General features: G+C 42.3%; 1 protein-coding gene across 5 annotated transcripts; it reads left to right on the forward strand.

Moving 5' to 3' along the window:
- Positions 1 to 8,933: 8,933 nt before the first annotated feature.
- Positions 8,934 to 58,621, forward strand: SSUH2 (ssu-2 homolog). 5 transcript variants are annotated; one of them, XM_032966619.2, is made up of 13 exons: positions 8,934 to 9,094; positions 23,017 to 23,069; positions 32,813 to 32,923; positions 34,912 to 34,987; positions 39,698 to 39,827; positions 41,159 to 41,219; positions 41,908 to 42,032; positions 46,066 to 46,128; positions 47,341 to 47,423; positions 49,354 to 49,446; positions 50,492 to 50,597; positions 51,850 to 51,954; positions 55,121 to 58,621. In XM_032966619.2, exons 1-13 carry the CDS (start codon positions 9,069 to 9,071, stop codon positions 55,262 to 55,264), a joined length of 1,176 nt encoding a protein of 391 aa, XP_032822510.1. In that variant the 5' UTR covers positions 8,934 to 9,068; the 3' UTR covers positions 55,265 to 58,621. The 5 variants fall into 5 exon arrangements, with proteins under 5 accessions (XP_032822510.1, XP_032822511.1, XP_032822513.1 ...); XM_032966620.2 differs by lacking the exon at positions 8,934 to 9,094 and adding an exon at positions 19,354 to 19,650; XM_032966622.2 differs by lacking the exon at positions 8,934 to 9,094 and adding an exon at positions 19,376 to 19,474.
- The last annotated feature ends 5,837 nt before the right edge of the window (positions 58,622 to 64,458 follow it).

The following is a 64,458-nucleotide window of genomic DNA, read 5'->3' on the forward strand; positions in this document are numbered from 1 at the left end:
ATCATTGTGGCGCAAAGGGAAAGGGTCTTAATTCGCAGTTTCCAGAATGCGACTTCAATTTCTAATGTGGGCTCAAGACAGCTCATCATTTATCATGCTTATAAAAATGAGTCACGCTTTTTCTTTGAATCGACTGGTGCCTACCATTACCATTGTCAGCCATGATATATCCACTGCTGGATGAAGGTCTCACCAAGCTGTCACTCTTTCTCATGGTCGTGCAAGTAACTATTTGTTTAGCATTTGCACATGAGCGGATTTCATCCCTCAATATGTCGCTGCCATAGGAATGTGGAATTTTCACGATGTAAGCACTGCCCAGTGCTCATTTGAGTATGGCTACACTATTACCTTGTACTGCACTGATAAAGCTTGTACTTAATAAATGCGCATCATGAATTATGCGTGTAGGAACAAGAGCATGCGAACATTTAAAGCGAAAAAACCGTCATTCCTTTAAATATTTTTAGGTGTCTTGGGGTGAGCAGACCTGAAGTTTAACCATCATTCGTGGACAAATGCAGATCCCCCCATCCATGCTTCACATTCTTGCCATTCTCACTGCTGCCTGTGACTGCTGCTTCCCAGAAGTGCGTGGCCACGACTGGCGCTACAGGACACCGATAATCCCTGCCGTGAGCGCACCTCTGGACTCTCCAAGTGGCACAATGCCCTCTGCTGGAATGGCGATTTGACACGAGTCCTATCGCCCTCACAGGGTGCTCACACGCAAGTGGTGAATTTAGTGGAATTTTAGTCAAGTGCGTAGTCTCTGGGATTTCATTTGTACGCGTGTGTGTATGTTGGACATCTTTCACACCGTACGTAGCCAGCCGTGCTAATCGGATGTGCGCGGGGAGGAAGGACAATAAACTAAACACAAAAAGGAGTTTTAAAGACATGCATTTCCAATCTTTATTTAAAAGTGCATAGCTCTAGTGGCGTCCTAATATCGACTAGAAGAGCGTTCCAGACGGCCGCAGAAGCACATCTAAGAGCGCGCGATGCAGTGACCTTCTTTGCTCGTTGGCTAGCCAAAAGCCACTGCGAGGATGAGCTATGATGGGCCCAAGTCATGCTCTGATTGGGATACAAATGCACAAATATGACTGCGGTGGGACAATTGTACACATCGAGTCTATTGTTGCATAGATGGTTAGCCAGTTTACACGAGCCATCCTCACTTACTCAGTCGCACTTAGTCTCTCCCAATGTCACGAACACATTGGACAACCCGATGCCTCCCGCTCTCATGGTCTTCTGTCTACCACTCGGTGTTATTCCCACGTGACATCTGTGGATGCCGTATCCCTCTGCCCTGTGCGGTTCCAGCTTATCGGAAGTTGTCCTCATTCGTTTGCCATTTTTCGGTGTCCCACAAAGTAAAGACCCTCATCCATCCAGCGGTGAAATCGCCGAAAGGGCTGCACGTGTATGTAGAAGACTGCTGTGCCCGTCATGCGATTACACGAGGCCCTGCCACTTCGTGTGGCGTTCTGTGATGACTGATATGGTGAACGGCTGACTTTGTCCATTATCCTCAAAGCATCATAAATATCTAATCATTTTTTTATTTCACACCGTTGTGGGATGAAGTCTTCGACACAATGATTCCACCAGTTGCCCTTCTGCTCAGATTCGTCCCCGTGGTGTTGCTTACCGGTTTCGATATAACCTGTCGTTGGCGTAGGCCGTTGCAGAGAATCAAACTCAGGTTTCTGGGATCACAGTAAAGTGCACTACTTCACCATGGCTTCACCAGATTTTGCATATCCTCCTCTTTTTGGTTAGGGCTGATATGTAATTGACACAAGATAATAGCAGTACACATACAAAAAACGTTATAGACATTTAGACGGCACATATGTGCATTGAATATACACTTATATGGATATGAAGAAAGCTTAATTATTTTTGCCATGCTATAATCCATTAGGCATAATGACTTTAAGCGCTTTTGTGAAGGATGCATTATCTGATTGTTATTGTCATAGTAATGTAGTGTAATTAAATTCACTGCGTGATGTGCATTAAATATTTATTGCGCGCATAATAGGTTACAACCTTAAACCAATCTGATACAAAATAGCGTAACTTTCCCACCAGAATATATAAAAAAATGTCTGCTGTGAGAGTCAATTAAACACCTTTCCCAAAGAAAGCAGAGTACAACATTGTATCATTAAAAAAAGTGAGAAGTAGTTTATCACAAGCTTAATCTTTAAATTATCTATATGATTTAGATCAAGACATTGATGCGATCTCCTGGCGTGGTTGTTAAACCAATGGTGCAATATTCTCAATCACCCCCCACCCGCTGCCACCACTACCCACCGGGCAAATTAAATGGGTACATCACAGTTAGTCGATCGGCAGGTTGCGTGTGAAGGGGGAATAAATGTGGTTCGACTCCCACCTCTTCCATCGCATCTGGTCAGTGTCTGAGAGTCGGCTAAAATACCCTGCAGATGATGCTTCCTCGAGTGGAGGAGGTCCTTCCATCTGCCGTCATGTCAGCAGGACATTTGCAGGGCTGTTGTATTCAAGTACCCAATGCTGCTATTAGTCAGACTGGTGAAAATTGTCCACTGAAAATACACATCGGCATATCAATTTGAAAGGAAAAAAAACAATGTCATGCTTTAAATTTTGATTTAAAGCTTTCGTGACCGCAGTGATTCATATTCTTGGTTCTTTCGGTATTTTATTGTTTTATATATTTTATTATTTTATTGCTTCCCTTCGACGTGACTTTACCGAAAGAACCAAGAATATAATGTCATGCTTCGTTTTTTTTTTTCAATTCTAATTTGTGCCTTTGTATTTTAATGTTTTGAAGCCATAATTGCTTTAATATTACAAGTAAATTCAAAAAGCTGTGCCTCTGTTACCAAAACCAAGGAGCAGTAATTAAGAGTCAGGGGTATACGTTGCATATATATGCACTGCATTTGAATACATTGCAGAGTGCAAGTGCAGATTAATTGCAAGGGGACTGCAAGTGTTGTTCTGACTTCCAGACTTGCAGAACCCATGAGAAATATCCCAACTCCCCCCGCGCACAATTAACCTTTGGCTGATTCGCAAAGTACGGCGAAAAAACAACACGTGCACATTCCTACACGTCAGAGGGATAGTAACCCTATCACTATATAACACGTGTCGTGAGGAAGCCAGGCCTTAGTTAAATCACCTTTGGACAGTGTTAATAAATACTCAGGGATAATGTGTGGCTTTTGGGCAGTATTTTCTGCACGCGTGTCAATCACGTGTCGTGAGTTGGTTACACTCGCAATGCCAAAACCAAACACCTTTGAATGAAACACACGTTTATCCTCGACCTTGGGAGCTTGTTGGTTGACTGGGTTAAGCCGGATGGGTATTATAATTTACGGTTGAATTGTAAATATAAAATATTCTATAAGTATGCTTTTTTCCAATTTGCTCTTAAAAAGTTAATTGAGTAATTAATGAATTGCCTTTAGGGAATGGTAATGAAGAACATGAGGATAATGTGTTTAGCTTCAACACGATATATACACTTCCGGACAAAGACCTCCAAATAGCTGTTGCTATCCTTCATGATCACGCAATGCAATAAAATCCATCTGACTCTCGCACCGAAGCTGATTTCATCACTCTATCTCCTCAGTAAATGGCCTCTTTGGACATGTTCCCTCATTTGGATGCTACTCTGCCATTCGCTTTGACCACCGGCCATCATCCTTTATACTCACATGTTCTGCAGATGCCCGTTTACTTTTATTAACAGTAATTAGTTATATATATATTTGATGTCTCCTGTTTACGCGTGTTTTCTGACCCATGCACTCCTCCCCTTGTTTCTCAGTATAATTACAAGCGTATACTTTTCCATGCTGCTTTGGACACTTTCAGCTTTTGTTCCATTTTCTTCTTATATTCTCTATATTTTCTCATCAATATGTCATAGCTGTAATATTGATTTAACATATTGCTTAAACATCCTCTTTCGGCACATTTACACGATGCCTTTAATTACGTTCAGCTTTCCAAAATCACGACAACTTTCTTTCATCCACCTTTTTAAAATTGAAATATCTCATTCCACCACATATTTCCATCTCAAAGGTCTAAGTCAAACCCGACTGGTAATCTACCAGTCATTGTTTTTCATTCCGCTGCTGGAAAAGTGGGCGTGGGTTAGAGTGATGTGGGGGCCGCACAGGGTTTGGGTAAGCTAATAAGAGTTTTGCACGCCCAACAGATTTACAATTTACAATTTGCACATGCGTCCCCATGGGCAACAAATGTGTGACCCACAAACATTAGCGCGGTTGGCAATGTACGGTGCAGAAGAAATTCAACATAATACCAACATAGAAGTGGCCCTCCTTGAGCTGCATGCCAGACTTCTGCACCCACTGCTCCCTGTCCCTCACAGACCACTTGAAAAGTATTGTTCCTGCTGCTGGCTGTAGCAACATCGAACAAGCAGCAGCATGTATGGTTTTTTTTGTTGAAAGATGTACCAGCAATCATGTGAATTGAGGCCTTTGTCTTATCAAAGCATGGGCTCCCCAATCACTTTGTAGATTATTTTTGGAGACACACAACTGGAAAATACAGCAGTGACCCAGCCAAGTTATTTAACAAGATATCAGAATCAAATTATGAAATAAAGAGGCGAACAAAAGTAGGATGGAGTGCCTTTAAAACACTGAAATTGATGCTAATGATGATGATGATGAAGAACAGCGCATGAATATGCTTTAAGAAAAACGGTTCCACATGGCCCACTATGCCATGAATAAGAAACATAGAGAAAATATTTTTAAAAACTAAATCGTGTGCAAAGGAGCTGAGAGAGGTGCATTTTAAATGCACAGAGAAACAAAAGTCCACAAGGATCAAGAAACAGATGCATAGAAAATGCAAACCAATGTTTTTTCATGATGAGATTTTAAAAAAATCCCATTAAGACAAACATGGCCTTGTTCACAAGGATGACCCGGTTACATCGAAGATCAAAGGTCGTGATATAAATACAGTTGACCTTAATAGGCAGCAAATCATATCACCGAGTAACAGAAAACAGTGCGGAGTGACTGTATAAAATGTAAAGATCGTGGGAAAAAATCACATTGATGAAATAGACATCATTTTGATCAGAACTATATCAAATAAACAAAACAATACAACACATTTAACCACAATTGCAACAAGGTTTCACAAATCAGCTGAACAGTTTCAATTAAAATGAAAAATAAGAGGGGACAAAATTACAATACAATTTTGGAAGCACTAAAGTTCCAAGAATGTGTATTCATTAAAATAAAATGCGAATTGCCCAAAGCAGTTGTTTTCTCCGTGGAACAATACAGATCACAGCAATCGTATTGATTGAATTAAAGTAAGAGAGTATGGACAGGGGAGATGATGATTGAGCCTACTGATGGCATGGGCGGCCAGAGGAGAGTGTGTGCCTGAGAGGATGGTAACTGTGTAGATGCAATGATGAGAACAGAATGATTGTTGCACTGCAGGGCCATGAGGGATGGCGCCGGTGTGGGGAGGCCTTCATCCAAGGGTGCCTACTTAAATAATTATGTGGTCATTTATATTTAGCGACAAAATACAGTTCATTTGGCCTCAGATTCTGTTTGGATCTGATGCCCACGGGGATAAAACTGTAGTTTGAGGAGGATGAAAATGTTGAACATTGATCCTAATGTTGAACTTATCTCTGTTGTGTTTTGGAAAGCATTTTAAACAATTGGCAGAAAATTAAACACGGTCACACCAACTGTTGCAATTCGACTGTAAGATCCATGTTCTCAAGCTTTATTTTAAATCGCGTTCATGTTTGAAAACTACCTGAGCATTAACACAGGGTTAGGTAGTATATTTAAAAATGGCATGATCTTATGATGTATTTGGCAAAGGGTTTGGTTGTGGAAAGGCTCCCATGAAATGTTGTTTTACTTCCCCAATTTATAGGGAATAATTTCTAGCCGGCATCACTTCGGGACATGTATTCAGTAAAAAAAAAACTGCAGTGCTTTCTTCACATTTTATTATCAGAACTAAATAATATTCTGTTTTAATTTATCTATCATTTTTATATTTTGCAAATATGTGCAGGATAATGAAAGCATAGCTCTGCTGAGCTGAATTGTATTTAAAAAAAATCCATTCCATAGCGGTTCCTCCCATCTCAGAGGGTGGTTGCAGTTATTATGTCGCCCCTGCTGTGTGTGTTGACATTACCACCTACTAAAACTTGGCTTGGGAACCACTGAGGCTGAGGTTAAGCACATTTTACGAAAAAAAGAGCAATGCACGCCGAACTGCACAAACGGGATTTTACGTCTCGTGGAATGGACAGTCAAATCCAGCTGCAACGGCCACCTTCACCACGTCCATCCGGTGCGTTGTGTCTCACGTATGCAACTACCCGATGCCGTGAGGTGTATTTATTGGCATTTTAGGAGCCCAAATGGAGTAGGTGCTATTACCGTGAGCGCTTGATGCACGTCAGTTCAATATGCAAGGGAGCACGCGTGAGGTGTTTACGTCACTGTTCCCAAGGCACTTTGCAGGTCGCCTTAATGCTTGAGGCTCAGTCGACTCAGGGAGCCACTTGAGTGAAATGCCAATTATAAGCAAATAGAATGCAAAATTAAAAAAAATCTTAAATGTGGAGTGTGTGGAAATTGATAGCTTGGACATGGAGCAAACTTGTGTTGCTTCCTCTTGGCTATAATTTTATCGTTATTTAGAACGAGAGCGAACCCATTTTCACACGCTTCTCTGTGAAAATAGAAAAAAAAATATCGCAATCGACGTGTGGTAAAATGTCAGAGCAGCGTCGCCTGTCGTTCAATGCTCTGAAATTCACGAACGATTAGTGGCATCTCTAATCAGGTTGAACATCGGGAGATTCCTGGCCAGGCTCGGACTGTGGGACCGTGAGCTCACGAGCTCTCCCGTAGCTCATGATGTTCACGATCCTGCCAGCTCGTGCCTCTGCACGGTGGACTTCGGTTCACGAGGGCCGTGGTTCCGTACCGTTGCTAGACGACGCTAGCTTCTGAGCCCCGCGCGTGTGACTGCAAGTCATGTTGAACACACACATTGTCTTAAAGGTTCACTTTACTGTGGTGTAGCCGGGTCCATATCGAAAATGAGCATGTATTGTCCAATGGATTTTTACCTGTGCCAAATAAAAAAAAAACATAATGACATATCCAGCCCATACTCTTTGGTTCTTTCGGTAATGTCACGTAGGTAAAAATAAAAAAAATAAAGTTATATATTTTTTTGACATTACCGAAATAACATAGAATATGGATCATTGCAGTCACGAAAACTTCAAATCTAGAAATATCCAGCCCAACCAAGCCTATTGAATTTTCTCAACAGTCAATTTGTTGTCTTCAACTTGCGTATCAGGTATCCTTATTTTATGACCACCACAAATATGATTGTATTTACAAACACTATAAACACACTGACGATTTGCTGCCACATATGGATCGGGGACATTTTCGCTGCGGCAGTTATTCAACATTCCCAGGCAATCACCTCCCCCTGGTGAAAAGCCTGCGTATTGAACACTGCAGACTTTGCACCCGGCATCATTGGTAAAGAGAGCAGAAAGGAAGACGTGGACAGTTACGAGTGGTCATAAAGTTTTAAGTAAGAAGACGACAAAGTTAGGCAATGCCCTTTTACTGCAATGCAGTTGTGTGTTCGTAGCTTTGTAAAAAAAAATCTGCAAGGCTTAAAAATGATTAACTTAATGGATTTTTTTTACGTGACATTGTGCACGGCTGCTTTTGAAAAATCATCATTTAAATTGTAACCTAATACAATATGCAGCAGGATAATGCAGTTTAACACGTAGGCTTGTACTTATATGTACTTATATACTGTACAATATTTACCTATAGACCTCAGGAGTTACAGTAGTTTGAGGAAGCAAATAAATGCCAACTCGTGTTTGCCAGTATCAGGTGACAAGTGCAGGTGATTGAGTCATGTATCCTAACTTTTACCATCACATGCCAGTCATTAAATAAATCCATTTGTGTATCCTAACCTATGCCAATATATGCCAGTCATTCAATAAATCCACTTTCAATTTTAAAACAACTGTCCCCCTTACCGATGCAATGTATCGTTACAATCAGTGATTACGGTTCAATTCATGTACCAATTCTATTTGCATCATTGCGGTGAATGGTAGCGTCTCTAGTGGCTGATTGAGTGGACCTGAACAATTTACAAACATTTTTTTATTACGTGTACCTGTACAGTAACGTATATATTATCTCGACCACCCTGGAGAAAGGGCCATTATATAGGTTCGTGCAGGAGCGATAATGATTAACTGAGAGCAATGTGCCTTTCAGGACAGTCAGTTAACCTGTTGTTTTTCATTCCCAAAGCTGGAATTAAGTTATTCATATTTAGTGCAGAACCAACTCTAATACGGTGGGGTTTTTTGTTGTTGCAATCATCACAGCAGTGACCCGCCGAGAACCATCAACTAAATACAGTTGAGAATCCAGTTTAAAATCACAGGTGAGCAATGTGAGATTTGTACCCAGGAACTAAGGGGGCAATGTGGGATTTGTACCCAGGACCAGGATCTAAGCGGACAATGTGAGATTTGTACCCAGGATCTAAGCGGGAAATGTGGGATTTGTACCCAGGATCTCAACTGGCAATGTGAGATTTGTACCCAGGATCTAAGCGGGAAATGTGGGATTTGTATCGAGGTTCTCAGCGGGAATGTGGGATTTGTACCGAGGCTCTCAGCGGTGCCAGCTCACCACTCTAAAGTTTCGCCAGGAAATGTACTTCCGAGGTGTTTTGAGGACGCAAAGAGGTGGCTGCAGCTGAAACGCCCCAGGCTTTTGCATCATCACTCGTACTGGGGACCCGTGATGGTCATGGGGCCCTCCCAGCCGTGACATCAGTGCTCTTGAATGCTGCGATTAGAGGGGGCCAGCAATACAGGAAGTCGTAGGTGAACATTGCTCTCACATTGACTGTTGGGAGTTTTCATTGCAGAGGCAACCATGGAAAGAGAACCCTTGCTAAACAGGTATGTCTTGGAATTGTAAATGTTGAGCATCATTGTGCTGAGCACGCAAAAAAGTGGAACTTTAAAACATATATATTAATACACGTTTCGGTTTAACGTTGGGACACTGTTTAAGTACAGTACTTGTACAGCATAAGAACTCATGAAAGTTTAGGTTGTTACATACATAAAGATAGAATATACATGAGAAATATATACAGCATTTGAACAGAAAAAAAACATTCTTACAGTTCCAATAAAGCAATTGTGTCACTAGTTTATCGAAAACTAGTTAGCAGAAGTATGTGCTGTTTGCTGAGAAGCGAATACTCATCCTTGAAGGATGTGCTGTATACACAACATTTCATTCGCCCTACGAACAAATAAAGCACTCAGAATAGTGCGTGTATAAAGTATCAAACAGCGCATAATACTTTAAAGATGCACATTTGCAGTCCGTATCGGTATTGTGGCTCTTATTGTTTATATATTTTTAAAAAACCATAGTTATAATGTTTGCATTCAGTCCGTTGTCATTGTGTATATCGGCACACATCGGGAAGCTTTATTACGACAATCCGCGGAATACGAAGTACTCGGTTCAACTTAAAAGCCCCTTAAGAACGTTAGTGGGACGGCTGATACGAATCAAAACTCCGCGCTGTGATGATATTGGAGAGAACAAAACTCCACACAGTTGGAAAAGTACATGTTTACATACTCGTCTGGTTACGAGCATGAGCTCTTGCATTGTTTGGGCCACATTTAAGCTCACTGGCCCTTCCAGAACACCATTTATTCTAGATTTGAAACTTTCGTGACTGCAGGAATCCATACTTTTTGGTTCTTTCCACCATTTATATTTCACAACTCAAAACGCTCACATTTATTTTTGCAGTAGAGTGTTTTTAACACGTCGGGCACCACGGTGGCTATGAGATGTTAACTACCTCGCCTGGTTTACAGGAGGTCGTGGCTTCGATCTCGACCCAGACGCCTGCTGCTGTATATTTGGAGTTTGTGTCTCTCATCATCACAATGGCTAGGAGATATTAAATACCTCGCGGGGTATACATGGGGTCGTGGTTTCGAACCAGACCCTGACACCAGCTGTATATTTGGAGTTTGTGTGTCTCCCTCATCATTATCACGGTGGCTAGGAGATGTTAACTACCTCGCCTGGTATACAGGAGGTTGTGGCTTCGATCTCGACCCAGACGCCTGCTGCTGTATTTTTGGAGTTTGTGTCTCTCTCTCCCGGTGGTCGCGTGGATTTTTCTCTGGGTCCTCCGGGTTTTCCCCCTCCACATTTATAATCAATATCACCACGCGTTTCGAGTACTGTATTTGTCTGCTATTAATTTGCGCGTGATAAGCCACTTCGTTGAGCCATCATTTGTGGCCAGGTCTTCTGAAAAAGAGCTATACAGCCCAGTGGGCTTTAGACTTACAACTTTCGTGACTGCAGGAATTCATATTCTTGGTTCTTTCGGTAAAGTCACGTAGATAGAAAACAAAAATCTAAATTAAAATAAAAAACCCCCCACGACGTTTCGATCGCTACGCAAGCGGTCGTTTTCTCTCCACCTGAAGAAGACCGCTTGTATTCATATTCTTAGTTTTTTCGGTAAAGTCACGTTGAAGAGAAACAACAAAATAACAAAATATATATAAAACAATAAAAAATTATCACGACGTTTCGACCATAACTCAAACGGTCATCATCAGGTGTGTTGGTTTGCATAAATTTATTTAAAAAACGGCACATTTATTTATTTATAAAAAAAACGTTGGCGTCACGCGCAGCGATTGGCAGTTTGCCCAGGACTAGTCCATCTATTTTTTTTTTTAAAAGAGGAGGGGGGAGACGAAATTTTTTATAATGTATGCTGTCTGAAAGCCACTGTAAGCGTGAACAATCAATCAAGAACTGAAATGATTTATCAAATCTTTCCAATGATTGCTAAGATAGAATCATCTTCTCGGTTGAAATTGTCTCTGTGCTTGTATATGTGGATAGCCTCATGAACGAATCTCTCATGGAAGCCAGATGGCTTACAAAGAACCTCCGTCTTGGAAAAGTCAATGGCATGTGAGCCTACTGAATTAGAACAATGATCTGCTACGGCCGAGGTGTTGGTCCTACCGTGTTTAAGGTCTGCTTTATGTTCACGAATGCGGTCCGAGACATGGCGTTTGGTTTCTCCAATGTAACTACTACCACAGAGGCAACTTAGTTTGTAGACACCAGGGTATTGTATGTCCGGAATCACATCTTTTACAGACGGAACCAGATCACGGATTTTATGTAATGTGTTGAAACGGACCTGGATCTTGTGTTTATTCAAGATTTTGGAGATCTTTTTTGTGATCCCAGCAATGTTGGGTAAAGTGATGGTTTTGAAAGGCTCCTCAAGAGGGTTCTTCTTCATGGTTTGAGTGATAGCTTTGCGGATTGTATAGTCGGAGTAACCATTAGCCCTAAGAGCTTGGTGTACGTGCTTGAGTTCACTGTTTATGTGTTCCTGGTCGGATATGCATTGGGCTCTATGATACAGAGTTTAAGACCGCTTGTGTTGCGATCGAAACGTCGTGGGTTTTCTTGCTTTTCATTTTGATTTTTGTTTTCTATCTACGTGACTTTACCGAAAGAACCAAGAGAATGAAGCCCAGTTGGCCTTACCTGGTAAAATAAAATGTATTTGACTTCCATCTTTTCAAGTTTATATTGTGTCATTATAATAGATGAACGGGCGGTGGCGCTGTAGTCAACTAATTGTGCTCTTACGATTCATGTGACCGGGTTCAATTCCTGTTCATGGCTTAACATTAGTGCTGAGTGATATAACAACCGGCTCTATCCTTTAGCACCCCCAACCCTTCCCCCACCCTCCCTTCACTATCTCGCCCTGGCGAACGTGGTGAAGTATGGTCAGACAACTCCCATGTCTGACACTGGGTAAGGGTGGCCTTCACCAAACCAACAGTGGATTGATTGACAGAGCTGGAAATCATTAACTAGTTAATGGTCACGTGCGGTGTTGCAAGACTGTAATTCGCATGACATTATTCCATAATAAGGCATAAATTAAATATCCCCTGTTTTGCTAAGACATACAGGAAGTTTCTGATCACGTAACGTCCTGCTGTGTTATTTACTCGGGCAGGAGCTGCCAACTGTGTCCATTATGTGCCCCTTCCACTCTGGCGCATCCAAGTCGAGCCAGTGCAGGGTCATCACCGCGCAGATGGTTTTCCACTGGATGTTTGCCGAGCTGAGCGAGAATCAAGTCTTGATATGCTCTGGTTAGCTCTGATTCAGAGCTAAGCAGAGTGGGGTGATTCACGCATCAATTAGGTGTGACTTTAATCAGTAATCCAGGGAGGACACGGCTTCACGTCATTTCTTTAATTGCGCGTGACGTCGGTTACACGGCACGGCTTCTGCAGTGGAAAACTATTTGCCACCTGAGGTGTGCTGAGCTGATTGGGCACGGCCCCAGGATGGCTCTGTAGTACGATGGAAAATATATTAAACATTGCTTTTCAATGAGCCACAGAATTCGGTCCGTAACCGAATTGACTCGCTGGTGCCGCATTTCCATGTTTTTAAGTCAACTCTATTTGTTTGCCATTTCGTACCGTACTGAATCACTAAGCAGGATGTTCTGAATTCCTTGTCAGAATTATAGCCTTGCAGAAATATATCACCCAATAAGTCATTAATTGTTTTTCGAGTGGATGCAGGGGTCACATGAACTACAGTACATCCAACATATTAATACATTTATAGAATAGATTATTATGTCATCATTAGACCTCCTTTGTTGCCAGAAAAAAAGGGGAAAACCCCTATTATTACATTTTGGTACTGGCAAAGGAGGTCTAATGATGTAGATGCTCACCCCGAGCCCTCATTACTTTGATAGTGCATTGCCTTTGAGCTGTGTGACGCCTTCTGACGTCATCTGGTCGAGCACCAATTGGGTCGAGGCTCAAAAGAAAGCCGTCCCTTGGTGTGGACCAATCAGTTTCAAGGACAATGCATATATTATCATAGTATGTTTTTTTGTTTGCATTTTGACTGCAGGTATTGTGGTTAATGCATACATGAATCCTTGTAAAAAGTTTCAGTTTTGTTGCCAGAAAAAAGGGGAAAACCCCATTATTAGATTATTATGTTCACGATTCAATGCATGTATCATGAGCGTGAGAATTTATTCTTAATAATCGACGCATTATTACGTGCCCAGAACAGACAGAGTTCTCTGGAGCCAACACTAAACCAGCACCAAAGCCAACAACAGCTCCCCCCACTGTGGAAACAAGGCATTAGGGACTGCACAATAACATGTAAATCTCTTTGTTAATCTACTGCTGGATGAGAGCCTCCCCACACCGCGTAGGTTTGTGAGGGTTATTTGACCATTACTCTACTCTATATTGCGAGTTTGGGTTGGTGAAGGCAGCGAGCATAGACGTGGGGGCATAGAAGTGCAGTACAACAACGGATATTGCGGCACTGTCCTTTGCTTCCCATTACGTAGCCATGTATGCTATAACACCTGTTATCAGCATGTTTAGACTGGAAGAATCCGATGAGCTATGAAGCTCTTTTTCACAGATGCCCAGTAGGGGGCGGATCGGCAAGTTTACAATCACAATGCAAAAAAACGATAGGAGTGCAAAATAGATCAAAGGTAAGCAAGTTCATACATTTGGAAGATAATTTAAACGGGATGTAAATGGGATTAAAAGACGGATTTTTTTTCAGACGAGAGTGCGCTTAAGTGAAGGTACAATGGCAATGTTGCGAAATAAAATGAGAACGGAAGTAAGGGGGTGTTGCATCATTTTTTAGGCAAGTGCCAGGCATGTGATGGCAATGACTCATAAAGTCGTCAATGTTCACACTTTAAAGGGCCACCTCAAGCCAAATATTAAAAAAAATGGCCAACAGCATAAGTACATTTGCTTATGCTCTACCGCATTTTGGGAAATTAACTTGAATTTACAATTCTAGATTTAAAGCTTTCGTGACTGCTAGGATCCATACTCTTTGGTTCTATTGGGTAAAGTCACGTATTTTATTTTCACCTACGTGACTTTACCCAATAGAACCAAAGAGTATTGAATTTACAAATTTTGCAAATATATGTACGATTTTTTTTCAATTATTGCCATCAGGAAGCATGTCTTGTGTTTTTCTTCTTAAAATAACGAGTTTACCATTTATTGTGAGACTACATTTCAATAGATGTATTACATTAATTTTTTTAGTAATACAGTAATATACGCTTTATTACAATTTTTTTCATGAGAATGAATCATCGGTTTAATAATGGCTACAGGTGTTGCGTTCTCAAAGACAAAGTGATGACGCAATCTGCTGTATGGAATGGTTCCAGCCATTTGCTTCCAAACAATCACGAAAACAATACTGTGCCATCTTTCATATCCTGCCTTGAAATTCTTTCAAAGTACAATATGTGTTGTGATTTAGAAAATAATTTAATTACTTGTTAGGAAACAGCACAGTTGACAGTATTGAATTAGCACTATGGCAGCTGACTGGATAGCAGGGGGAAATATTTGCTAATTTGCACATAGTTGTGTTTACCCTGCACCCAAAAGGTTTGAGCAAGATGATTAATTTGGCCAGTTTTCAATAGAACTCAACACACTCGTCAACAACACTGCCTTAAATAGAAACGATGCATTATTTAATTGTCGACGTTTTGGGCAATGCCCTTATTCATAGCACGTGATTGTGGGTTTATGTTAAATGTGCTTGTGCACCGCTGCAAACTGAGCATCACCAAATAATTTGTTCAGTGTTCAATCTGGCAAATCCCTAATAGCAACACAACGTTAGAGTAATATTTCATTCACGTGAGATCGTCTTCATGAGAGTTGGCATGTCTTCTCGTTACAGAGGGACACAGCGTTAATTAAAAAAGGCCTTTTGGACCCATGCACTTAATCTTCAACAGTACTAATTCAACCCTGATGAAGCTTAGAAAAGCTGAATTGACTCATAATAAAGGTTTTTTTTGGGTTAGATCGCGTTATTTATAAATGTGTTATAACCCTCCACCACCCGACACGGCCAATCAGCAAAAAAATTAGTTCACTGCTTTAGCCCACCGGTGTGTTAAAGAGTGAATCCACAACATTTACAGTTTGAATACGACGTTTCGCTGGTAATTACATCCAGCATCATCGGGCAATTCGCCATTTGTCAACGTGGCACTTTTTTTGCTGATTGGCCGGGGCGGGTGGTGGAGGGTTACGACACATTTATAAATAACGCGATCTAACCCAAAAACCTTTATGATGAAAAATATTGGTCGCGAAAGCTGAATGGAGTTAAAACGAACTCACAGACACCTTGTGAAAGATCCAATGTGGAAGTTCCCTGGTTTTGATCTTCTATGAAGCTCATGGTTCAATTCTAAAACCGCATCTGCACAAACCATGGCAGATGTGGATACCTGATGCACAAAGGGAAAATGAGAAATTCTCCAGTGTGCGGCTTTGATAATCCAGAACAGACCGTACAATATATATTCTTGGTTCTTTCGGTAAAGTCACATAGAAGGGAAAAATAAAATATTAAAAATATAAAACAATATATTTTTATTATTTTAAACAATAAAATAATAAAAATATAAAACAATATATTTCTTTATTTTATTGTATCCCTTCTACGTGACTTTACCGAAAGAACCAAGAATATATATTGTATGGTCTATTCTGGATGATCAAAGTCACACACTGGAAAATTTTTCATTTTAGAAGGGAAACAACGTGACTTTACCGAAAGAACCAAGAATATGAATCCCTGCAGTCACGAAAGCTTTAAATCAAAATTTCTCCATAACATATTTAATGGTCCATCCATATCAGCATACGAACCTTTTGGACCAATGTAATGTTTAAAAAAATCTGTGTACACATTGAGGCGTTTAGATAACATGTATAATTGGATCTACACGATGGTGAACAGTTCATATTTCCTACAATACTTTGCCCTGGCCCGCTTAATAATATTTCCCCAAACCCATTTGGTCACCGGTTGTTTTTGTATTATTACGTGAGCAGTATTCCACTTCGTTTATTTGCTCGTGTGCTCTCCCTTTTGTAGATCACTTTTTTACATTCACGTGACAAATACACAACGTGAATAATTACACAATTTTTGTTCCTGGGTAGTAAGTGTTGTTTCGTAATTGCTTATGCCTAAAAAGTATAGAAAATGGCTATTATTCCCCACAAACTTTGCTTTTGTGACGAGGACAGTGATATCTTTTTATTTACCTATTTTCAATGAGAAAACGGGCGAATTTGTGTCTTTTTGTTCACATAAAGTCAGAAAAAATAAGATATGAATCAAAATTAACATGTATTTATACTAAAGTAATACAAAAAATACTGCAAAAGATTTAGAAGTGAGTAGTTTTTCGAAATATACGATTATACTGTAAATCACTTTCACAAATCAGCTCCCAAATGTAGTCTCCCATCATGTTCTCGATATACTGTCCTTGATAGCGGCATTCAAAGTCCAGTATGTCCTGGTGGAAGCGCTCGCCTTGCTCCTCCGAGTACGCTCCCATGTTCTCCTTGAATTTATCAAGATGAGTATCAAGGATATGGACTTTGAGGGACATTCTACAGCCCATTGTGCCATAGTTCTTCACCAGAGTCTCAACCAGCTCCACATAGTTTTCGACCTTGTGATTGCCCAGGCAGCCACGAACCACTGCGACAAAGCTGTTCCAAGCCGCTTTCTCCTTACGAGTGAGCTTCTTGGGGTATTCATTGCACTCCAGGATCTTCTTTATCCTTGCCTCAGATAGCTTAGGGAAGAAGTCTTTAAGGTACTTGAAGACTGCCGACTCCTTATCTACAGCTCTGACAAATTGTTTCATGAGGCCCAATTTGATGTGCAGTGGTGGCATCAGCACATTCCAGGAGTCCACCAGTGGCTCCCACTTGACGTCGTTCCTCCCCACAGAGAACTCGGTCCGCTGTAGCCAGTCCCGCCTGTGGTAGTGCGCCTTGGTGCCCCTGCTGTCCCAAAGGCAAAGATAGCAGGGAAACTTGGTAAAACCGCCTTGGAGACCCATCAGAAATGCCATCATTTTGAAATCCCCAATGACCTCCCAGCCGTACTCATCATACTTCAAGGTGTCCAGCAAGGTCTTGATGCTGTTGTAATCCTATTTGAGGTGCACCAAGTGAGCCAGGGGAAGAGACGGGTACTTGTTACCATTATGGAGCAGCATGGCTTTGAGGCTCCTGGATGAGCTCTCTGAAGAGGCGACACTCATTCTGGTTACAGGCGATTCCGATTGCCTCGAACAGACTGGTCACATTGTGGCAGAAGCAGAGCCCATCTTGACGGGTGAAGAAGCTGCAAAAAGGCTGGTGACACTTCCTCTGATCTGCGACTTGCACACTTTTATCCAACAAGTTCAACTGCTTGAGCCTAGACGTCAAAAGCTCGGCATTGGACTTGGTGAGACCAATATCTCTGACCAAGTCGTTGAGGTCTTTTTGGTTAGGGTAGTATGGGTTTCTCTCCTCAGCTCCACCTCTGAAATTGTCATCTTGATCTACAACGTCTTCCTCGCTCTCTGACTTGCTGCTCTCTTCTAAAGACGGCTGCTCTCTCTCCGGAGGAGTGGGTATGGGGAGCTCATGGCAGTGTGGCACCGGGGTGATGACTGAAGGTCCGGATACGTGATAGCAGGTGCATTCTTGCCAGTCTGACGTTTGGAAGGGTCCACCATGCAGAAGTAACAGTTGCTTGAGTGGTCAGTGGGTTCCCACCAAATTCTTGGGATAGCGAACTTAATGGCTCTCTTTTCCCCTCTGTACTATCCTACAAATATACATTTATTTCACCCATGACTCATGTGTAAGAGATTATCGCAACATTTTTCATATATGATATATATTTTTTCAATAACATTGAAAATTGTAAATCATTTTAAAATTAAAAACTTTTACAAATGTAAATGTTTAAACATTTTATAACATAAAATTCTGAGCAACAATTGTACATCTTACCTTCCAGAGTTTTTTTGTATTGCTCACAGGTGAAATGAGGTGCCCAGGGTTTGTCTTGATCCCCGACAGGCATGCCAAAATATGCCTTGTAGGCCTCACACATCTTAGCAGATGCTTCCACAGAGTACTTTTTCGGTCATGTCCTGATAAATTGGCAGCAGACATAGCAAAATGCGTCTGCCAGATGCTTGCAGCCTCTTGATGCCATCTCAGGAAAATACAGATATGTATCCACTTAGGCAGCTAGAACTAAACTGAACTGGTGGGCTTAAGGCCCCTGTATTTATACCACTATTTATATTGCTGGAAAGTTCTAGAATGTTCTAGAAGTTACTTCAAGTTTACTCAGCACTGAATCTATATGCAATGTTTTGGAAAATAGGTAAATTTCAAAATATCACTGTCCTGGTCACAAAAGCAAAGTTTGTGAGTAATAATAGCCATGTTCTGTACTTTTGAGGCAATTAGGAAATAACACTTACTACCCAGATACAAAAAAAAAATGTTACACTGTTATTTGAAGCACCTTCAAAAATTCAGTCCGGCCTTCCGCCAACCAACGTTGCCACGTGATTTGAACCGTCGGGACCAACGGCCCATCATCGTTGACACTACAACGTTGACGCAACATTTCATGTTCTTTTTGGGAGTGGTTTTAGTACACTAGATGTCCCGCCCCCCGCCAATGTGTGCAGATAGTCCATACCTGTCAACCCATATGGTTTCCCCGTATTATTGTGCAGAGAAATAGAGTTTGCAGGTCCATACGGCGTACAGCCGTTTCAATGCGGGCAAAAAAGTAATTTATGTTTGTTTGTGTGTCTCCATTGTGATGGGACTTTGTAGGATGAACCTTGAGATTTATATGGGCACGGGGTGACCAATTAGGTCTGAATTGGTCTGTAATAAGGTAGGCACTGATAAGGGGTTGACATGTATGAGATCCTCTTGACTCCCTTGTATGTAGGGTGTGTTGGCATATATGCTGACAAAATCAATTTATTTTTTGGTGGGAGTGGGGGTCGACAATTTTTGGAAACCTATTGGATCGACTTTTTACCCCCACATCTGGATGGGGGGGGGGGGGGTCCACTTTCTATAACTTTTTGATTCAGGCCTTCTGAAATGCTCTTATAATGTAGTTGAGTGGACACGAGTTGCTTGGGAGATGGGGTTACACAACAGAGCCACTCCCCGCACCACTCAAATGTCGCCTCCCCCTCCCACGCGTGCCTGGCTTGCAAGCTCTCTTTAAACCGGCATGGGATGGTGCCTTGAGATCGCATTCCTGCAAAGTGAGCCTTGAGATCGCGTTCCTGCAAAGTGAGCCTCGAGTCTAGAAGCAAAACGTTATCGGTGCTTCGGCTGTCTGCTGTCGCTAGCTTGTTAAAGACTGAAGGGCGATTTTTAGTTGCTCCATACATTTTGCTGCTGCTGCTGCTTTGTTTGCTGTATTCTTTGTCCGACCAGAGCAACATGGAGCACGACAAATTAGTTGGGTACGTTTTTCCTGCTTTTTTCAGACACTGTCACGGTTTCGTTTTTCTTGTTGAGCAAGTGAGATTAACATAGGAGGTGGTCGTACAATCCAACGTAACGCCGTGTCTTTTGACACGGCGTTTTTCATCTCTGTTCCCTGGAGAGGATGTGTAACAGTGTGCATTATATAATATACTGTACTCGACCATGGTCCTGTACTGCTTGTTTGTGCTGAATTCATCGCCAAATACATTACACAGCTGTGCACACATACACGATTGTACACTCTAATTGCGCTCTCGAGGTGTGTCTTGTTATTTACTATATATGACGTATGCTTTTAAGTCATAGCTTGTGTATAAGGCAGCACTTGGGATTGCAAATGCAAGTATAAACTGGTTTGAGCCGGACATTTGGGAGTGAGGTCAGGGAGGGCCAGTGGGCACTCCATCATTGAGACCGAGGGCTTAGACAATTGATACACAGGAACGCCCTGATCTGAATCCACATATTACGCTTAACGCCCCATCTTTTAAAGCAAAACATAACATCTGTTCCGCAGAGACCCTTTCATAAATGCCAATGCCCCCAGCTTTAAAACGGTTCCCAACAAATCACGATTTAGCAGCGGTGGAATGTTTTCGTGCTTGGGCCACAGCTGTTTTTAGTTGCGCAAGGCATTTTAGTGTACTGTATTGTACCGCATTTGCTGCAGTAGAGAGTGTAGCAGTCCTTACGCATGTTCGTCTGTGTCTAACGCCCCCAAAGATCTATGCTCCCCACCTTGACCAAACTTACATTGACCAAGTTGGTGAGGTGTGGTGAACCATTCCCCCATGTCCGACATTGTGTGCAGTGGTTTTCATTCAATAGTGGATTAATGGACTGAAATATTGATAATACACGTGTTGTGTTGCAGGACTGGGAACACCAATACAGTTTCTGTATAAACATTTAGAAACCATCGTAAATGTTTCCTAGTTAACTCTGGCACACGGGAAGTTTTAGGTCATAGGTTCTGTGCTCTGTTGAGTTACGCCCTGGACATGAAAAACAACATTCTTAGCTGTGCATTGAAAGGCATGAATGCATATTCTAAATACAGATCATGTGGATTGTGCAGGGTTTGGGGGAAATAAACATTTACCTTAAGTTTCAGCTATTACCAAAAAAATCCTTTTCCGGCAGATAGTATTCATTGATTTTATTTGTATTGCTGTTTCATGCTGGATGTAACAATTGAGTAGATCTCTTATCCACACATTTCGTGGATAAGCAGAGGTCAGAGAAGTACATTCTTTTACATTATCCGTAGGTTTTGAATCGGTCATGTTTCCCAGCATGCACTTTGGGAAATCACATTATAACTCTAATCTGCAAGATTTTTTTTTTATCTCCCCAACCCCCCCAGATAAATGGAGTTCATCCACAAATTCACCCTAATGAGCTGTGACTATCCATATTTGTGGGTTCGGATAAGTGGAGTAAATTGCTGGAAAGCATCGTTGACAATAGAATCCAGGATGTGTCAAATAAGAGCAGTTCTGCTCTGTACACACATACTGTACATATTGTAATGCAAGAACATATAAATAACCAGACATAAGGTGCCTTCAAGATTCTCAGGTTTGCCTGTTATTCTGAGATACAAATAAGTAAAACTTTCACCTCTAGAATCCTTATAATAAAACCAATGCCCCAAACTCAGAAAGCCAGTATAAACCTGGCACAGTCATGAAAAACCACGATAGTTGGTGGATAAAAGGCAACAATCTCCAATACACGTATATATGTGAATCGGCTTGGTAATTGCAAAAAAGTGTACCTACATTATTAACTGGTCCACAGTCTAGTCATTTTGGCATGGATATATTTTACACCGCACGGCTGATGTAGCAGAGTAAACACACTACTTGTTTTTGACATGCCTTGATTGCGCTGTTTATCGTTTCCAAGGGCAGAGCATCTAAAATAAGTGTGGCAGGTCCATAGGCCATCCGGCGCCAAGTGTAACATACAATACATTACAAAAAAGTTGTTCAATTTAGCTCTCATTGGAGAAATATTAAATGTTGGATCATCTCGGGTGTTAAGTGTTTAAGAATTAATGTGCAGTATCAACTTAATAATTTACTGTATTTAGATTTTGTAATTTTTGCCTATTCCTGGTGTATTGCACAGACACATTATATCATGAATTAATGCTATGTAATACGTAATATATTATATAATCCGGGATAACGCCTCTAGGGTATGCCAGGTCCGTGCATGGAGAAATGTTAATCGTGTTTGGGAAATTACAATGCAGGAGTGAGCTTGTGTCGTATGGATTGCGAATGTGTTCTTGGAAAACATCCAAAGCCGCCCACCTTTATGGGCAATTCAGTGTTTGCTCTATAACCCATTTTATCCTAACCTGGGAAAATGTGCTGGTGTGTGTCATGTAGGTTGTAGTGAGGGTTGTGCAATTGTTGTATTGACCACCAAATATCTGTGGTAATGCCATTAAACACACAGTTGTAAATCCAGTTAAATGTATGCTTATTACATTATTGCTGTTATGTTGCGTACAATTTCACAATCCACATTTTCAGGCCGTCCTAATTTACAACATTGGCTTAAGAGTATATACTACGTAAAATAGTCATTCGTAGAAGGTAATTTTACAAGGTCATCATTAGACCTCCTTTGCCAGTACCAAAATGTAATAATAGGGGTTTTCTCCTTTTTTCTGGCAACAAAACTAAAACCTTTTTACAAGGATTCATGTCTGCATTAACCACAATACCTGCAGTCAAAATGCAAACAAAAAACATACTATGATAATATATGCATTATCTTTTAAACTGATTGGTCCACACCAAGGGACGGCTTTTTTTGAGCCTCGACCCAATTGGTGCTCGTCCAGATGACGCCAAAATGCCTTTTGGCGTCATCATAGTATGTTTTTTGTTTGCATTTTGACTGCAGGTATTGTGTTTAATGCAGACATGAATCCTTGTAAAAAGATTTAAGTTTTTGTTACCAGAAAAAAGGGGAAAAACCCTATTATTTTTACAAAGTCACTTAAACAATGACTCTTCATTCAATGCACAGTTCTAAGTACTGCACTGCTGTAAATCAGCACCAGACATAAGTGATCTTTACAAAGAAGGTTAGAGAATTACATGATGGAACGTTACCAATTCAAATGGAAAAGCACATTTTATTCACGTGACCTAACCCCAAAAAAACATTTGTTATGGATATTGGTCGTGAAAGCCTACGTGTTAAACTGAAAAGCATAGGTTGGGTTGTTGAAATGTCGATCAGTTGTCAGTTGGCATGCAACAGATAAGCAAGTCTTCAATCTCAGCTGTTTATTTTTGGGGTGTGTCTTTTTTTAGGCAAGGCTACAACTATGGGGCTCCATCCATGGCTGCCTATCCACCAACATTTGGTAAGAAATTTTATTTGAATGTCTTCATGCAAATGTAAAAAAGAATGTTACAGTATATTCTTAAAAATATATTGTTTTATATTTCTATTATTTTATTGTTTCCCTTCTATGTGACTTTACCGAAAGAACCAAGAATATGAATCCCTGCAGTCACGAAAGCTTTAAATCAAAATGTTACAGTATGTCCATTGTAACTCCTAATTTTGATTGTTCGGTGTTCTAATCATGTGTTGTGAATCTGGATACCTGAGTTTGATTCCTGGCCACGGTTAACATCAGTGGCGAGAGGTAATAACTGTATTTGTCTTGGATTCCCCTCTTTCTTAACCCATGCTGGCCAGCATGGTGAAGTATGGTCAAGTAACTCCCAAGACCGACAGTGCGAGAAGGTCTTCATCTAGCAATGGATTGCATAGACTTTTAAGTCGTTACAATTCCAGTCAATTGCGTGCATAATATCCATCTATATGAATGTGTTCAAAGAGATGTATCAGAGTGACATGCTTAAATAGAACATCGAAGAATAATTACGAAAAAGGTAAGTATGATTATACACTATTGTGCAAAAAAATTTAACATGGCATACACCACGCTTCACATATTAAGGAGCAAGAGCGATTTACGTGCAATTGGGATAACACAAAAAAGTTGTAGAATATTCCATAAGCATAGTGAGATATTGTATTCTCATGTATTGCAGTTTGTGTCATGGTTACAAGTTGGTTGCTGATGATGCATATATTCAAATTAGTTTGTATTAACCATTTACCCTTGGCTCATGGTTCTCATTCTTTTTGGAATGGCAGCCCATCCAACGCCACACGTGTTTCATGTCGTGTACTCGTGTATTTTGTCACCCTAACGTGGAGTTGACATTCCCAACACACAGACATCTCTTCTGCACGGTATCCATTCCGTAGCCTTTTATACCCTTCCTATGAAAGGACGCGGGGGTGAGCACGACCCCCTCGGATTGAGCGAACTGCTGCCCCCCTAGGCATGACAAAAGAAAGTGGTACGGACACAGAGATGCTGTTCATTACCCTTGTCACCAGGGAGTGGGGCACCTGCCTTTCCAATTTACCATTGGAAAATTGAGTCAAAGTGAAAGAGGCCACTTTCGGGGCCGTCTATTTAGTAAGTACGCCTGGAGGGGGGTTAACCCAAACGCGTACGCTTGCGTATGGGGGGGGTCTACTGAGAAGGGTTTTGACATTTTTGCATACGTACTAAATGGATGGCTCCTTTCTGGGCAACAATGTGCCTCAAAGGGAACAAACCGCAAGCATGACATTACACAGCAGCTAAGCAGGATTGATCTCGGATAGCGGATATGTAAAAAGGGGGTTGTCGGTATGCTGCTACATTGCGACGTTACCAAAAACCATTAATGTCTTGTGCCTTACTTCCAAAGGCTATGCTCGGCCACGTTTAAACCACCCCGATCGATGCGAAGTATGGTCAAAACAACCCCATGACCAATTGGACATGGGGAGGAGGCCTTAATATGGCAGTGGATTGGCAAAGGGGATTAAAAAAATATTGTTTACATGAGCCACTGCTGCTCAGAGCCATTTCTGTCTGCATGCCAAACATGACTGAACAGTGAGTGGATCTGTGTAGCTCGGTTTAACAATGAAATACATGGTACAGTACAATGTCTTATGAAATACTATTTCACAGCGCCAAACATATTTTTTTCATGAATTACAAGAAGGGTTTAAAATATATCCTGTGACCAAATCATTCAGAATGTGCTCATTTTCGTCAGACCTTGGATACGAAGCTGGGTTGATTCTGGATAGTGCCGAAAAAGTGTGTAATGCACTAACATGATAAGAAAAATAATACGTTTTACGCTTATTTTTCATCCTTTGATACTGGCAAAAAGATCCCCATGATATTGCTGCTCACCCCAAGCAATGAATGCTCTTATACGTGCATTGTACTTGTTCGCCTTTTGGCATTGTTCTCCACTCTTGACACTGGTGGTGAGACTAGGCCCTAAAGAAGGCTGTCTCTGGTGTAAGCCAATCAGTTTCAAAGACAATGCCATATATTGTCAGAGCATTCTTGATTTGAAGCTTTCGTGACTGCAGGAATCCATACTCTTTGGTTCTTTCAGTAAAGTCACGTGGGTAGAAAAATAAAATAGATCCCGTCGTTTCGGTCGCAGCACAAGCGTCCGTCTGAATTATTAGATCGCGACCCTAAACGTCGTGATCTATTAATTTTTTCAGCCTACGTGACTTTACCGAAATTAACCAAAAAATATTGTCAGAGCATGTTTGTGTGCATGTTCACCACAAATATGTGTGGTTAATGCAGACTTCATTCCTTTGCGAAGGGAATCTATTTTGCGTTTGAACATCTTAACACCTGTTTTATTGCCAGAAAGAGTGATACTTATTCTTGTTTCTCATACTTTGATACTGGCGAATAAAGGTCCCCACGACGCAAACAAACTCTCTGTCATAGGCTGCTGCTACCTGGTGGGCAAAAGAGGGTTAACGCAGCAACGCGCATTGTTGTTGCATGGTACTTCCGTGCTCTCACATCAACCTGCACTGGGCCAAATAACCACCTGCACTGCCTGAAGAAGCCCTCGTCCAGCAGTGGATTGGCAGAGGGCTGTACGTGTACTGCAATGCACATCGTTTATTAATTGCAATTTCCCCCCCTCCCCCCCACCGTGGCTGTATATCTCCATCAAGCCGCCTGCGTGTTTCACAAGAGGATTCCGTAATGACCGTGCGCACATATACATGTGTTCTCGAGATATGACTTAATCTGTGAAGGAAACGCGACGTTGACTGGATTTCATCATCATCATCATCATCGGCGATATTACGTCAAACTCCCCGAGTGGCCACCGCACCGATTTAAACCGCAGTTGCGTGCACCCCCTTGCAAGCACTGTATTAGATTTTTTTTTAGAAATAAAGTAAGCAAAAAAATACACTCTGGCAACATTTGCGTGAACGCTTGTGAAGGGAAATGCCAAATGATATTGTGGCTCGTGTTAAAACAACAACGCAAAACGAGAACGCGTGGGCAAAACAAAACGTGAGCCCCTTTTGAGTTCAGCGCCCCCCTTTTAACTTATTATTCCTCAATCGCCCCCCCCTCTCTCTCGTTGTGTTTTGGCACCCACACACACAGGTAGTCCCCGACTTACGATGGTCCGACTTACGATGGTCCGACTTACGATATTTCGATCTTACGATGGCGATTTGACAAAATTGTAAAATATTTTTTTAATTTCGCGCGCCAGGCAAACGCAGCAGCGCACGATGCTGTAACTTTATCATCGCCATCCTCCTTTTCCGACAACTAAGTTAATGTAGCCATCAACAACCTAAACATCGTTCAAGTATGCAGACGACGGACAGAATCTTGATGAGTACAGTAGAATACGATACGTTACGATACGTTCAATGCATGTATGATACATAGCTTTAGCGATTTTATTTTAGGGTTACCACGATACGATACATACGTTCAATGCATGTTAAAAGTTTTTTTTATAGCAGATAGGATTGTTTACTAAAAAAAAACTTTCTATGAAATTGCAGTTCATATAGGTAGGCTAAGAATTTCCCTTGTTTTTTAACTTTAAATTTTACTGTGCAATACAGTATTGTAATTAATAAATACTTACAGTATATAGTTTATACAGGGCGGTACTGTAAATTGCTAAGGCCATTTTTCGACTTACGATATTTTCGACTTACGATGGGGTCGTCGTAACGCATCTCCATCGTAAGTCGGGGACTACCTAGAGCCGGGACCCAGCGAGAAATGACGTGGGGTTGTGGTGGGGGGTGGTGGTGGTGGTGGGGACCTCTGGGGGTGGTGGTGGGGTACTCTGGGTGGTGGTGGTGCAGGTGGTGGGGCTCTGGAGGTGGTGGTGGGCACCTCTGGTGGTGGTGGGGCTCTGGTGGTGGTGGTGGGGCTCTGGTGGTGGTGGTGGGGACCTCTGGGGGTGGTGGTGGAGCTGTGGTGGTGGGCACCCCTGGTGGTGGTGGGGCTCTGGTGGTGGTGGTGGGGCTCTGGTGGTGGTGGTGGGGCTCTGGTGGTGGGGCTCTGGGGGTGGTGGTGGTGGGGCTCTGGTGGTGGTGGTGGGGCTCTGGTGGTGGTGGGGCTCTGGTGGTGGTGGGGCTCTGGTGGTGGTGGTGGGGCTCTGGGGGTGGTGGTGGGGCTCTGGGGGTGGTGGTGGGGCTCTGGGGGTGGTGGTGGTGGGGCTCTGGTGGTGGTGGGGACCTCTGGCGGTGGCTTGCGGCTGTTGTCGAACAGATAACACGAAAAAAAGCCCTCAAACACGGAAGGCAAATGCAACAATTGCAATTGTTTCAGCGTTCCCTCGAGGAAGAGGGTGGGGGGACGTCGGTTGTACGTTGTTAGGGTTGTTGGGGGTGGTGAGGGGGTAGTTTTTTTTTTATTATTCTAAGTTTCACTGTTCGGGGACGTCTTAACGACGGGCACGTTTTGCGAATCGTCTTCGAGGAAAGAGGAGTTGAGAGAGAGAAACGAACGAAAGATGGAAAACCCGGCGTTCGTGGGTGAGAAAGTTGATATCGGTGTGTGCCACTTGCCTTATTCTCTTCGCTGGGTGTTTCATTGTACAATTAACTGACTAAGAAAGGCTTTCTTTTTAATAAAAAAAAATGCGGCATCCTTGCACTAAAACAGACTTGCAGTAGTAAGAGACTTTGAGCAAAGTGCCGTCGGTCACTTGCTTAAGAATGCAATTGTTTCATCAACGGTGCGTGTGTAAATGTTATCGAATAACGCTTATTTTTAAAAGTTGCTACGTTGCTTTGTCTTGCAATTTAAAATTAAACGCGGAGCGCACTGTACGTTGGCGGTGTTTGTGTTTTAAGCTTACTGTGCAAATATAAAAAAAAGGTTTATATTTGGTGTCGGAACGTCTCAACATGCGTTTTATTGCCAGACCTATTCATATTTCTTTCGTGATATTAATGTTATTGAACGCGTATTTTGTGGCCGTACAATTTAATTAAATGTTATTCATATTGTTGCGTTACTCTCATAAGTGCACGTACTTAGTCGCCTTTAAAGGCAGCGATTCGTATATATACTGTTGTATTGCTGTTTTCTCGTTACCGTATAATTGATATTGTTTATCATCTTCTTATTAAACATCGTGCATGTTTGTGCATGTTAAAGAACCATATGATACCATTAAGTAAATAGCGAGTATAGTAGGTTTCAGAAGGGTGAACCGTTATAAAGATAGACGCCAAGTGTCCAGTTTGTCACTTAATTTTCGAAGACTAAACACGCCTCTAGAACGACTTTATTTTCATAAACGTCATGTAATCACCGCCAATGATGTTGCAGTAACAATGCTACGATAAACAAATGACCAATTAAGAAAGTATTCACTTGCATGCTGGCTGCTATGCGACGCAGGAGAATGTGAGTCGTTTTAAAGCTTTCGTGACTGCAAGGATTCATCTTCTTTGGTTCTTTCGGTAAAGTCACGTAGAATGAGAATAAAATAATAAATTGATAAAATAAAATAACACAATAAAATTCTCACGACGTTTCGGCCCCAACACAAGCGGCCTTCATCAGGTGACAGCGCTGTCCTCCAGACAGTCTTGTCCCTTCACCTGATGAAGGCCGCTTGTGTTGTGGCCGAAACGTCGTGAGAATTTTATTGTGTTATTTTATTTTATCAATTTCTTATTTTATTCTCATTCTACGTGACTTTACCGAAAGAACCAAAGAAGAAAATGCGAGTCGTGTGCTGTTCAGTGGAAAGCCGAATCAAAGTAACAAGAGATGGCATACCCACACGGATTACCCAGTATTCTTGTACAGGGAAATTGAGATTTCAGGGCCATGCGACTTACAGCCGTTTCAATGTGGGCAAAAAAGTATTTTTGTTGTATGTTTGTGCTTCTCCCATGTGATGGGAACTTTGTAGGATGAACGTTGATAATTATAAGGGCACCACGGGGTGACCAATAAGGTCTGAATTGGTCTGTAATAAGGTAGGGCACTGATAAGGCTTTGACAGGTATGTGAGTGTTGTGCATCCACATATCAAGCAAGCAGCAGCAACATGCAAGATCACAGACGAGTAGTATGATGAGTAGCATCATTGACACCAGTTATTAAAATAAATAAATAAATAAAAACAGTTTTCGCATAGTAAAATCTTTTTTATATATTTGTTTGTGTTTCTCCCTTGCGATGGCACTTTGTAGGATGCACGGTGAGATTTATAGGGGCACGGGGTGACCAAATAAGGTCTGAATTTGTCTGTAATACGGTAGGCAATGATAATGTTTTGACAGGTATGAGATAGTCTCATCTCCCGCTGACAGTCACTGCCCGGTCGGGTTAACTCCACGTGTCTGACGAGCACAACAACGCCTATTGAGGCATGCGTTGAGTTCATGCCACCTGATCGCCATGCTGATTTCATTCATCGCTGTGTTTCTAGAGCATACACCAACCAAACCCGCGCGCTTGGCTCTTAAGATGCCATTTACACTCACAACTGATATCTAGGCCCATCCATATTCTTCCTTGTCTACGCTGACTAATAATGCACTTGTTTATATTAAATAATTGTCATGAAAACCCCGTGTATCAGTCCACCGATGCTTGATGATGGCCTCACCCGTGCCGTTTCGTCATGGGGGTTGTTTGGCCATACTTCACCATGCTGGTCAGTGTGGGCTGGTAAGGGAGAGCAGTACCCGTTCATATATTTCTCACCACTGCTCTTAACCCATGGCCAGGAATTGAACTCGGGTTGCCAGGGTCACAAGTGCAATGCGCTAACCTTTGTGCCACCACTCCACCCGATAGTGTCAACATGGGCTTGTAAATAATCAGTTGTGAAACTCCCAATCGAAAGAGTAAACATCAAGTTTGACGTGTTAGGTGAAAGCAGCGATTGTAACCCAGCAGTTGTGGAAATTGTTGTTATTTATACCCCTGGTTCTGTTCGTATGTTTTACTCTTTATTACCTACGTGACTTTACCGAAAGAACCAAAGAGTATGGATTCTGGCATTTGTACTTTGTGTCATTTTTTCCCCTGTGTATTTCTACACGTTTGTTCGATCCATCAGCCTAAATGTACATTAATTTAAAAACATCAATTCTTACACGTGTTTATGTGATGCACGTATGATGAGCATTAAGACAATCTAAATGATTTGATGAATCGATGCATCCTTTACACCCCCTATATATACACACACTTTTCTTCCCAGAAGCACACATGATGTATACACGTGTACAGAAGCTGTTGACATTATGATAGTGGCCCTTAACTAATGTGCTCAGGAGTGGCTCTGTTTAATGATCACATTGTAAAGAACAGTACAGTACTGAAACAGTGACCACAATGGGTTATACAGTACAGCTTAAAAGTGCATCCTCTCCTATTAAATCTGGGAGACGGGCTGAGAGAGTTTCCGCCCACAAGTTCCTCATCTGAATGTCTGCCTCTCATTTCCAAATCCTGCAAGAGTTTTGTTTTATAAACACATAACTGAATACAATTATTAGCATTGTTGCGGAGAATACAAATAACAGAAAGGTATATATTCGTGTTTCCACATACAAATTAAAGCGTTTTATACACATCCCAAACGCCCCACAGGCTTCTGGGAGTGCTTGAATAGCAGCATTCAGATGAAAAAATTAGAACCGGTTTTAACACAATGTATCATCAGCAGTCAGGCTTCCTTGAGTCATTACTGGTGAACTGGCAGGGACCCTTTCTTTAAATATATCGGTCCTTGTTTGATGTAACATTATATCCTACAAAACTCAAAATAATCATGAGGTTTTTTGTGGAGAATCTTAACAGATAAGCAGACTATTTGTCTCTTTTGCATATCTGTCTCTCCATATAGGTTACTTGACCAAGTTTTGCAGAAATAGTACGAGGCAACTTCAGTGTCTGCATAAGCACCACTGTTTTATTATATCCTGGTATAAACTATTTGAAATTCCATGCTCTGAGCACCTATGTTATAGCACGGCCTATATTATGAGTGTGTAATCTATCCAGCAAAGCCTTGAGGATAAATACTTTTTTTTCAGGAAGGTCCTGCATTGGGATATTTGGCACTGTCTATTAAATGGAGTGTTTGAATGTGGGAGGTATCCAGTATATCCAGATAAAACACTCGTCTACCAAGGGGTAACACGCTGTCTGCAAAAATGGGTTCGCCAACCCCACTTGTTTATCCAGAAAAGCTTCACTGAGTCTCAATTTTTTTTCAGGGCGGTCCTTTTTCAGGTGTGGGCAACGTTGCTATTTGTATTCCCAATTGAGTAAGTTTCAGGTATTTTTTTTCATCATTGGGATGTTTGGCCAATAACAATTATATTGTATGTTATTTTTTTATGGGAGGAAATTGGATAATCCAGTGGAAGCCCATGCAGAACAAGGGAGTACATACTCTGCACACAAAGGCACCCGAGTGGGGAATCGAACCCATGTCCTTCTTGCTCTGAGGCACAAATGTTACCACTGTTCAACCAATGTAATCATATACTGGTAACCTCACATCTGAGTGGGTCCTGTTTATCCACCGACCCTTGCCTTCAAACCCCTGGATTATAATCAAGTGCCACCATGCCCTGCTAGAGCCCAATGAGACATTAACTCTCCAGTGGGTATGCAATAACCGTAATTCATCACAGTGGAGATCTCCTGCTCGCCGAACGTTGAGATAGGCTAGTGTGTTGTGCGTGAAGTTAATCGATTGACCTTTGGGGGAGCGAGCATTGGAACGTGCGTTGAACAGCTGCGGCCATGGAAGCAACGCGGTAGGAGGCAGGAAACAAGTGTTGTGTTCGATAGCACTCCCCCGACTTTGTTCCTGACTGCGCAGTTCGAATGTTGTACGCTCGTGGAAACTTTATTTTGAGCCAGAAATGCGTAACGCTGAATACTGGAGTGACATTTATAACTGTGTGCATGTGCAGATACGGACACAATTCTGGATTTATTTTAAGCATACACCCTGTTGATCCTGTGTAATGTAACTTTAGATCACTTTGGCTTCTTGTAGATTAATGACAATCTTACTTTGGAAACCATTGATCAGTGGGCATAAGCTGATAATTGATTAACCCATGTGATGATAAGTTGGCAGACAATTATACAGATTACATTGATATATACTTTCATACATGGTTGCTAGATACTTAACATTATAATGTAATATTTGTTTTCATATCCATGTTGAAGCTGTCCAATGTTACAAGCACTAAAATGCCCCCTGCATTTATTCCCGCTTCTGTATAAAACAAAAAAAATATTTGCACTTCGATTGCCCTTGTATCAATCCACTGCTGGATGAGGGCCTCCCGCACCATGCTGGTCTGGGGGTTATTCGATCATACTTCACCGTGCTGGTCAGTGCTATTTGGTGAAGGTGGCGAGCATCGAACATGGAAGCATAGACGTGCTAACAATGGCATTTTCTGCACTGCCCTCTGCTGTTTACAAGTGTTGTTTACATATAATTTATCTGTTGGTTGTAGACACACTGGCCTGCATTTATCCTGGATCTGATGAGATCTCTATCATTTGTAAATGGGTAGGACATCGGTTCTTAACTTTCTCGCTAGCTTAAATCGCTCAACCGAGAGATTTTAGTTTCTGGCACAGCACTGCAGCTGCTGCTGCTAGCTGTGAAGTCGGTGACTCTTTGCTTTTGTTGTTGTTTCGTATCGCAGGCTCGCAGGACCCGATGACAGGAGAAGCGGCAGGTCTTCCATCCATGCCTTCGGCGCCGTCGGCACCCCCGCCAAACATGCCCGGCTACGAGGGGACACCCATGGGCCCTGGTGAGTCACCGCCTCTGCTCCCCTTCAGAACCACATGGCGGCGCTGGGAGCTGTTGTATGGCTTCCTCGACACGTCCGTGATGGGGCTTTCCAAACTCTGGTTTTCGCCACTCCCATTCACAGAATATTCCGCAAGAAAGGTAGATATGTCTATGACAACTTTAACAGCGCTGTTTGTTGCTGGTCGCTTGAGTGTAACGGAATTTCCGAGTATTCTAAAATAGCGGCGTGGTCATTGTTGCAATATTCATAGAAGCGCTAGGGTGGCGTGTGCACCTTCGATTCACATGGTTGGCTACGTACGATGCAAAAGAAACTCAACATACATATAGCTATAAACATATCTTCATGTTTTCCTCGTATGTCGATCCCAACAAATATTTTTAGTCTCCTTGAGTAATGTTATCATTTCCTGGAATTCATTTCCATTGGTTTGCTATCGTGAAAATGTCATCAGCAAATGTGAAATACTTAATATTTTCTCGTTTTACATTTCACTCGTTGAAATTGGCCATTGAAATGTTGTATATGGTATCATCTTAACTATATGTTTAGGTATATTTAAAAATAAAAATTGATATATTATATATATGCTGTAAAACAATACAGCGAGCATGTTTAATACATATTTCTGGATATATTAACGTTGACAATCTGGCCTGGCCATGGCTAGCACCAGTGGTGAGTGATAGCTGAACTTATCTTGAGCACCCCTCCCAATCCTGACCCCTGCTTCACCAGCCTGGACTAACCAGCATGGCGAGGTACAGTGTGGCCAGTTCGCGACGCGGAATACCTTCCTGAGGTGCTCGTGAATATCAAATTTCACGGATAACGATATTGTCCTACGAAAACCTATCTTTGGAATAAATTGCCTTAAATAAATACATAAATAGGCTATTAAATACATTAACATCATAATAACACAAACATTACAATACATTTTAAAAGGGCAGTAAATTACATAACAAATGTGTTTAATTGAAATATATTTCTCTTCCATTTTCCATTCGAAACAAAAAAAAACATGTACTTCATGTAATGACTCAATTGCCATTTCGATGGGAGAGATTGGTGAATGTGAAATGTTGTACTATGGTGGTTTGTGACGACTGGCGTGAGAAAGTGCAGACACAGCCATTTGTATAACCCATATGGCAGAGCTTATGCCACGGTGATATCCTGCAGAAACGGCTACATGTGTACACCCACAATGTTTTTATTTTTCCTTTCAGGAAACTTTAGCACCTTGATGGACTGTTTGCATGTCACTAACCCAGTTTTTTTGATAAAGCCACCTGCTATGGCCTATGACCAAATAACCTAGAGTGCGCCTGATCTCATCACGTCTCAGAAGCTAAGCATAATTGAGCCTAGAAAGTGATTGGCTGTGTGACTACTGTGTATTAAACAGGTGTTATAGGCTGCGGGGGAGGGCGGGGGGTGACAATGTGGTGTGCAGTAGAGAGAAGTGCAGCAACAATCCATGGTTGTATGCTGCCATATCTACGTTCCATGCCTTCACCAACCCCCACTACCCTGCATAGTGTAGTTATGGTCGAACAACCCCCATAACCCACACAGTGCAGGGATGACAAAAGACTTGTACTTGCATATGTACAAATCTTGTACACATGCATGGCTTTTGCCTGGCCATCGAACAAAGATGGTCAATGCATCATCAGCTTTCAGATGCGCTTCAGCGGGTGTCTGGAACGCCCTTCTTTACGATATTAGGAAGCCACTGGAGATATGCACTTTTAAGTTCTCAAACTTTTCACGAGAAGTGCTTTTTGCGTTTAGTATGTTGTCATTCCAACGCATCTCCGATTAGCACTGTTAGCTACGTACGGTACGATAGAAGTTAAACGTACATACACATGTGTACGTGACCTGCTTTGACTGAACTCCACAGGTAAGTGTTGTTATCCGGTCCAATGAAGGAACACAACTGAGAGTGGTGTTATTATTGTCTTGTGTTCTCCTAGACCACAATGTGCCACCACCTGATGGGATGCTGCCAAAGCCGGGTCCACGGCCCAATGGCCCTCCGCAGACCTACAGGTATTTAAGTTCCCAGAGGACAACACACACTACCGCACCGCGGGTCAAAACACTTTGTGTACCTGTTTCTTCCCTTGCACCTCTCGACTTTGGAATTCCCTTCGATCAGGTTTTTTTTTTAAGTTATCATAACCTTGCTCAGCTCAAGAAACATTACCCCCCTCTTTAAACCCAGATGTGTAGTGTTCGGGACTGAGGGCCACGGATTTTCTATACCCATCCCCACTCTCACGTCTCCGTACCGGGCTCCTTTTGAAATATAACTTAAAAAAGGGCTGCTCCTTGAAATGTTAATATATTGTATGACAATAAGTGTGGACACAATATCTGATTGGCCAATCTCTCCCCTCAAATATCACTCTGCTCCCCTTAATTTGCTCTCTGATCCTGCAACCAAACTTTCCTATTAAAACACTTAAGTCAGCCTTCACTCGCTTGGATGTCGTTCCTTCTCTGCAGTTGCCCTCATTGTCTGGAATTCCCTCCTGCGGCCATCTATGCTGCCAACTTCCTGCCCCAGTTCAAGTTCATGCTCAACTCTTTTTTTTACCTTAACCCATTGCTGACTTCTCTTCTCTACGGATTCTGTTCAATCACACCTTGTCATAAAGTATATTATCTATATACCCCCCTTTTCAGAGGTTTCGCTAAATGACACGTTCCACTTTTGTACAGCTTCTTGAACAATTAAAATCTCAACGTGGCAACCTTCCTTCAAACATCAAGCTACAAGTGGGAAAGACTGCCGTTCACATATGGGTCCACACAGACACAGACGCACACGCAAGACATGAGACCTGTCGGCAGCATCATCTTCATGCAAGAAGGGCAATGCCGACAACAACAGCAGCATTTTTAAATCCAGTTGGCTTTAGGCACAATGTAAATCCAAATTGTATTTATTTAATGCTTCAGAGGTTTCAGCTGTGGCAAGGCAAGGCAATCAAGGTTGGCTATCATAAAATTGTAGTTACTCATTATCGTGATTGGCTTAAGTAGGCATAGAACCTACCAAGGGGAGGAGGGGGGAACAAGGTGGACAAATACGTACACAGCCCAATTTACAGTCCAACACAATAACCAGCAATATTCCAGATGCTGAGATGGAGATACCTGTCTATTCCCCATCCTCCTTGTGCCCAATCACGAGTCCATTATTTTTGCTTCTGGCCCCCTTACACTGAAGCAAGCTGCTCCTACACGTCAAACAATCAGCTTCACTGACCATTTTTCGTTCTTCCCTTAAAACTGACAAATTTTCCCTCCGTTACCCAAACTCCTCTTTTCCCTCCATTATTAACGCCATCACCCCCTTTCTCAACTTCCCTACCCATTCATCACACTCACTCACTCATCAACCACTCATTGTCTCTTCCATCATTGTTTATTTCATGTATAAACATATTCATATACGACCATCCTTCTCACAAACACATCTCATCACACTGTTGCTGTACAAATATCAAATTATTTATGCGGCGCCTTAGTCAAGGCGCTTTATAAATTAAGACAAGATCTGTATGGCATTTGCGAGGCCTAGGTGGAGAGGAGTGTGATGAGGGTGTGTATTGACGGTCACAGTTGGGTTTGCAAGTCCATTATGTATACTTGTGTGTGTAGGAAGCAGTGGGGAGCAGTAGTGCAACGGTCCGCGCGCTGCGCTACAAACTCGGCCAACCGAGTTCAATTCCCGCTCACGGCCAACGCCAGTGACGATGATCTGAACCGGTTCTGGACCTCCCCTAGGTCGATTTAGCCTCAAATGAGTACCTGGTGCGGTGTGTAAACATCACCACCGAGGAGACAAAGGCATGGTCCTGACCACCCACCCCCTCGTGTGACGAACTGGCCTTCATAGGTGCTCGCTAACAGCACTTGCCCAAAGATAAACGAGGAATCTTTGTCTTTGGACCAGTGGTGCAATGGTTAGCTCACTACGATATGCACCTGTCGACCTGAGTATATTTGCATGCCACGGCTATCGGAAATGATGTGATATCTGAACTGGTGCAGGGCCTCCTGTAGGGTTGGCTTATCTGTTAATGAGTGCTTTGCACAGTGTATAAATGTAAGCTCTGGGGAGATAAAGGCAGCTGGGCATTGTTGCTAAGCCACATCTCCCCCACATTCGGGCCTTAACAGTTGCTCATGCTCGCAAACGACAAAAGCTTCGGCGTTCTACAAGGCTATACAGGAGATATTTGATTTTGCACACTTTGTGTGTGTGGATGGGCAGCACATGGTTTAAACGAACTATATTTTTTAGTTATAAGGCAGTGTTTGTAAATAAGAATGGTGGTGCCCTATTTTAAGGCTATAATTCCTGAGCGTAGTGCTGCTACATCATAATTCATTCATTTGCAAAGTGCAAAAGTGCCAAGATGTATTTATGGCCATAAAGATATTAATGAGCAGCACAATTGCCATTCTAGCTCTCTGCCGCCAGAGGGCACTGGATCTCCACACCTAAGTTAAAAGTGTCCAATTTTACAATTTGAATTCATGCCACACATCTATCTCAAGAAGCTGTACAAAACCGAGCGCATGGTCACAGGCAAGCACTAGATAATCTGGATTATTTAGTGTTTCGAGATTTTGTTGTGTATATTCGTTTTATAAATTCAAATTGTATATAATTAGCATACAATCGTGTACATAATTGCCAAGCATATCTCGGCTAGTGAAACTGGTTCAGATCATCCTACTAAAACATTTAGTTCATAATTAGCATGAATTAGGAACATTCAGTGGCATCTTATGGAGCATACTTAATGTGTTCATGGTGTAAAATGATCTTGCGATCTCCATGCGGTCATTTAGACCAGTAGTCAATTACCTTTGCTCTGTACTCTCCAAATTACAGTGCAGTGCACATTTAGCTTATCTCCATATATATAAAAGGCATAGTTGTGAATGTGTATCTGTTCAAAATGTTAGAGTACTTCCCGACATGCAACAAACTGGAAATTTGTCATGTGGGTACTTTGCAGACTGTACACAATGCAAAAATTATAAAAATACACTTTTCGGTTTTTTTGTGGGGGGGGATCTCAATAATGCATATATATTTTTTTGCACGGCAAGTGAGCTGTGACGTCAAATATGTCACGTGACCCGCGCATGTGGAAGCGTAACGCATTGTAGTGGAGTGGTTAGCGCACTGCGCTACGAACCCGGCGACCCGAGTTCAATTCCCACTCACGGTCACCACCGGTGACGATTATTTCAACTGCTTCTGGGCCTCCCCTAGGTCGACTCAGCCTCAAACGAGTAACTGCTGTGGTGTGTGAACATTGCCACTGGGGAGACAAAGGCGGCCGGGTGTGCTGCTGTCACCCACCCCCTCGTGTGCCGTGCCGGCCTTCATAGGTGCTCACTAACAGCACTTGCCCCCTACAGGCTACACGGGGGATTTTGTCTTTATCCTGTGTGTGGGAGGGGGGGACTGCGTAGCGATTCGCGCGCTGCGCTACGAACCCCGCGACCCGAGTTCGATTCCCGCTCACGGCCACCACCGGTGACGATTATTTTAACCGGTCCTGGGCCTCCCCTGGGTCGACTCAGCCTCAAACGACTAACTGGTGTGGTGTGTGAACGTCGCCACTGGGGAGACAAAGGCGGCCGGGCGTGGTGGATCCAAGTCCCGGGCGAAGCCGGGTAGTACAGCTAGTATTTTCTATGAAATCAACAAATGGCCATCTGGAACATTGGTAAATTATCTGAGCACCGAGCTAATTGAGTTAGATTCACCGTATAATTGTCAGGAGGGTCCTACCAATGATTCGGAGTAGAGAGCAAATGCTGCTGCGTGTGATCCCAATTGAGTAATTTGCAGATAATGTTTTCAGCATTGGCATGTTTGTCCAATACCAGTTACATTGTTTGGGATTGAATTTTGCTATGGGAAGAAAGCCAATATCCTGGAGGAGAGAGGGGACAACATGTAAACTAAACACAGCAAAGGCACCTGAGTTGGGGATCAAACCCAGGGCCTTATCGCCGTGAGGCACGAGTGCTTCCTCTGTAACACCCTGCCAGCCAAGGCTTCGCGTTATAACAACATACTCTGTGTGTTTCTAATGCATGGTAGGACACCTGTTAAGTCTAGCACTTTGGATGTGAGGGTTGGTTGATCGCACAAAGTTGTGCAACTTCCAAACTCTGACCAAGAGATGACAGTGTAGAGCTTCGGTGTTGCAGTAAGCACGGTTTTATCCATATATTCCATTTTCCTCCCACAAGCCAAACAATCGTGTGGAATGCGGGACCCTCCTGAAAAAGTATTTTGTCGATGAGTGAATAAATAAAGGGCATCTATGTATTCTTTAATGACTCATTGTCTATTATGTACGAAGGACAGTTCTGTTTGCCAATCAACTCATGAACAAACAAAAAACTTAACTTTCGAATCTAGCCAAGTGGCATCTGGAAGAAGAGGAAGACCACCACTAAAACATCTTCCAGGAGAAGCAATAAAAAGTTTCCTTTGATGCACAATAATCTTATGCAAGACGAAGTAGGATAACAAATGGGAAGAAGTATCTTAAATACAAGGAGGGTGTGTGACAGAGGGGAAGAGTGGGACAGGTGACAGGGAGATAAGAGGGGTCGAGAAGGGGAAGAGAAGTGGGAGGAGGGGTGGCTGCCCTCTGAATCACAGTTTTTATGCTCGTGAGTGATATCCATTAATCAATGTTTGTCACCACACAGCATCCCGGCCATCAGCGAGGAGGAGGCAAAGGAGGCGCTGATGCAGTTTGTCTCTTCGAAGTGCTGCTACAGCAAGGAGCCTGTGAATGGCATGGTCTTCACCGAGCTCCTCCCGCACAACACCTACCGGGTGAGCGTGCCTTCATCGCTAGCAGTCCTAGATAACGTTCAGGTCTTCCTTAACGAGTGGCAGCGCATTTGCCACTTGTCACAGATGTTGGCAGTTCCAAGGTCGACGATTCTGCGGGAGTATTAACGAGTGGACGTTAAAGAAACCATTGACGTTCTTCGAAAAAAGAGTTGGCCCGCGTGTGCTGGCGTCATGGTCCAACTTTGCCAAATTTGAAAAACTACTGACACATTACTTAAATTGGGAAAACCACATACCAACATCACCCCTTCCTGGCAGACTATACCCATTTGCAAGCTGGTGCTGCATACACCAAATGTTCCATAAGGAGAGCTGCCACTGGGGTCCCCTTGGCTTCATGGCTGTCGGGCGATGGGACGGTTGAGATAAGATCTGATCTGAGGCACTTTGAGATTCTGAGGCATTTGAGGAAACGGCCCATAAATAAAAATCATTATCCTTACAATCTCGCATGTCTCTGTTCCTCCTGCATGCACTGATTGATGAACTGAATGTATATGTACATCACTGGTTGTTGTGGAATATTTACCCATATTTTGCCATGCTAGTCAGTGTAGGTCAGTGAAAGTGGGGAGCATTGAAGTACGGTACAACAATGGATTTTTCTTTACCGCCTTGTGCTGCCCACTGCGTAACCACACAAGACCTACGACGACCTGTCTGTGCATGGTGGTCGCCCATCCAAGCACTCGCCAGGCTCGGCCGTGCTTAGCTTCTGAGTTTTCATCACACTCCGAGTGAATTCACATTTCTTTTGAGTGAAAATGTGCTAATGTCTCCATCACCAATGATGGTGCAAATCGCCAAGGCGCGATGTGTTTCGGTTGTTCCGTCAAGATGCAAATTTCCCCCCAAGATTTACGCTCATTCTTACCGAGTGGTTCATCATCTTTAGCCATGATCAATCCCACTGGTAGATGAAGGCCACCTCCCCAAGCGGTTTGCCACGATCTTGCGATGCAACAATCCACTGAGCACTTGCCGGTCTCATCGATTAATCTCTGACGATGGGTGTACCTTTTGGGTGCATTCTCTCCTTTGGTTGTCACCTGGTAGTTATTTTTGCACACCTGCTCAAGCCCGCTCAATTTTTCTAAAAAGTTGATCAGTTAAGTGACTGAAAGAAACGTTTTAAAGCACCCCCCCCCCATATGGCCATCGGCCCATCGCGATGTAGATTTTAGCGTTCTCAAACACCAAAGCAGCTTTTACAAGTATCATAGCTGCTGGAAATCTCAATGGGTTTACACGACTCAGACGCGGTTACATGAACAACTATATATCTTTTTGGTGTTATTTTATTTGCGTAGTATCATCTGGAGACTTTCACCGAAGAGCGGACCACAGCCTGGGAACACGAGCCGTTCAGCGGTACCGTAACTCACTTTTATCGTTTCGTAAAAAATTCATGAAGCATAAAAAAATGCGTTTGATATATATTTTTTAGATATGTCTCTCAGCATGCTACGTTTATTTTTTCTTAATATGTCATTCTAAGGCTTAGCAGAGTTGTGTTTTATTTCCAATCTGTGCTTTTACTTACACCCTATAAAGTTTGAAAATATCAGAAACACTAGGAAAACTTTTCAGACATTGTCATGCATCTGTTAGCATATTTTTGTTTACGCATCCTTCAGATATTTCACGTTGGCTTTGTGTTAAAGGAAGACGAACCAAATAATTTATATACTTTTATCTCGTAGGTACAAAATAGGGATCTGGTGATGTCACTGCCATACAATGTCAATGCAGTGCATCGCACCTACGATTATCACGGTTGACTACGTACGGTGCAAAATAAATTCATCGTACATACCTCAAGAGAGCGCTATATTGGCAGACTGGAGCACAGTGCGCCGCTAATAACGAAACTTCAAACTTGTGTCCGCTTGTCTGGAAGACAAAGCCTTGCTATTGTATCAACAACAAGAAGAGCTTTGTGTTTATTTACATTGTCTCTTTCACTGTGATGTTTAAAAGGCTAATATGAAGTGTTTGTGGTTGTAATGTATGACATTTCAGTTTTAGTCGTTGTAATTAACATTTTGATGGCATGCAGGGAACCCGTCGGAAGCTGTCCATTATGAACCAGCCCCTCTGCCGTGGGACATCTTGGTCAATACACCGAGCATGTTCACTCCGGACAAGAAAAAAGTGCCTGTTCCCAACACATCTTCTATTCGGGTTGGTGGATTTCAAACGTATTATTAGCCGATCAGTTAATGTCTGAATAAGCAGCACGGGTAAAGTGTTTCACGTGGTGTGGGAAGGAGCTTCATTTACGAGTAGCTTGACAAACGGCTGTAAGCGATGAACAAGATGGACCAATTGAGACGAATAGTATAAATGACACAACAATAATTAATGCTCGAATTGAGCCACAACCCAAAATTGTGACAATTGATAGTACCACGCTGGAAGGGTGAATTTTTGTGTGCTTAGGACATGACACTGCTTGTCACACTAGTTGACACAGTAAATTATCACGTGGAGTAAGCGCTGCATTACTTTGATTGCGGGTGGCACATTTTGTTCCTGCTGAGGGAACAGAGGCGAAATAGTTTTTGCTTTGCAAATCGCCAGTGTAACACTTGTCACAATACGACCGCTCGTTTACCAGCTTAACCTGTGAGCATAAGGGATGGGAGGATATGGAAACACACATTGTCGGTTTTGTTTATTTCTCTAAATTTTCGCTAAGCGGAATGGAGCAATGGGGGGTGGGGAGGGGGCAGGCGGGGGATGAGATGCCCTTGGATTGTGCCCCCTCTGCCGCCGCAAGCCACAAGTGCTACGTCTAATCCGAAACAGGCTTTCTTGCAGAAAAGTGACTGATTTTCGGCCAAATGATTAGGATTCCTGTTCAATTTCAACCGTGGCATGCAGAATAATACGGGGGCAACAGCTTTGCGAAAACGTTGCAAGATTTACTTTTTGTTACATCACCACTGATTTGTGAACCCCCCCCCTCCCCCCCGAACACAAAACATATGGTGGCTTGACTGTAAGGAGAGATAGGACTATAATGCATTATAAGATATTGCATTTAATCTGCGTAGTGAAATAGCTCGTGAGCGTGAACACTTCTGCCTGAATCTATAATTTAAATAAGATGCCATGGAATAAGATTAAGATGTAGATATTTGTCTTATGAATAAATGAGGTTTTCTTTAAACTAGCATAATAATATATTGTCAGATATATAACTGGGTATCTGAATCTATAAAATGCATTATCTACTGCCACAGGAATGTGGCATTTCACTCTTGGTTTATATTATCAGATAAACAATGGAACACTTTAACAAGCCTATAAAATGTAGGAAATAATTCCAGCATACCTACTATAATCACCCAGGAATGTCTGTCCTTAATGCTCGTGACATCACTCCACATCGACCAGTCCCCCTCATTAATAATCATGAGCAGGTCACGTGACTCCACATGGAGCACCCTCCCCCCTCAGTAATAATCATGAGCAGGTGACATAACTCCACATCGAACAGCCCCCCTCATTAATAATCATTATAAGGTGATGTCCTCCAAATGGACACCCCCCGCCCCATTCATAATAATTAGCGGCTGACGTCACTCCTCATGGGGGACCGAGGCTCCTCCCCCCTCCTAGGCGTCAACTGACAACCCTCACTACAAAGGCAGAACTCACACGTCACGCGACCTCTATAACGCTATTGAGACGTCAAAGTAAAAAGGACGTCATGATGAGCAAGGGATTATAACCTTAAAATGAAATAGGTATGTGTCACCGCGCCCTTACAAATTGCACACGCATTAATGCAACGAATATCACGTCGCGGTCTGCTCTTCGCTTGCAAGTTTCAGATTTACCGCAATATACCCGTCCTTGGACGGGCAAAAGGCTAGTTTCATAATATTTGTTATTTCTGTAGGATCACAAAAGGTCACTTATAGGTCAAATGAAGCACGTGGTTGTGTGAGCGAGCTAACATGTCACCGTTAGTCATGCCTTACGCTTTGCTGGTAAAACATCTTTAACTAAATTCCCCATGAAATGCGAGAATACATTTACCTTTGTTACATTCATCTGCCTGTCATGTTACCACCCTGGATGTGGCGGTGGCACAGTGGGTTAGCGCACTGAGCTATGAAACTGGCGTACTGAGTTCGATTCTCTGTCAATATCTAACATCGATGGCGAGTGATATCTGACTTGGTCTAGGCGCGCGCACCCCCTTTACCAACCCGCACTGACCAGCGTGGTGAAGCATGGTCAAAAACCCCCACGAGTGAAACAGCATGGGGGGGATGTTCATCCACCAGTGGATTGATAGAGGGCTGTATATTATTTATTTTATTGTGATGAAAGTTACGCCTTGTGGCACAGGTGGTCGTGGGTTCGATCCCGACCCGACCCTGATGCCTGTATATTTGGAGTTCATCTGTTTTCTCTCCGTGGTCACGTGGATTTTTCTTCAGGTCCTCTGATATTGCCCAACGCATTGAGTAACATATGTTTAGATTATTTGTCTGCAGCTTTACATTACGACATAGCATGATGAGATAAGCCACTTCGATGAGCTATCATGCGTGGCCAGGTCATTTCTGAGAAAGAGCTAATTACTCAGTGGGCTTTTCCTGATAAATACAATAGATGTATATTTTATGGTCCATCTTCAGAGCACTTATATTTATATTGGTTCATTTCATTGTTTAATTTCATTATAAAGACATGTAAATGCATATGCTATGTGGAAGGGAGGGCCATTGCCATACATTTAAGGCCACAGTGTTATTTACAAATGTGTTGAGTTCTATGTTGCGTCTGCTTGTGCACCACTGCCAGAATGCAGAATCACCAAATCCTGCGTTTGCTTTTGATTTAAGATAGGCCAATTTTTTTCTTGAAAACATTCGGCAGTGAATTCCTCTTAACTTATTTGTTTCATCTATTGCACGACATTCCGGCCGTCAGCCCTGCTAAGGCAATTTAAGTTTGTCATTGGTGAACTAAGTTTAAAAACACACATGTCCAGTTTTTTTTTTGCCTCAAACTCTACATAATGAGGATTTTCCTGAATTCCTAGTCAGCAGTTTTTTTTATCACGTCAGTGTTAAGAGCGGTTATTTAAATAGGCACCCAGTGTGTTTCAAATTCCTTTTACTCCCCTCTCAGTTTTCGTTTTCAAGTAGATGTGTGCCTCTAACATTTTAAATAATTTATATCCTGCAAAACCCTGGAATGATTAAAATGCATATTCTTTGGGTCTTTCGGTAAAGTCACGTATCTAAAGTCACGTATATACGTGACTTTACCGAAAGACCCAAAGAATATGAATTCCTGCAGTTACGAAAGCTTTAAGTCAAGATTAAAATGCATTCATGCCAGATGTAATATATATACATATATATGCATATACATCTAAAAGGTTTTTTGCGCTTGTACTGCATAGCGCTCTGATGCATTTTGGATCTTACCGCACACTGTTCAACACGATGTCCAACGTTTTGCTTCACATGCTGGGAGCTTCTTCAGAAAACTGAAGGAAGCAGCTCACATTCTCCATTGATTCTATAAAGTTTCTTGCTGCTGCTGCCGTTTCATATAATAAATGAATAAACACATTGGCTACCATAGCCCTACACAATACATAAACATTAGATGGCCTACATCATACTATATAAACTATTTAAACTATTTTTTTATTTTACCAGAAACGACCTGGCCACAAATGATCGCTCAAAGAAGTGGCTTGTCATGTGGAAATTTATAGGAGCCAAATACTCTTCTCGCATGTTTCTAAACGTGGAGGGAAATCTGGAGGATCCGGAGACAAATCCACGCTACCACGGGGAGAACACGCAAACTCCAAATTATACAGGCATTGGGGTCAGGATCGAACCCACAACCTCCTGAATAACAGGCGAGGTAGTTAACATCTTGCCACTGTGGCACCCTCTGTACTGGCAGCAACAGCTAGTAACTTCTTGTAATCATGGGAGAATGTTAGGTGCTTCATACAGTCGGGCATCGTACCGAACAGCACGCGGTACAACCGAAAAACACATCGGAGGTGCTACACCACCTCACAGTTTCCTTTGGATAACGCCACCAGTTACCATCGCGCCACTCGACTAAACGTTTGAGGAAACGCTTTGGGAATGCGCGCATCAATCGACTTTGTTTTTTGTGTTTTGGTTGCAGCGTCGCTGACTCGCTTTGTTTCCTTCCGTTGCAGCCTTGCAACGACTGCCTTGGCATGGCACGCAAGCCGTGCTCAAAGTGCACAGCCCTTGGAAGAGTAAGTTGCATGCTCAGTCTTAAGCTTCTCATCTATCCCAATTTGTTAGCATTTCTTGGTTTGGCCACAAGTCAATGAAAAAGAAATGTGCGGAAATCGCATTTTTAAGTTGTGATGCCCATCATGAAGTATGTGTGAACGCAATTTGAAGTTGCACGAAGAAAAGTATTTGAACAAATATGGTGTGTTTGGATTTCATAATAGTGATGGAATACGTTACTTCCGTTTACAAAAAAAAATCTAGAAAAATATGTGAACAGTCATTGCATTGAGAGGCTTGTGTGTGTGTATCTAGTTGTATTTACATTCCCCATTAATTGGCTACGATTATTATTTTCAAATGGATGTGAGCGAAGTGTGATTTACGTTAACTATACATTTAGCAATTTTCTCTCTGGAATTTGTAGAAGGGCATTTACTCCGGCATTCGTTAATTATTTTCTCACTCGTTTTGTTAACATTTTACTTATCGTTTAGCGTGAAGAAACAAAGCACATTTTTTATAAAGCATACATTACAGTTTTACTTTGGAGTTTACGCTTAAAATCATTACTCCAGTCTTTGTACATTGGCACGACAGGCATTTCGAAGCATACATCGAATATGACTATCTCTTCACTAACGATACGTGCATCGTATTACGTTTGTAAGAATCGGTGTTTTCCAATTCATATGCTTTAGATAGTGGGTTCAGCTGACCGCTGCAGCCACGATAGGCCGTTAGACTCGGCAGTGTTAACAAAAAGAGTCGAATCGAATCGTGACCCTGCAATGTGACGGTAATCAAATCACCAGGGAGGAGGAAGGTGGAGACACAAATCATTAAACCCTGCAGAGACATCAATTAGATTCGTTTCCTTTGCCACCATTTAGATTCGGTTTTCTGCACATATTTATTAATTAAATATTGACATAAGCCAAAAGCAAATGTTTGCTCACAAAACAGGACCTGTTTTAAATACTTATGAATCTAAATTCTAACAATACCATCCAAAATCTTTTTTTTTAAATAAAAATTAATCTCGTGGCAGTTTTAATAGTTTGTATATTACACTTGTGTTTTATTTTATGTTGCCATTGGGAATTATATAACATCGCCTAAAACAAAATTAGTTCCAACACTTTTTTTTGGGTGCCTTTTAGGTCTCTTTTTTCCCCCTCTCTAAGTCCTCGGCACATGTGGTTGAAATAAACAAAATGTGTTCTCTTAAGGTGACTTGCTGGCAGTGCAATGGGAGTGGTCGCAGAATGGGAGATGAGATGTGCACGCATTGCAGTGGGCAGGGTAGAACAAGGTGAGACTTGCCCGCCACTTCTTTGTGTACGCCTTGCTGAATTGCAACTGAGCCTATGTCCACAAGTATTTGCTTCGGTTGATTCACAATGGATTGCTTTAAAGTCTTCTCCATATACGGAGCTCCCTGCAGCACATAGCAGCAGTGAACGATAACTGAACTGTGCTGATGAGTCCTAGTGAGGGCAGAACCCGATCTACGGTTGTATCCGTTTCACTACTGCCCGTTGGCATGGTCTCTTTTCTGAACTCTGTGAGTTGGTGGTCTAAATGACAAAATAATGGGCATGTATTCAGTTCTTCTGAGCTGATGGTCTGGATAAGGCTACAAGACCTTTGTACGCACAATGCACGCTTATTGTGTGTCGTTCAATCTATTTGATGCCTCCATCGGATTTTTGGAGTTCAGTTTACTGCTATGCTGTTCGTGGCTCAGCCACTGTTCCTGTAATCGCACGTTGGCACATCTCACGGCAGATCTGCCGTGAGATGTGCGGATTTGTTTACTGCTGGTGTGGCTTTGGAGAGGTCACTACCTTGCGTTACCATATTTATATGCTTTTCTTTTCTACTTCGCCATTTCTTCGGAGTGTTATTCACAAAGATACTCAAAGGTGAATTGGCCAAACGTCACCTTTACAAATAGGACATAACTGCAAAGAGTCTTACTAAATGTAATGTTTAGGTATAACCCAAATCTTTGTTGTAAGCCCAATGTAAAATTTGTTCATGATTTATACAATCTGATTTCCCATCAAAGTTTTTTTGTTGGCAGAGTGCTTTACTTTGTGCGTGTGTTTTTTTTGTATTTTATGGGCTGAATGTGCTTCAGATGTAATCGGTGCCAGCAAAGGGGAATTTGTTTGATCATCCTCTTGCCATACACTTTTTTTGCAGCTAGAGGCCAGGTTAAAAGATAAATGGAAACTCATGGCTTAAAAAATGAAAACGCTTTGGGTTTTTGCAACGCGTTAATTTACAGCAGGTGGCTTGAAAGATTTAAAACATTCTATGTGCAGATGCTGCACAAAATTCATTTGATGTACGGCCAATCTATAAACCACTGTTGCGACGGACCTCAAAGATATTGCAGCACTGCCTTTTTTTCTGTATTTACATTCTGTGATTCTCCCACTGTCGTTGCATTGTCAGGGGAAAAATGAGTGAATAGTACATTTGACGTTTTCTGCAGACAACATCTTGAGCATTTGCGATTAAAAATTCAGGTGGCTTCCATGGACATGTGAATACAGAATGGAAAATGGATGTAATTTTACAGGACTTTTGTCAGTCCACTGCTGGATGAAGGCCCCTCCACAAGCCATGTGGTCTTGGGAGTTAGTTGATAATACGTAACCTTGCTGGTCAGTGTTGGTTGGTGAAGTTGGGGAGTAGAGATGTACCAACATAGTACAACAGTAGAATCTGCTGAACTGTCTGCTGCTGCCCACAATAGCCATGGATGAGTGACTACCATAATTAAAAACAGGTGTTGTAGGCTATTGCTGGACAGTGATATAGGACAATAAATACATTTCTATAGCGCTTAAATACTGGGCTCACTCAAGGGTGGAGTGGCCCATTCTATACATTTTCCCAATAATCCCATTATTTCCAGGTTAAGCTCATGATGCTTTTCATCTTCGTTTTATATTCTAAAGTTATTAAAAATCACTATGAAACAATTAAAACCACCATAATCAGAGAAAATAGCAAGCCAATGCTGGAGCGCACATTTTCAAGTAACAGGACACAAAGATCCAGAGTTAAGTACAACGATAACGGAAAAAACAACAATCATAAGTCCCATGCATAACTCACACTGTCTACATAGAGACAGAAGCCTATGACTATAAAATCAAGGAAAAGCCAGATGATGATACGATGACGATCACGTTGAGAATGACGACAGTGATGATTATGGTCCACAGGTGCATGACTTGCAGTGGAACTGGCCAGTGCTCCTGCCACACCTGTGTAGGGAAGGGCCAGCTCAAGTTCTTCATCTCGCTCACTGTCAAGTGGTAAGACCGCTAAACTCAAATTCAACCTCTCTTGTGTAACCCCCTCGGGCAGTCTCAAGGACTGGCCGAGAAAATTAACATTGCATTCCCTAGGCCTTGGTAGTGAAGGAGTGTGCAGAGAAGATGGTGAGACCTCTTGCTGAGTAGTCGATGCAGTATGTTTAGTGTTTTCAACCACAATCGGACATCAGCCTGAGCGGGTCACTTCGTTGAAGCCCGATGATGCTGCTGTTTAAGTGATGGAACGATTAATCAATTAATGTCGATTTTTAAGCTCATAATACGTGCGTCAAATCGTGAAAGAATCCACTTTTTTTAGATTTGTGTATGTTGTGTGTAATGGGTTGATGTTGACTCTACAGCCAGTTGTAGGTGCTACCATTTACCGGAACATTAAATATCATTGTTCTTGAACCAGACCGTGACCCTGCATCGGGATAACTCATTAAATAGCTAAGGAGGTGAATCCTTAACCCTCTACAGCTTTGTATAAATGTCAGTCTGATTATCATTTGAGCACCACTGTTGCTGCTGGTGGGTAAACTTATTTTTGTAAACCAAATAATGAAGTGTTCTACTTGCAGAAGTTAAATTCCAGGAAGGTAAAGTAGCATCTGCTTGACCTGTCGATTGGTGCCAGATGCCTGCTCAGCTTAGGTCAAGCAGAAAATAATAGTGAAGTAGTTTTGTCTCGGCATTGGCACCGCATATTTCCGCTCGCCAACCAATTATTTTTGTTTGCACTCCAACACTGCTGATTTATTGTTACCTGTCATTAATTTAATTGCAAAGGAATGTTTTCAGTGGGAAAAAAAAAAAACAATTCAATACCTGTAATTATTTAAATGTAAACATTATACATTGCATTTTTGTTCATATGAAAATACAAGGACTGCTCTTGTGTGTTTTTTTTTTAGTTTCTATTCTTTTAAATATATATTGCTAAGGAACACAAACCTGCTTTTGTGTAGTTTGTTTAGATTGGCTTTGGAGTTCAGTCATTTTAATATCACCCCACTTCTCCCCTCCTGTTTGGCATGAACAGGAAAAATGAGCTTTATGAATACGTGGCCGATGAGCAGACTGGGTTTCCAACAAAACTCTTCAAGGAAGCCATTGGGCAGCAACTCTTTGTGGACGAGCAGCCGTTGGTGAGAGTCAACCCGCTCTGTTGCTACGTTTCCACAGCCACTGGGAATCAAGCTGTGACAGCCCAGTTCTGTGTCAGAGGAGCAGCACCAAGGCCCGAGTCGCATTCTCCAGATTCCCTGAGCCACGAGGCTCCGCAAAAAGTGGTGTAGCACGGTTGGCATTGGCTGTGGTGCCAGGAATGAAATGCCCACCATCTCAAATTATTTTCCCCTTTTCTTAGCCCGTGTTTTACGCCTCTCCTGCCCGTGCGACCCAAAGCAGTTAACTGCATGTGCGCTGAATAGCTACACCACTGTTTGTGGTGTAGCTCCATACCTTCTTCCCCTTTTCTCAACCCTCATTGGTGGGAAGTGCGTGTGGGGTCAGCAATTGCTAATTATTTTTTACTTACCTAGAAAGTCCTCAATCAGTCTCAAGACGCTTTTTTCAGAAGGGTCATCCTTGGGGATGTTTGGTGAATACCATTGATGCGTGATTGGTATGCGTGACTAAATCAGAGTGCTCGGAGAAAGTGAATGCGTATGAGCGGGGAACACTCATCATCACTGCTATCTTCTGGCGACCTCGCCGTCCTACACAAACCAGGCTCAACCATGCCTAATTTTCAAAGTTCAAACAGAATTGGGCACATTTAGGGTGACTTGGTCAGATCGGTGATTTGATTGTAGACATTGAGTTGGTTTAGACTACTTCGAGAAGACAAGTGTGTCATGGGAGCTGGTTATGAGACCCAAGCCATCACAGTTCCCAGTGGTCCTAGAAATGAATAAAAATGCAGCGCATGTCACACCGTTTGCACCTCCACGGCCTGTTAATGGACAGAAAGATGCACCTTCAGCAAGACCTAGCCCCTGGCACTTGATAAAGCACTGAGTGTCTCTTTATTCCTTGGTCATTCCTCTCTAACCCTGTAGCGCAGTCCATTTAGCACTCTCGGCAGTGTGAATTCTCCACCCATCGCTCGGAGCAGATGCACAAGGTTTCTTGTCACAAAGCACTGTTTACATTTTGCCACACCAGTAGGCGTTCCCGACTGTCAACTGTCTCAAGCTTTGAGTGTGTTGCCCGTGTCCCACGTATTAAATCCCCTTATCTTTATGACCGCACAGGTGCGGATTGAAATGCGCTCGGAAATGAGAGCCAATCGAGGAATCGCAGCATAAACGCCGGATATCAAAACACGCGTAACTGTGTATGTTGTTTTCATGAGCGCACAATATAATGTGGGCACGTTTGTGTGTTTTTGGACAGCTGTGGCCCTTGATAGGATTCCCAGACCCTGGGATAACACAGGCCTCTCAGAATGCCATTGCCGAGATGCAGACCAAGTTCCGCACCTGCCGCATCATCCGCCAGGTACCGCAGTCTCCAACGGCCGCGCTCGGGATTCCAGTTCTGTTGGGGGGGGGTTCAGAGTTGGTGGGGCTGGAGGTGGATGTGCAGCTTTGTCACACGACACGAAGGCCGGCACTCGGCTGTGCCCGAGTGACGATTCTCAGCCCATTGCTAATTATGCTCTTCACGACGTTGACGAAGATACTTGATGGATCCGTTTGTGTTCATTTTGCCTGCAAACAAATCGCCCGGAATACACCCATCAGATCTTGGCAGCTAAGCAAGGTTGAGTATCGGCTGGATGGGTGACCGCCATGCATATACAGTGAGGGAAAAAAGTATTTGATCCCCTGCTGATTTTGTACGTTTGCCCACTGACAAATAAATGATCAGTCTATAATTTTAATGGTAGGTTTATTTAAACAGTGAGAGGCAGAATAACAACAATATATTCCGGAAAAACGCATGTCAAAAATGTTATGAATTGATTTGCATTTTAATGAGGGAAATAAGTATTTGAACCCCTCTCAATCAGAAAGATTTCTGGCTCCCATGTGTCTTTTATACAGGTAACGAGCTGAGATTAGGAGCATATTCTTAAAGGGAGTGCTCCTAATCTCAGCTTGTTACCTGTATAAAAGACACCTGTCCACAGAAGCAATCAATCAATCAGATTCCAAACTCTCCACCATGGCCAAGACCAAAGAGCTCTCCAAGGATGTCAGGGACAAGATTGTAGACCTACACAAAGCTGGAATGGGCTACAAGACCATTGCCAAGCAGCTTGGTGAGAAGGTGACAACAGTTGGTGTGATTATTCGCAAATGGAAGAAACACAAAAGAACCGTCAATCTCCCTTGGCCTGGGGCTCCATGCAAGATCTCACCTCGTGGAGTTGCAATGATCTTGAGAACGAAGAGGAATCAGCCCAGAACTACACGGGAGGATTTTGTCAATGATCTCAAGGCAGCTGGGACCATAGTCACCAAGAAAACAATTGGTAACACACTACCCCGTGAAGGACTGAAATCCTGCAGCGCCCGCAAGGTCCCCCTGCTCAAGAAAGCACGTATACATGCCCGTCTGAAGTTTGCCAATGAACATCTGAATGATTCAGAGGACAACTGGGTGAAAGTGTTGTGGTCAGATGAGACCAAAATGGAGCTCTTTGGCATCAACTCAACTCGCCGTGTTTGGAGGAGGAGGAATGCTGCCTATGACCCCAAGAACACCATCCCCACCGTCAAACATGGAGGTGGAAACATTATGCTTTGGGGGTGTTTTTCTGCTAAGGGGACAGGACAACTTCACCGCATCAAAGGGACGATGGACGGGGCCATGTACCGTCAAATCTTGGGTGAGAACCTCCTTCCCTCAGCCAGGGCATTGAAAATGGGTCGTGAATGGGTATTCCAGCATGACAATGACCCAAAATACACAGCCAAGGCAACAAAGGAGTGGCTCAAGAAGAAGCACATTAAGGTCCTGGAGTGGCCTAGCCAGTCTCCAGACCTTAATCCCATAGAAAATCTGTGGAGGGAGCTGAAGGTTCGAGTTGTCAAACGTCAGCCTCGAAACCTTAATCACTTGGAGAAGATCTGCAAAGTGGAGTGGGACAAAATCCCTCCTGAGATGTGTGCAAACCTGGTGTCCAACTACAAGAAACGTCTGACCTCTGTGATTTCCAACAAGGGTTTTGCCACCAAGTACTAAGTCATGTTTTGCAGAGGGTTCAAATACTTATTTCCCTCATTAAAATGCAAATTAATTTATAACATTTTTGACATGCGTTTTTCTGGATTCTGTTGTTGTTATTCTGTCTCTCACTGTTCAAATAAACCTACCATTAAAATTATAGACTGATAATTTCTTTGTCAGTGGGAAAACGTACAAAATCAGCAGGGGATCAAATACTTTTTTCCCTCACTGTATATATAAAAAGCCATATACATTAGTACGTATGATATTACCACTTATATGTGCACATTTACAGTTTTTTTTTCCTGTGAAAGAGGAAAGCAACATAAGTTGTAGATTACCACCACAACACGAGGAAAAAGTCATTGACAAAGACCACTTGTGTTGAGCTTTCACGACTCGTGTAAAAGCTGACCTGCTGAAAAAAATATACTGGACAATGTTACTTTTACGTTTACAAAATCTGCTGCACCTACATTTTTTAACTCCCTAACGTTGGAAGACAGCTGCGTCGGGTTAATGGATTAAAAATAGCTGCCTGCGTTACGCGCAGGAACCACGTGTGACTTCTCGGCCATCGCTCACCAGAGGAGACCCACAGATCCACAGGAACTTTACAGCTGTGAGCAATCGGCTGCTGGTGGCTGCATGTGCGGGGGGGGGGGGGGGAAGCGATGGCCAATACATGTAATTCGATTCAGTTTTGCGCTCGTGGCACTGAGTTGCTTTTTTTTTAATCTGCGCATTTCAAAAATCAACAGCAAGAAAAATCCTCAGAGAAAACGCTGGCGCGGCCAATTTAAGCCTCCGAGACCCTGCGTGCCGTAGCTATTTCTCTTTACCATGGGCACAGTGTGACCAGTCGGCAGACCTCACAGATTCCAATGAATGCTTGGCCAGAGTAAGGCTATTTGGCAAATGTCTACAGCGCAGCAGTTTTGCATGAGTGGAAGTTATTTTTGTTTACCATGGGGGCCGCGGGTTGGGAATCTGGCCAGGTGCAGCTCACAACCAAGAAGGGCTTGAGTTCAAATCTTAGTCGGGATTCCACTCGTCCCATCCCTCCTTCAGGTTGGACTAAATATGTGCCACTTTTGTGGGAAGCCCCTCTAGTGGTTGTCGAGAACAATTTCCTTCATTCATTACCAAGCGGTTTGATTATAATCATCGTAACAGCAATGGCTCAATGCTTCAGCAGGGTCGAAGGAGATGGCGATGGCTTGTGGAGGCCTTCCTGGTTGAAAATTATGGCACTATGATATTTTACCTTTTTAGAGGACTTGTTTACTCCTGTATACTGAATTTTCACCATGCCTGTGAATGTCTGTGTCTGTTAAGGCTATACTTCCATCGTGTTTTTGCATTGTTGTAGTAACGTTCTTACCCCGTGCCCCTACTGAACATCTGTGAAAAAGAGCGTTATAGCTCATCCGGATTCCTCCTGCAGTGTAAATACATTTTCTGATTCTAATTGTCCTTGTTCTGGCAGCGACACAGGGTGGACCTCATCCCACTGACGAAGGTCGTGTACGACTGGAAGGGGATCAGCTACGACTACTTTGTGTATGGCACTGAGAAGAAGGTGTATGCACCAAACTACCCTGCCAAATGCTGCTGTTGTGCCATCCTTTAATTCACACGGTAGCCAAGTGTCCATTGTGTATAGTTTGTTATCCTTCGTTTAGCACATTCGCTTTCGTGAGCAATATCCATAATAGAGATATTTTTTGGGTTAGATCGCGTAAATATATAAATGTGTCGTTAAAACCCGCGAACACCCGACACAGCCAACTAGTAAGGGTTGTCACGTAAACAGAACGTGGCCAATTCATCACTAGCACAGCACACGGGTGTGTTGGAGAGCAAAGCCACAACATTTACAATTGGCTCTCCAACACACCGGTGTGCTGTACTAGTGAAGAATTGTCATGGTCTGTTTACGTGACAACCCTTACTAGTTGGCTGTGTCGGGTGGTGGTAGGTTTTATGACACATTTTCTAATTACGCGACCTAACCCAAAAAAAACGTTTTTGTTGTCCTTCCCCCGTGCACCTGCTGAATCATAATTAATCACTTCGAGAGGGATGGAAAGTCGTTACGTGTCTACTGAATATAAAGGAACTGGTGAAAATGTGGTAAATGCACCATATATGTGAAAAAAATATAATCCACCTTTACTAGCATCAATTTACATTAATATAGAGCAAATAAATACAAACTTACAGGAAAGTCTTGCATATATAATATAAATTTCACATGGTATCACTAACTACACTGCCCTCTAAATTTTGTTGCTGTTTGGTAAAAGTTTCCTGATCACATTTTATTCTGTTAACCTACTTAGACTGGTTGTGAAGGAAGTCGTCGATCACATGTTATTTTGAACTTCCAAAGGAGTTACTCTAAAATTCCACGGGCAGGGCTTGAGCTGTCTTGTTCTGCAAAAGTTCACCACTGAATTTAACAAATCCTCCCATGAGCTGGATGACCCACTTCTAAAACTGTATAACTGACCTCTTAATAGAGGGTTTTTTGCGTAAATATAAATGTGTTGTTAAACCCGCCACCACCCGACAGCCAATTCGTATGGTTTGTTACATAAACAAAACGTGTCAATTAGTTACTCGTTCAGCACACCGGTGTTTTGGAGAGTAAACCCACAACCTTTACCATTCGAGTACGACGTTTGGCTGGTAATTACAACCAGCATCATCAGGCGACAGACAGAATTGTGGACAAATCCTGTCAACACTTGGTGACGAAGAATCGCAGCCTCTCAGCAGCAGTAGCTGGTGCTGCCAGGCAGCTTGTACTTATAGTGTATCCGTGTCACCCAATATTGCGGGTTTAGCTTTGCATCCTCTCATCAATTGGATGCGCTTCTGCGGCCATCCAATATTAGGAAACCAATGGAGCTCTGCACTGTTAATCTAAATTGAAAACTCATTTCTGTGGAACTGATTTTTGTGTTTAGTTCGTTGTCCTTCCCCCCCCCGCACCTCTGATTAGCACGGTTGGCTACATATGGTGCAAAGTAATTTCAACGTGCATAAAATAGATTCTCATGCTCACTATACGTGTATGGAATCGTGTGCTTTTCGGTTTACTTTTGTCAATCATTATGCTCCATGATCGATCACAACCACTAGAGGTGCTACATCGCACTGGAACGTAAACATAATATATTACGAATGATGACCGAATACAGTTATCTCATAAGCATATAAAGATTAATTATCATCACTCATCGTGTGTAATTCACAACAGGTTCTGCACCCAAGGCAGATGCATCTGAAGTTGTGAAGTTGATTTTGTAGAAATACATGACAATGTCAGCCTAGGCCGACACCTAGAAGCTGCTGATTTAGGCACACTTCAGCATTTTTCACCACATATACATGCCATCTAAACCGGTGTCTCAGGAGATGCCCCCTTGCATTTTGTTGCCAAAGGTGGCCTTTCGCGATTCTTCTGCCACTTGCGGGAAGGACCCATCACCGCACGGTGTGTTCGGTGTATGCTACTGAATCCTCTGTTGGCTGCTCTCAATGTTGACGCTGTGGGGTGCTCAGAAATCCCCACTTGCCAACGCCAAAGTACAACTGGCAAGTGGCAGCCAGTTCAACCTGTTGTGTCGTGTTCTCTGATAGTACATTTTTTCAGGCCGCGCGTTTTCACGCAAGCGCTCATTTTATTTTTTAGTATGGTACAGACTGGATGCGCCAGCATGCGCGAGGGTATTGGTGGTGTGAGCAATGGGGGCCTCATTACGGCGAGCCTTGCATCGCGAGGCACGCGTCTGTTTTGACCTCTCTGGTTTGTAAAAGCGCTCTCAATTTCGCAAGGTCGTCTTTGACCTCAAAATCCACAGTAGCGTCCTGTAAGAGGGACGCGGTCATATTCAGCCACCCCATTGAATGAACATATTTGTTATACCTGACCATAAATGTCATACATATTTTATATACTACGGAGGTTTTCACGGTTGTGGTGTGTTGCCGTCGGATGTGTATTCGGGTTGTACCTTGTGTTTTTAAGCATGTTCGACATTTCGCTCCATGTGCAGGGGAGCTTATTCCAGAATTCGGTTCCAGCAGATGGAGTAAAACATTGGACATGAGGCCATGAAACACAGTACAAACCAAAAACACTTTGGATAGCTATTGACCATCATAATCTGAATTGTTAACCCAGGACAGCCTCACTACAAGGTTCATTCGGGTCTTGGATTTATTCGTTTAAAATGAATGGAAGACTTAGATGCATCTTGTGAAGATCTTAGAATGTACTCAAACTCTCAAAGTTAATATTGGAAGAGTCAGTTGTGTATTCTAATAATGCCAATGATTTACCCAGCAAGGTGTCCTTGAGTCTGAAACCTTTTTTTCAGGAGGGTCCTGCACTGGGATGTTGTCATTGCCATTTATAAGCGTTTTTTTTATAAGTGTGGAAGGAATCCTGAGGATTCTGCAACACTCAAAAGATGCGCATAATTATCCATTGGTGTATCACTGTCTTCTATCCACCTTGCAGCCTCGAATTATCAGAAAATGGAGTTTGCATATGGAGTCAACAACTGAAGGCCAGATATGCCATTTATGCCTTTTTTTAACCTGAAACATGTGCTAGCTTTTTTAGCTTCACCCATGGAAGCCATTGCTATTGTGTAACACGTGTAATGTTAACACTCGGTGTTAAACTGTATACAACCAAATCTCTGTGTTATGACTTGACATGTGATGATCTGATATTTGTCACACAGGTGTAACGTGCCTAAGGATTTTAAGTGCATAGTGATCAGTTAATTTTTCTCGGCTATGACATATACAAGGTTTGAAATAATACAGTACTACGGCAAATATCCGACCGGAACAATTTCAGCATTTGTGCTCTGTGTAACTGACATGTTATCGATGTTCACCAATAATGTGATCTTAATCTCAAACATTCACTTCTAAAATGCAGTAAAGCAATGTCCCCACGGTTAAAGCTGTTTGTGCCGTGAGTTTGTCGAGTCACCTATTTGTGCATGGTGTAGCTGTAACATTCTGTACACGGTCACATATCCGCCTATACCTCAGTCCACAGCGAGACTGATGTGCGACGTATTGGCGTAGCATTAAGAGATATTGTACATACGTGTACAGTTGGGCCACTTAACTGCTGTTGGAGTAGTTTCTCAGAAGATCAAGGCGACAACATGCGTGCGGTTGACAGAGTTCATGCAGTGTTGTATCATGCCTGGGATCGTTTTCATCGTCAAGAGCCAATGCGCTGTAATATCGTTTCATTGGGACTCAGATGACGTTCATCAAATACAATTTATGCGAGTGGAACTGAGATCCATATTTTTTTTTAATCTTCAAGACTCCACTTTTCAATTCAGTTCCATTTTACTTTATCTTGGTATATTAAAATTGCAGTTAATTGTAATACTAGCTTGACTGTTGACGGTAATGCAATTTAGGTTTAAAATTTAAACATAATGAATGTATTACCTGTGCATACTATTAAAGGATTATAAATTCAGGTTTCCTCTGCACCTCGGATTAGCATGGTTGGCTACGTACGGCGCGAAAGAAGTTCAACGTACATTTATGTGGTAGATGTGTTCCAAAAAAGGGTGCACAAAACGAAAGCGCACGAAGACCGCTGCCTGCCGAGTAGCGCGTCCAGTAACGCACCAAGTCCGGCCGCATCGCGGTGAATTCAACCCGCATAGAGTGAAGTGTGAGTAGAAATAGGTTTGGCGTATATACACATTCGCACAAACCGAACCTGCGTAAAGTGAGGGACATACTCTTTGGTTCTTTCGGTAAAGTCACGTAGGTAAAAATTTAATGATTAAATAAAATAAAATACCGAAAGAACCTTGCAGTCACGAAAACTTCAAATCTAAAAGTGAGGGAAACATGTAGTTTTTAAACTTGCCCATTATTTTGGGTTAAAATAACGTTGGTAAAATGGTATAAGCCAAGTTTTTGAGTTTGAATGTTTATGGAACAATTCTTTATCCAGTACATTATTTTATAAACTTGGATTGTGGCTATACATCTGTAGTGACGTAAATGCAGTTACTATGGTGTTTAGCGCCAGCTAACTATCACAAGAGTGGAACTGTACGTCTTGATCCTCTCTCTGGCACCAGAGTAGGTATGGCATTGCAAGCGGGCCCTAGGGGGCATATTTCTGGTGAGGTCTGAGAGAGGGCAAGTAAGGAAGTGACAGTCTGGGTGAACCCGAGTGGGCGCGTGACCAGGACAGGATAGCGAAAGGGCCCAAAAGAGGGCTCAAGGGACACGTGATGCTTAGTCGAGAACTTTCTGGTAAGAGCCAGAAGGGAGCGTGGCCGAAGGCGGAGCGATACCACGCTCGGGAGCATAAAAGGGAGGTCCCGAGAGTGATCGCGGCTGTCTGTTGGAATGGAACCCACCGGTGCTACGTCTCCTTGATCCTCGGTCTTCGGTCTTAACACTCGGCTTCGTGGGTCAGGCAGTATGTTGCTGACTGACCCGGTTATGTAGTTACCCCGTTGTGGTATAGTTACCCCGTTGTGGTTTAGTTAACCGAGTGTATGTTTATGCAGTTACTCTGTTGGGGAAAACTGACTGACCCGGTTATTTAGTTACCCCGTTGTGGTATAGTTAACCGAGTGTACGTTTATGCAGTTACTCTGTTGGGGTGTTTTAATAAACGTGTGGCCTCCAAGTTATAGTGTGTGCCGCCGTGAAATACACTACGCATCAATAAGTGCCGAATAAATAGAATAGACCATTTGTCTTCTCATTTTAGAATCTTACGAACGTAGAATTCTATACTCTTTGGTTCTATTTGGTAAAGTCACGTAGGTAAAAAATAAAACAACAAATATCACGACGTTTCGGCCACAACACAAGCGGCCTTCATCAGGTGAAGGGACCAGACTGTCTCGAGGACAGCGCTGGAGTGAACAAAGCCAAGCTCAGACCGCGACCTTTAAGCTGTGTGAGAGGAATTAAGGTGCCTTGACAAAGGAATTAGCATACAAATTCGCATTTAATTGGCGGACTTAGCATGATGAACGGTGTAGAGGGGGTGAACATGTGCAGGTCGGCAAGGGGGGGAGGGGGAGTTTACATATTGATGGTGTGAAAAGGGAATTTTAAGAGCTGCGAAAGTTTGGGGTACCACTATTTGAAAAAATATACTGTACCATTGAAAATTAGTTTAATGTTTGGTTCGATTTAGAATATCTTTCCAATGGTTGCTTAATTTGAAACCATCTTCTCGGTTGAAATTGTGTCTGTGTTTGTAAATCTGAATTGCCTCGTGAACAAATCTCTGATTTGTTCACGAGGCAATTCAGATCTACCGTAGCTGATCACTGTCACAACAGCATTGTAACAGTGATCAGCTACGGCAGAAGAATTCGTTCTACCGTGTTTCAAATCTGATTTGTGCTCGCGAATTCGGTCAGAGACATGTCGCTTTGTCTCCCCGATATAGCAATCACCGCAGGTACAACTCAATTTGTAAACCCCGGGGTACTGTAAGTCAGGAATGACATCCTTCACGGATGGGATCAGATCACGAATTTGTGTACTGTATTGAACTGGACCTGGATCTTGTGTTTGTTTAGAATTTTGGAAATAATTTTCAATGGTACAGTATATTTTTTCAAGTAGTGGTACCCCAAACTTTCGCAGCTCTTAAAATTCCGTTTTCACACCATCAATAGGTAAACTCCCCCTCCCCCCCTCGCCGACCTGCACATGTTCACCCCCTCTATACCGTTCATCATGCTAAGTCCGCCAATTAAATGCGAATTTTTATGCTAATTCCTTTGTCAAGGCACCTTCATTCCTCTCACACAGCTTAAAGGTCGCGGTCTGAGCTTGGCTGTGTTCACTCCAGCGCTGTCCTCGAGACAGTCTGGTCCCTTCACCTGATGAAGGCCGCTTGTGTTGTGGCCGAAACGTCGTGATTTTTGTTTTAATTTTTACCTACGTGACTTTACCGAATAGAACCAAAGAGTATGGATCCTTGCAGTCACGAAAGCTTCAAATCTAGAGTAGAATTCTATTTTGGTAAAGCTTTTTGATGTAGATGTTTCTGCATTTCAACAGCAGCAATGTTCAATAAGCTCGTGATTCTGCAGAGCTTACAAATCCACACAGGAGCGATCTAGATTGTCACATATCGCAACACAATTAACCAGGCACCTTCATAATTAAATAATTTTCTGCAAAAAATGTTGATTTTTGTATTCAATAAATTTTGGGTTGAATAGCATAAGTAAAATGTGTTATATAAAGTCTGCGTGTTAAAGTTAAGCTTGATTCATATTTTTTGTTTGAAAATCTGGGAGATTAATCTTGATTTGAAGTTTTCGTGACTGCAGGAATCCATACTCTTTGGTTATTTCGGTAAAGTCACGTAGGTAGAAAAAAATCTTGGCGATTAACATTAAGACATATGTTTTACGATATAAAACGTGTTGAAAACTACATCGTCCAAGATCCTGGACCACTTGGATATACTGCATTCATAAAACACCTTGTGGGATAGATCTTATATATGTTATCAAATGCAATATTTTATAATGAGTGCTCGATCTCAGCTCAAGTATAACTTGGTCTAGTTATTGTGCGAATGCCGAGCATTACCGAAGGCGCACATTGATGTTTATTGATCGCAGGAGTTACTTTCGTCCATCGGAACCAGGAGCCACATTTTGTCGAGTGCAGGCAAACACAAAAAAGCAACGGATAGCTTCTACTAAGCGACCAAATTGTGTGTGGCCAGTCACCAAAGCTCTTAAACTGTCGGGAGTTGATTTCTGTTCTTGTTATAATGTAACCCTTTGTATAGTTGAATAAAGTGTACCATTAAAAATAAATATAATTTTAGTATTGGTTTCATTCCTTCAATGTTTTGTGCTCTTTCTCACAGAGCCTTGCATTCGTTACGGCTTCAATTTGAGATTTAAAACATGTTTTGTTATTTAGTATTGATTCAACCTACTGCATTTACATGTAATGGCATGTTATCTGTAGATGTATTCGGGGCTAACATAAACACTTTATGTACGCATGTTGAACTTCGTTTGCACCGTACGTAGCCAACCGTGATATTCGGAGGTGCAGGGTACTGACAACAAACAACGCAAAAAGCAGTTCTAAATAAATGACTTTTCAATCTAGATTTAAAAGTGCATGGCTCCAGTGCCTTCCTAATATTGGAAGGAAGAGCGTTCTGGACTGCTACCGAAGCGCGCATCTGAAAGCGCGCGATGCGGTGACCCGTCTTTGTTCGATGGCTTGCCAAACAATTGACCTTTGGTGCGATATTGTTGACTGACTGATTGTTGGAGCAGACCTTGAAAGTCGAGTTGTCGATTACTAACAATGCTTGATCTGGAATCAGGAAGGTGGACTTGAAAGCAGTGCCCATGATGGACTCTTTATCTTGGTCTTATAAAAAGTGCACGGTCAATATGAGTACATGTGGGATGCTGCTGCTGTGTGTAATGTTTAGCAATGGACTTGCTATCCCTGAGGTCATCAGCTCTCACAACGTGGCAGTTGATATAATGGGCATGCTTCCTAAATCGCCCACCGCTGTCCACCCAGCAGTACACCACAGTTAGTCGTCAGGTCTGGTAAGGTGGTGTAAAGTAAGGCCGTAGCCATGGCGCCAACATTGGGGGGGACCAAATCTTCCAGGGGGTCTGGAGGTCCCCCTCCAGAAAAAAAATCTACATTTCAAAACGAATTTCCAGCCTAAAATAAAAAAAAAATCACTAACACATAGGATGGACTTTTTTTTACAATAATGTCTAATAGTGTATTACACTGCTCTGTTTTTTTTATTTTTTTACCTTTTCTTTTTTCATTGTATGTAATGGCAGAGATTAGGGATTAATAAAGTACAACCATAACCACAATCATATAAACAGAAATCTATTTTATAGCAATATATTGGGGGTGGACATTTTGAGCATATTTGAATATTGGGGGGGATGTGTCGTAATTATAATATATAAATGCAAACAAAAAAACATACTATGATAGGACAATGCATATATTATCATAGTATGTTTTTTGTTTGCATTTTGACTGCAGGTATTGTGGTGAATGCAGACATGCATCCTTGTAAAAAGGTTTCAGTTTTGTTGCCAAAAAAAGGGGAAAAACCCTATTCTTACATTTTGGTACTGGCAAAGGAGGTCTAATGATGAAGCATTGGTGCGATTGAGAAAATGTAGACTACGACTTAAAAAATTACTTTTAAATGATCATTAACATTTATTTGTAAGGTGACTTCCACTCATGTCTCAAGGCGCCTGCTCGGTTGCTCATTAAAATCATCTACTTCTGTTTCACGTTGCGACACCAAATGAAATAATGTTTGTCTACCACCATATTGGCCCACGATACAAATATTAACTGTCAGTACTTCGGAAAAAACCAAGGAAACTGGTAAAACTAAATATATTTGTTTAAATAAAACCTGACATCTGATGAGACCAAGGTCAGAGCCGCTCCAATGTGTGTGTATTCAAACTCATGAAATATTTCAAATGACTTTACTGGAAAAGTATGCTCAAAACTGAAAAGTGTCAACCGAGTGGCTTAAACGAAGCTTATTGCAAAGGGAACTTGAAGAAATAATTTGATGTGCTTATAATAATGTTTTATCCCGTTTTGTGTGAACAGAAAGATTATTTTGAATGATGGGGCATGGACATTTCGTGTAAGATTGTACCATGTTCCCCAAGGTACAGCATCAATTCGTGCCGAGGTGTTTTGAAGACAACTAGGAAAACAGTTGACTCGCATAACCCC

This window comes from Petromyzon marinus, chromosome 36 (assembly GCF_048934315.1).
Source record: "Petromyzon marinus isolate PM22_M1 ecotype Great Lakes invasive population chromosome 36, UKy_Petmar_22M1.pri1.0, whole genome shotgun sequence".
Classification (NCBI taxonomy): Eukaryota; Metazoa; Chordata; class Hyperoartia; order Petromyzontiformes; family Petromyzontidae; genus Petromyzon; species Petromyzon marinus.

What these genes read in the sequence shown, in the direction of transcription:
- SSUH2 (XM_032966619.2), top strand. Translation starts at nt 9,069, where the DNA reads ATGGAAAGAGAACCCTTGCTAAACAG. An exon ending in AGTGGGCAGGGTAGAACAAG is followed by an intron (nt 47,424 to 49,353) that starts GTGAGACTTGCC and finishes TATGGTCCACAG; the next exon opens with GTGCATGACTTGCAGTGGAA. An exon ending in ATCTCGCTCACTGTCAAGTG is followed by an intron (nt 49,447 to 50,491) that starts GTAAGACCGCTA and finishes TGGCATGAACAG; the next exon opens with GAAAAATGAGCTTTATGAAT.